The sequence below is a fragment of the Vicia villosa genome, linkage group LG1, assembly GCF_029867415.1.
Source record: "Vicia villosa cultivar HV-30 ecotype Madison, WI linkage group LG1, Vvil1.0, whole genome shotgun sequence".
Classification (NCBI taxonomy): domain Eukaryota; kingdom Viridiplantae; phylum Streptophyta; class Magnoliopsida; order Fabales; family Fabaceae; genus Vicia; species Vicia villosa.
In genome coordinates, this window is record NC_081180.1 from 246,284,577 (window position 1) to 246,356,665 (window position 72,089).

At 34.8% G+C, this 72,089-nt stretch overlaps 5 protein-coding genes across 5 annotated transcripts; all 5 read right to left on the bottom strand.

Annotated features, from left to right (window-relative positions):
- Positions 1–20,591: 20,591 nt before the first annotated feature.
- Positions 20,592–23,669, bottom strand: LOC131645078 (root phototropism protein 3-like). Its single transcript, XM_058915734.1, has 4 exons — positions 23,314–23,669; positions 23,117–23,186; positions 21,411–22,748; positions 20,592–21,324 (listed from the first exon to the last, which is right to left on the bottom strand). Exons 1-4 carry the CDS (start codon positions 23,424–23,426, stop codon positions 20,767–20,769), a joined length of 2,079 nt encoding a protein of 692 aa, XP_058771717.1. The 5' UTR covers positions 23,427–23,669; the 3' UTR covers positions 20,592–20,766.
- Positions 23,670–26,232: 2,563 nt separating this feature from the next.
- On the bottom strand, positions 26,233–30,576 carry LOC131645079 (uncharacterized). Its single transcript, XM_058915735.1, has 8 exons — positions 30,324–30,576; positions 30,079–30,202; positions 29,611–29,824; positions 28,083–28,249; positions 27,819–27,943; positions 27,097–27,157; positions 26,670–26,718; positions 26,233–26,495 (listed from the first exon to the last, which is right to left on the bottom strand). The coding sequence occupies exons 2-8, from the start codon at positions 30,193–30,195 to the stop codon at positions 26,416–26,418; spliced, it is 813 nt and encodes a 270-aa protein (XP_058771718.1). The 5' UTR covers positions 30,196–30,202; positions 30,324–30,576; the 3' UTR covers positions 26,233–26,415.
- A 2,083-nt stretch (positions 30,577–32,659) lies between these two features.
- LOC131625079 (RING-H2 finger protein ATL54-like) lies at positions 32,660–34,192 on the bottom strand. Its single transcript, XM_058895978.1, has one exon. It carries the CDS (start codon positions 34,076–34,078, stop codon positions 32,849–32,851), a length of 1,230 nt encoding a protein of 409 aa, XP_058751961.1. The 5' UTR covers positions 34,079–34,192; the 3' UTR covers positions 32,660–32,848.
- Positions 34,193–37,967: 3,775 nt separating this feature from the next.
- Positions 37,968–40,024, bottom strand: LOC131625085 (E3 ubiquitin-protein ligase RING1-like). The gene has a single exon (XM_058895987.1). It carries the CDS (start codon positions 39,899–39,901, stop codon positions 38,666–38,668), a length of 1,236 nt encoding a protein of 411 aa, XP_058751970.1. The 5' UTR covers positions 39,902–40,024; the 3' UTR covers positions 37,968–38,665.
- A 6,904-nt stretch (positions 40,025–46,928) lies between these two features.
- LOC131598473 (uncharacterized) lies at positions 46,929–47,719 on the bottom strand. Its single transcript, XM_058871071.1, has 2 exons — positions 47,425–47,719; positions 46,929–47,110 (listed from the first exon to the last, which is right to left on the bottom strand). The coding sequence occupies exons 1-2, from the start codon at positions 47,717–47,719 to the stop codon at positions 46,929–46,931; spliced, it is 477 nt and encodes a 158-aa protein (XP_058727054.1).
- Positions 47,720–72,089: the final 24,370 nt, after the last annotated feature.

Sequence of the window (72,089 nt, forward strand, 5' to 3'; positions counted from 1 at the left end):
GTTTTTGAAGGCATGGTGAGAACTCAAAATTTCACCTACACAACTCAAAAAACTTCCAACATGAAAGTTGTAGATCTTGCAAAATAAAACAACATCTTACAAAGGAACTTTTTTCAAAAGATCAATCATTTATGAAGTTTTGGAAATTTTGAAGTTTAGGTCATAAACACTTAGAAATTTTTCTAAGTGTTTTAACCTAGTTTTCATCCAACTTTGGGCTCATTTTTCACAAATTTCCCAAATGATTCTGAAGAAGACATAAACTAATGATTTAAAGTAGATGTTTAGGGCTTTCCAAATTGTGTTCAACCTTCTCCAAATTCAATTTGAGCTAAGAGTTATGCTTGTTCAAAGTTGGCCTCATGAAGTAAAATTATAGGTCATGGACACTTTTGGACTTTGCAAATTTTGTACAAATAACCTCTCTTATGGATTCTACACGACCCATAACACATCTGAAACCATGCCATGCATTCATTTTCACCATGCCATAAGAATTGAAGAAGATTCTAAAAACAAGAACATGTGATTATGTAATGATTACATTTGTGAATTTATGGCAAATTGATGAATCACCCAAGGAATCTTCTCATCAACCAATTAGAGCTCACTTTGCATCTGAAATGTCCCCTAAGATCAGATAGAATCAATGGATAGGGGAAGCTAGCCCGAAAATGCATCATTGCATTTTGGAGATTCTTTGAATTTCTTCATGGCTAAGAAACCAAACTCACTACACTAAGCAAGCTCACCACAGCCAATTGATCTGCATCCATTTGCCTATAAATACAGAGGCATTCCTCATTCAAAAACACACCAAAGCAACCATATTCCTTGCTTTCTCTTTCTCTTCTCATGTTCATTGTTTTTCAAAGTTCTTTGGCAAGAAGAATCGATTTCTTCAAACCAGAGCTCATCTTTGGGAAGTGAACATTCTAACATCTCAAGGGAGGTCATTTGAGGTGATCCAAGCACCTGGATCACTTCTGTAAGTGGAGGAACACCATTGTTGCTCTCACTTTGGAGCATTTGCAGTTGGAGGTCCATGGAGTAATTCAGGAGGTTCCGAGCCAAGCCAATCATCCAGGCACACTCCTCAGGTCATAGTGAAGCTAACCAGATGGCTGCAGCTCATCTGTAACTCAAGAATCAACACCCTCCATGTTCACTTGAAGCTGAAATCGAGGGAGGTCCATAGAACAATTCAGAAGGATTCAGGCTACAATAAGCATTCAGTTAGCATCATTGAGTCTCAGGGAAGCTATTGAGATCATTCATTCAAGCCCAGGTGCTCTCCATCATCCTCACGACCTCCATTTTCAGAGGTAAGTTTCTGAACCCCACCTCTCTAATTTAAGTACTCTTTGTGAAATAGCTCGATTCTATCTTGTTCAGCATCATCAGAGGAGTGAAAACCCTCTATCATCATTCATTTATCTTTCAGTATAGTCATTTAATTTGATTTTGAAATTTTAGGGTTCTTCACGATTTCTGGTAAATTAGTTAGATGTAGTTAATATCAATACATGTTAGTTACATATTTAGAATCGTGAGTGAATTTAGAGCAAGTGGTTGAGAATTGAGGGAGTTCAGAAATTCAAATCGTTGGAGCTTGAGGAAGAAGATGACAATGGTGGTGGCGCGCAAATTTCAAATCTCAGGGCAGAGTTTATTTTATTTTGAGTGATAGGCGTTTTATAAACGACTGAATAATTTGCCCCAGTGGCCACACATGCGCTCTTAGTCTCCTCATGCCCAAAGTCTGGGGTTCGAATCCCCCTCGCCCCAGACTTTTTGATTCTTTTATTTTTCAAAGATTTACTACTTGTTTTGAAACATAATCAAATGAGTGCAAGTTACTAACACCAAGCGCGCCTTGGCCCAGTGGTATTATTTTGAGTGAGTGACCTAGAGGGCGTGGGTTCAAACCTTCCAAGGGCCAAAACTATTTTTTTTAACACCAATTTCTTTCATTTTTCTCACAAACTTCACATAATTATTTAACCTATCAAATTAATTTATTTTCACTTCATTTTTTACACACTTGTCATTTAACATATCTATTTTATGAATAATCAAAAAAATCATAAAAATGTCATTTATTTCATATATTTTTATTAGGTTTAAAAATAGTATGTTTTAGGTGTTTTCTTAAATACTTTAAATACATATGTCACTTTGTTTTAACCTAATCATTTTGTAAATAAAGTCCATGATAAAACCCTATTTGCTTAGGTCTTAATTGAGTAAAAATCTTTATTTTTACTTTAATTAAGTTGACTTTTGTCAATTCTCAAAACTATTTTTCAATCTCTAATTAAAATCAAATGATTAGGGTTTTCAAACAACAAAACTTTGCATCATTCCAAATCATTTTTCAAATTGCTTTTACACCAGTACTGTAAAGTACTGGGCCTCTAATAGAGTGTAAGTCCCAAAAACCTTCTCTTCTTAGCTTGTTTTCAAAACCGTATTTTCAAAATCTTCTTTCTGTTTTCAAAACATTCTTCTGGTATTTGAAGGGCATTATTCCCGGTGAAACTCTTCAGATACCTATGTGACCTTTGTCCATCTTCACTTCTTCTGTTTTCAAAAACCATTAACTGTTTATCATATATATATTCAACTGTTATCAACAAAACAACAAAAATTACTGTTGAGGCTCTGTACATACTTCTTCAATGGCCTCCACTCCATCCAGGTTAGGCTTTACAAGCTTTCAATTTACAGTCTTTATTTAAATTACTGTCAAATATAAACTGTGCATATATTAGTTTAGAACTACGTTTGAGTATAAACCCTAGGACAGTTAAACCATATATATATATATTATAGGAATATGGCCTAGGATTGAGAATGTCTTCCCGGTGAAGGCTCTTTCCTAATTAGAGATCTGTAGTTCAAACCCCCAAGATGAATTATTCCCGGTGAAACATTTTGGCAAAAACCTTAGAATCCAAATATAGGACACATCCACCCAAAGAGGAATTATTCCCGGTGAAACCTCTTACCCATTTGCTTAGAGCCAAAATAAGTTCAAAACTACATAGCTTTCTCTTGTGCTATAACAAGGACCCTCGATTAGCCTCCTCTTGGGCTTTGTACAAGGACCCACAGGCTTCTTAAAAGCACTTCCAGCTTCCTCTTGAGCTTGTATACAAGGACCCATCAGATTTCTTATAAACATAGGAACAGGTCTTTAGTCACCTTTTAGCCTACCCTGGTGAGTTTCTTCCAATTTAAACCAGACTTTAAACAAGCTAAGTTTGTCTCAATTTTGCATTGAGTACACCTTTTGGAATGAGAGACATGGACAGTCTCTGTCACCCTTATCTTCATCAATCTTCCTTAGCAGAGTCTAGGATCTATGTTTATTTTCTCCTCAGCATGTGTCAGCCTTCATCTTGGGCTTTAAACAAGAAGTCTCCATTAGATAATCTTTCTGCCATCCATTTTTCATTCATAAAATCCCTGGAAAGGGTTAGCCTCCAAAGTCAATTAAAATCAACCTCCTTTTCAACAAAATCCCTGGAAAGGGTTAGCTTCCACACATTCCTTCATGTTAATAAAAAACCCCTGGAAAGGGTTAGCCTCCAAATCAATCCATCATTTCAATAAAATTCCCTGGAAAGGGTTAGCTTCCACACATTCTATCATTTCAACAAAATCCCTGGAAAGGGTTAGCCTCCAAAGTCAATTATTAAAAATGTCAATAAATAAAGATTCATTTCTCTTAGGAGATAATTTCCCCAAAAGAGTCAAAACCCCTGGAAAGGGTCAGCCTCCAAAAAACATGATAAAGTCAGTCTTTTACCAAATAATTTCTCCAGCTGAGTCAAAATCCCTGGAAAGGGTTAGCTTCCAAAGAAAAACAGTCTTTCAATAAATAAAATCTCCTCAGTAGAGTCAAAACCAACAAAAATAGTTAGCCTCAACCTTGGGCTTCATACAAGGCACCAAACAATAAAACTCCCCTGTCAAGAGTCAGCCTCAACCTTGGGCATTGTACAAGGCAGATAATAGAGTCTCCCCAGTGAGTTCTTCATCACTCAGTAGCCACAACCTTGGGCTTTGTACAAGGCAGATAAACCATATTTTCATGTGTCAAAGATTCCTAACACCTAGGATCTTTTCCCCATAGAGTCATCCATACTCAGTTTATTTAAGAGTCTGCCACAACCTTGGGCTTTGTACAAGGAAGAAAATAATGTTTTCCTTAGCTAGAGTCAGCCACAACCTTGGGCTTTGTACAAGGCACATAAAATAGAGTCATTCATTCAATTATCCTCAACAGTTAGCCACAATCTTGGGCTTTGTACAAGGCACACGAATAGAGTCTCCCCAAACAGAGTCAGCCTCAATTCTGGGCTTTGTACAGAACACAAAAATACCCTGTAATTAATCCCCAGTGGAGTCATCTCCCAGAGTCAATAATATTAATAAATCAATCAAAAAGCCTCAAGCTTGGGCCTCATACAAGCCAGCTAAAGTCAAATCTTTTATACAGTAGATAGACATAGCTTATCTCTATAGAGAGATATTTTTACTACTCTACCACATTCAAACAAACAAACATTTCAATTTCAATTTCATTCAAAGTCTCCCATTTAGGACTCTGAAAGACATGCTCTGGCACATCCCCAGACTTGTACACTTTCCCTAATTTGGATGAGCATCTTTCTTTCATTTTAGAGGCACGATGGCTGTCATACTTGATCAACCAAGTAGACTCCCCTCTTAATGAAACATCTTTTTTTTAGCTTTTCTGTCACTTTTAAATGTTTGTGGTAGAATAGTACAAATACCTCTCTGTAGAGATGATTTCATGTCTCTTTACTGTAAACAGAGATTTAATTCCAAGCTTCAACCTTGAGCTTCAAGCAAGGCACCAAAAACAAGTAATTTCCCTAGTTAGTTCCCCGAACTACATTAAGCTCTGACTTCCACTAGGGATATGTAGGCATGAGGTTCACAAGGAATCTCAGCGAGCTAATAAAATACCAAAAATAGTCAGTCTGTCTATCTGTCTGTCTTTCTTTTACATCAATTCAATTCTCTCTCCTAACACAAAGGAGAAACTTTCCCAATCATTAGCAGCAAACACAATCACAATGACACAGAGAAGGTTCCTGTAGAGTACTACAGATATGTAGGGTGTTTAAACACTTCCCTATGTATAACCGACCCCCCGGACTCCAGAATTTCTAGTCTAGGTGAAATCCCCACACTTAGCAAACTCCTAGGGTTTAGTTGAGATCTTTTTTCCCCTTTCCTACTCGTAGGACAAATAAGAAAGTTCGTGTGATATCGTAGGAAGAACTGAAATAAAATTCATCCCACCACGGGCGCATTCTCCTTCCAAATTTCGCGTGAAGGGTTTAGCGTGCCGTCCTCCCAAGTGAAACGGGGAGGTAAAAGAAAACGACACCACAAACACTCGCAAAATAACTTAATGAGCATAGCAATATTTTATTCTCAACAAAAATATTCAAACCAAAATACAAATTCGGTCTATTTCACAAAATACCTCAATTTACCGATAAACCAAATAATCGATCCAAGTCCGAACATAATCCAATTAAATCGGCTCAATGCAATTAATACAACTATTAATCATCAATTAATATCACTTACTGCCAATAAAACTATTTTTTATTGAAAAGAATATCACGCTATCTTTCTAACGTTTCAAACGGCTAACGAGAATGCAAACATCGACATCATAAATTGACAAATCTAAACATATAAGACTAACACTGATGAATTTAATCGGCTAACGGTCTGACTCAAGTAATAATAAAATAACTCTAAGGAGTCAAATACCTTTAATTTTATTTTTTCAGATCATCATATTTAACTCTAAACAACTCGAAAGAAACTCTGACAACTTTAAACATATCAGACTTACACAAAATAAATAAATAAAACTATGACTCTAAAATATTTTAAAGTATTTTAAATTACTCAATGGACAAATTTTGACATAATTAACAATAACTCAAATTAAATCTATACATATTTTTTAAAATGTTTAGTTTTATATCTAACTAATACCGTTGCATTGATTTTACTGTAAGTGCATTTCCTTCATCAATATATATCAGCATTAATATATAACAGCATTGAAATTAGTTCATTGTTGTAACTTTTGAAAAACTAAAAGTAACAGGTAAAATACTACTATTTTCAACAAATGAATTCCCAATAAAAAATGAAATAGGTGTCAATAGTTGACAGAGAAATTCTAATACTATTATTTTTAACTACAGGAACCCATGACAATTTAGATTCGATATGCACAGTAGATACCAATTGACATATCCAATATGTAAAATATCAAGATGAGTTCTCAATTTATTTCTCAATTTCTCAATTTGTTTCTAACACAAATTTTATGGATTTTTAACAAAATTTAACATGTCAAAACCTGAAAATTGAAGAACAAAATCCCTAAATCATGTTAATCTACCTATTGACTCAATCATACTAACCCATAATAATAAGGATTCCCCCATTACCTCTTTGATTTCTTGAAACTCTGGCTTATGTTCTTCTCCTCTCTTAATCTCCTTTCTCTCCTTTCTCTTCTCTTGCCAAAGAACAAATGAAAATGATTTTTCTCTTCTCCAACCCTTACTATCTTTATTCTTATGGGCTTAACCCACCTAATTCTACATTCTAACTAGTTAGGCCTAATTCGATAAAATAGAATAGTCCAATAAATAATATGCTCCAACAATAATATTATTATCCTTAATATTATTTTCCGATTAATACAATTAAGTCCGACTTTACCTCAAATAAATAAAATCCAATATTAATATTTTCTAATATTATTTCTCCAACATACTCCACTTTATTAATTCTTCGATTAACCGAATAAAACCTAACTTTACTTAATAATTCGAACACGTTTTCTCAATAATACCGACGATCCAATTAATTATTAAACTTCGTCCAAATTAAGTAAATAAATCCTTATTTAATTTAATTAGCCAATTAATAAAATTCGGGCTGTTACATTTCTGAATAGTGTAGTGTCTACTTGACCCCTTTTAAAACCATTTTCTAACAGAAAACTTCTCAATCTTTCATACCAAGCTCTAGGAGCTTGTTTGAGGCCATAGAGAGATTTCTTAAGTTTAAAAACATATTCTAGATGGATAGAATCCTTAAATCCAGAAGGTTGCTTGACATACTCTTCTTCAGAAATTACACCATTTAAAAATTTGATATTACCATCCATTTGATATAAGATAATATTACGATTAGTAGCATAAGAAAGGAGTAGTCTGATTTCCTCTAACCTTGCAACAGGTGTAAAGGTTTCAAAGAAATATATACCTTCTTGTCAGCTGTAGCCTTCAAATACCAATCTTGCTTTATTCCTCACCACTTCTCCTTGTTCATTTAGCTTGTTTATGAAGATCCATTTTCTTCCAATAATGTTCTTCTGATGAGGTTTGGGGTACTAGATCCTAAACATCATTCCATTGAAACTGGTTCAGCTCTTCTTGCATCACCATAATCTATCCATTATCTGATAGTGATTCATCAATAGAAGTGGGTTCAATCATGGAGATAAGTCCTAGCATAGAGTGTTATCCTCTGAATACATATCTTTTATTCCCAGTACTATCCTCATTTCCAATGATTAACTTTTATGGATATGAAAGCTTATACTCGAAGGAGGTCTTGGACTTTGTTATATCTTATGAACAATCATGAGCTTATTCAGTAGCTTTTTCATCTAGATGAGCTTCAGAAGTTAAATCATCTTCTGGACAACCATCTTTTGACAGTTGAACAACTTCTAAGCATAAAACTTCTCAGGGTTAAGTAGTTTCTAAATAGTTAACCACCATAGGTTGAAAAACTATGGAGCAACTAGTGTTAGGGGTGTCTCCAGATTCCTTCTATTCTGAAAAATTCTTAACAAGCTCTGACAGTTTCGTGTTAGACTCTTTGCCATCAAATTTGACATGTATTTTGAATCTTCAACCATTCTAGTATCACAATTATACACTCTATATGTCTTTGAGCGTTCAGAGTATCATAAGAAGATATCCTTCTGAGATTTCGCATCAAATTTCTTATGATAGACTTTGTTGTTCAGAATGTAACATGTACATCCAAACTAATGAATATAAGAAATGCTTGGCTTTCTTCCCTTGAAAAGGTCATATGATTTTTGTTCAGAATAGGTCTAATATAGATTGTGTTATGAACATAACATGTTGTGTGGCAGCTTCTTCCCACAAGTACTTTGGAAAATTATTTTCATGGATCATGGTTCTAGCCATTTCTTGTAAAGATATATTCTTTCTACAACTCCATTTTGTTGTGTAGTTTTAGGAGAAAAGAACTCATGGAGAATTCCAAGTTTTTCACAAAAAGTTTCAAATGGTTCATTTTCAAATTCTTTCTCATGATCACTTCAGATATTCAAGATTTTTTTTATTCTTTTCCATTTTGTACTTGTATGTAGAAGATGCTGAACACATCATATGATTCATCTTTGGATCTAAGGAATTTAACCCAAGTCCATCTACTGTAGTCATCAACTATGACTAGTTCATATTTCTTCCCATTGATTGTTGCAGTATTAACATGACCAAACAAATTAATGTGAAGCAGCTTTAAGGGTCTAGAGGTAGAGACAATGTTCTTTGGTTTAAAAGAGGTTTTAGAGATTTTTCCTACTTGACATGCACCAAAAAGAGCATCTGAATGATAATTAAGGTCCAAAAAACCATTAAAAAGTTTCAACTTGTAAAGATTAGAGATTAATCTCCAGTTAGCATGACCTGGCCTTCTGAGCCAGAGTCATTTTTCATCACTCATTGATATAAGGCAAATCACATTATGACCAGTGTTGAAGCAGGCATAGCGGCAAACAACAAAAGTTTTGAAAATATATATCTCGGGTTTATCGTGTCCACAGAGATGATGAGAATGCCATTCAACCGTTTCTACGGTTTCAAAATTGGGTTTGAATGACAAAAGTATAAGAACGGAAGAGTAAAATATATGAACAGAAAAGAATTCATTCTTCGGAAAAATAAGACTTATCAAGCTTTACATATGACCTACTTCTTACAAACTTAAACTTGTCGACCAATTATACTCAATCCACGATATTCGTCTATGTTATCACATATCTCTCACATAAATGTTCATCTCTGAAGCACCTACGAGACAATTCACAACTAAGGTTATCTCTAACGCAAAGTCACGAGAACATCCGTATTCTCGCGTCGACGATCTCTCGCGCGCCGCTCAAACACGAAAGCATTAAGTACAGATGTCCACAGTGATTGTTAGCTCTAAATATTTCTCTAGAGTTCAGAAACCAACAGATAATCATCCTAGATAAGGATTCAAGAAGTTTATCTCTAAAGCAACCCAAATCCCAAGCACAAAGCAAAAATCTAAGACAACAATCAACACAGATTTATAAAGCAAGTTTTATATAACGCCATGGACGACAAATATACATGAGTTTAAAGTAAATACATACACAAAACTCAACTATAAGAGAAAACACAAAGAGGAAGAGAAATGATCCGAAAATCTCTCGGTTAGTCAGCTCCGTTCGACGCTTAATCCACCTCCAATCATCCAAATGTAAGCTCCATCGTTGTTTTCTAACCTAATCTACCCTAAGAATGATGGTTTGATGAGTTGGGAAAAAATACCCCAAAACATAACCTAAAAAAATATGATTTCCCCCCTTTTAACGAGCTGCTATATCAGGAAATCTCGCTTAGCGAGCTTGATCTCGCTAAACGGGTAGCAGAAAAAACCAAATTTTGTTTTCTCCATAACTTGAGAACCGTAACTCCGAACTGCGTCTGGTTCGAAGTGTTGAAAAGCTTATTCAATGCTCTATCTAACAATGACTAAATGACAACCAAATTGATGATTTTTTTATCATCCTTATTTTGAGCCTTATTCTTTGATGAATTGATAAATTTTGCATTCTTGAAGCTTAACCTTTGGTCTTTATTTCTCAATGCTCCAAATATGCATGAATACCTATAAAATGAATGGAAAACTATTAATTGGTATAAAAATGAATAAAAAACACAAGTATGCACATATTTACATAAAAGTTAGGATTTTATTACAAAAACCATAAGAATAGAATCGATAAGTGCCACAAATATATACCCAAAATATCAATATTTTGGCACTTATCAAACTCTCATCAACTTGAAACTTTGTTTGTCCTCAAACAATGTCAAATAAATCAAAGAATCAAAAGTGATAAACCAAAGAATTGTGAATCAACAAGTTTTGAAAATAAAAAACAAATGTATGGCTCAATACAAAAACGTATAAAGAAAGTAAATACTTACCACTATCCTACAACGATAACATGTAAATGAAACGAATCCTAAGTACAAAAATCATGCAAAACATTCTAAAACAATGCATGCTCACGTCGTGAGTCACGCCTAGGAAAAGATGAAGAACACACAAAGGTGAAGGACTTTTAACACTCATCCAACAATCTTGCAAACAAAAGATTAAATTATGCATTCATCTAAATATCACATTGAAATTACAAAAGCAAGAATCACAAGGGATTTTCAAGGTTGTAATGTGACTTGGTTAACAAACAAAGGATAAGTCCTAAGGCTAATCGAAACAAAAACTTACCTAAACCTAAGGGAGTGATCAATCCACCAAAGATTCAAACAACAAAATTCCGATTAAACTTCTTCCTTAACCATAAGTTTCTCAAACCAATACATACAACTTATTAGCACAATTATTCGCTTCTCTTTTCTTTTTGTTTTTCAAAACTTTTTCATTTTTTTCTTTCTTTTTCTTTTCTTTTCACATTTTTTTCTTTTTCTTTTTTTTCAACCTCATAGCAACAACCACATAAATAGAAACCATTTTTCTCCCCAACTTGAATTCAACCACATCATCATGTGAATACTCCCTACTTTTTAAGGCAAGGTAAAAATTCATACAACAACACAAAGTTGAGGGTTCAAGAAAAAAGAATCAACATCCATGCAAAAAGGAAAACTAAATACTCAAAGATAAGCATTTAGAAAAAACAACATGGACATTGACAAAAAGGCTCAAAAGGGTTGACAAATGATCACACACTCACAAGGTGAATTGCATATTTGATTATGATGGTTGTGCTCAAAATGAAACAAAATGCCTTGATCCTTTTCATGCTTCTATAAAATCAACATAAACAAAAGATTAAGCATAATAAAATCCAGTTAAAACAAATATCGTGGCCTCCATCATATGTAAACAATGGAAAGCTTCTTCACATTTATGGTTTGGGAACTAAAGTCATTCAATCAACAAGCAAGTAATGCAAAATAATGAATGGTATGGTAATTGTACAAATGAAAAGTTTCCTAAACATGTTATGCTATAGAAAGCGATAAATGAGTACCTTGAATGATAAAATTTCAAAAACAATATCCTACCATACATCCGTAAGTTGAAACACTCAATCTTTGAAAAATCACCTAAAAAATCTTCGAATTAACGAATAAAATTTGAATCCAAACAACCAACAAAAGAATTAGAAAAACAAAACTATTATCTACTGCTAAATATCCTTGGTGAGAGTGGGAAACAGAATGGAACCAAGTAGAATTGGAACACTGCTGGTACAAAGCAAGAAAAGAAAATTTTGTTGTGCTCGCTAAGCAATGACAGTAAAATTCAGAAAAACCATAACAGAATTAGGTGTTCCAGCCCTCTCCACTTCACCTAAATACCCTTTAAACATAAAAATAAACAAAATTTTACAACCGTTGGGGTGCCTCCCAACAAGCGCTTGTTTTACGTTGTTAGCTCGACACCTTTATTGTTTCGGTGTTTGGAAAGTAGCTTCCTCCCGTCATGCCATGGCGACGTCTCACCGCACAAGCCAAAAGAAAGTGTCCTAACCAAACACTCAATAAACGTTACATGTACAAATATATACAACAATTATACAAACTTAAAAGAAAACACACAGATACAAATATGTACATGAACAAACACATATATACAAACATGGAACACATATAATACAAAAAGAGAAAAATTGGTGAATGTTGAATACGCAAGTTGAAAAGTGAAGACTTGTAATTAAAGAGTTAATCCTAGATCAACATGCTTCACCAACGTTCACCAAAAAAAGTATACTTATATGTAACATATACAAATAAATTTATATGGTGAATATAAACAAGTAAACATGTACAAGTAAATACATATATATATATATATATATATATAAGTGAAAATGTACAATATATACGTTATATACAAATCTCAAAACCACGGAAACTATTGCGATGCAATTCAAGCAACCATCCCCAGCAACGACGCCATTTTGTTGAAGCATGCATAGCGGCAAACAACAAATGTTTTGGAAATATTTATCCGGGATTTATCGAGTCCACAAAGATGGTGAGAATTCCATTCAATAGTTTCTACGGTTTCGAAATTGGGTTTGAATGACAAAAGTATAAGAATGGAAAAGTAAAATATATGAACAGAAAAGAATTCATTCTTCGAAAAAATAAGACTTATCAAGCTTTACATATGATCTACTTCTTACAAACTTAAACTTGTCGACTAATTATACTTAATCCACGATATTCGTCTATGTTATCACGTATCTCTCACATAAGTGTTCATCTCTGAAGCACCTACGAGACAATTCACAACTAAGGTTATCTCTAACGCAAAGTCGCGAGAACATCCGTATTCTCGCGTCGACGATCTCTCGCGCGCCGCTCAAACACAAAAGCATTAAGTACTGATACCCACAGTGATTGTTAGCTCTAAATATATCTATAGAGTTCAGAAACTAACAGATAATCATCCAAGATAAGGATTCAAGAATTTTATCTCTAAAGCAACCCAAATCCCAAGCACAAAACAAAAATCTAAGACAACAACCAACACAGATTTATAAAGCAAGTTTTATATAACGCCATGGACGACAAATATACATGAGTTCAAAGTAAATACATACACAAAACCCAACTATAAGAGAAAACACAAAGAGGAAGAGAAATGAATCGAAAATCTCCCGGTTTGTCAGATCCGTTCGACGCTCAATCCACCTCCAATCACCCAAATGCAAGCTCCATAGTTGTTTTCTAACCTAATCTACCCTAAGAATGAACGTTTGATGAGTTGGGAACAAATACCCCAAAACATAACCTAAAAAATGTGATTTCCCCCTTTTAACGAGCTTCTATATCAAGAAATCTCGCTTGGCGTGCTTGATCTCGCTAAGCGGGTAGCAGAAAAAACCAAATTTTGTTTTCGCCGTAACTTGAGAACCATAACTCCGAATTGCGCCCGGTTCAAAGTATTGAAAAGCTTATTCAATGCTCTATCTAACAATGACTAAATGACAACCTAATTGATAATTTTTATCATCCTTATTTTGAGCCTTATTCTTTGATGAATTGGTAAAATTTGCATTCTTGAAGCGTAACCTTTGGTCATTATTACTCAATGCTCCAAATATGGATGAATACCTATAAAATGAATGGAAAACTATTAATTGGTATAAAAATGAATCAAAAACACAATTATGCACATATTTACACAAAAGTTAGAATTTTATTACAAAAACCATAAGAATAGAATCGATAAGTGCCACAAATATATACTCAAAATATCGATATTTTGGCACCTATCAATCAGCCAATTCAAAAAAAATTATAGACATTATCTTTACTTTTACCTTTCAACAATATAAACTTGTCAGAAATATCTTACCTTTGAACACTATAGACTTGTTCGAAATATTAATGAATGTACATATGTTCTTATTAAACATCACTTCATAACTACTGTCACAAAATTGACTAATGCTAAGTAGGTGGTCATGTTTAAGTCCATCTTCAAGCCAAACATTATTGATAGAGATAGAGGGGTTACCAATAGAACCCATACCAATGATCTTGCCTTTATGGTTTCCTCCAAATTGAATATTTCTTCACTCTTTTAGAGTGGGGGTTTGGACCATATGCTTTTCTTGTGTCATATGTCGTGAGCAGCCACTGTCCAGGTACCACGACTGCTGTTTTGCTCCTCACTTTAAGCATATATGTAGAAAAAACAATTTCGGGCTATCCATAATCTGATGAATCATTTGGGGTTAGTTGTGAAAAATATCTTCTAACCTTGTACCTTAGCCTTTAGGTAGTGAGGATTGAGATTATTCAAGACTTTTGATTTAAAACTTTTAGGTCTTGAATAGTTCTTAGCCTTTGATTCTAAATCCTTCATAATCTTGGACTTTAGAATGATGAATTTTGGTTTCTCAAGAACCTTAAACTTTGAGGTATGTGGTTCAGATATCTCCAAAAATTTTGATTCTTAATATTTAAAAGTTTAAAATACAAGTTTGATCATATTTTAAGGATTGGATTCAAAAAAAAAAATCTATTAAGTGGTGGAAGAGATTTTTTACTATCTTATTTAAGTATTTTTTTAGATTTATTAAATCTTGTTTCAATTAATATAATTTATTGAATTAAAATAAAAGTATTTTTGCTATATTATCAATAAATATAGTATATAAAAAATCAACTTTTGATTATATTTTGTTAAACTATATATCAAAAAAATTATATTTTATTAGGAAGGGAGTAGGTGTTATGGTGAGCTATTGTTTTATGACATTTCATAGAAATTAGTAATATAATAAGAATTCAATTTGAAACTGACTTAGAAAATTTGTATTGTTTTATAAAATTGTGGCACTAAAACATATTTACTCACAAGTACACTAATAAATTATGGAAACAAAATGTCTATTTTCTTAAAAATTAAGTACCAAAAAAAAAAAAAAACTTTAGTCATAGAGAAAATAGAAGACAAAAATATAAGTAATTAAAATGAAAAAAAATTAACTTTTCTAAATAAGAAGACTCCAACTATACTTGAAACAAATTTTCCACATTTGATTTGGTTATTTCTAGATAAATACTGCTCCTAGAATTTAAGAATAAAACAATACCAAAATAAATAAATAAAAGAAAAAGTGTGTGTCGTGTCTTTAGCAAACATAAGTTGCAATTATGAAGCATTTGACATTGAGATGACCATATAGACTTTAGAGACATATCTTATCATTCATTTTCACTATCAATAAAACTAAACTAAAATTGATATGGATAATTGGCGATGTAGGTAACACTTATAAGGTTAATATATTGGTAGTCGTTTGATTAAGATTATGTGATTGAAATTTTAAAATTTAAAATTTAGATTTTAATCTATATAATGTGAAAATCTCTTGCCATGTCACATGACAATTGAATTTATAGGTAGATGAGAATAAGTAGTGTCTAATAACATGCTTATAGGTAGGTGAGAATAAACCGTGTCAATTAACATGTTTATTTAAATTATTATTATTATTATTATTATTATTATTATTATTATTATTATTATTATTATTATGATTTTTTATTTTATTCATTAGATATCTTCTAATGTGTGAAAGGATATATATATATATATATATATATATATATATATATATATATATATATATATATATATATATATATATATATATATATATGGTGGTGATCTCACTCGTCTTCTTCGTTCATAAGGTTGAAGTCTTGTGTGAGTGTCTTAGTGTTTCAGTTAGGTTGAAGCGAGGTTTGTTGCTAGTTATCTCGCTATGGTTTGATTTCGTCCCTAGTGCTTATAAGTTCATTTTCTTTTCCTTTTCTTTGTCTCGATCTTGCCCATTTCAAGCTTTTCTCCTTTCTGCGATCTTGTGTTAAGGCAGGCTGACATCAGAAGGATGAACTCTATAAACGAGTAACTCGAAGCCAACTGGAAAGGACTATACATGATCAAGACCAACACAGAAAGTGGAGCTTACACTCTAGAGTTGAGGAGTTCATCCCTAGGATGTGGAATACTACAAAACATAAATAGTTTTATAGCTAAGTATTCCAAAGTTCTAGAAAAGATTGTAATTATCCACACTCTTGGGTAATATTCCAATATGAAAGTACAATGTTCTTTAGTGGGAGTGTTTTAATATTTGTTAAAGAAAGCATAGTGCAAGGCAGTTATGGCACGCAAAATCATGTTGGCGCACCCCCTCTTGGTAGCTAGCCACTTCAAAGAATAGGTGGTGAAGCTCACAATATACAAAACTTGAATAAGGCTAAAACCTAGGGGCAAGGAAGAAGACACAATCGTATGTTGGAAACGGTCCTCGCCGATATTGAAGCTTACGAAAAATTCCAAGAAAAGGACAAGTAAAAATAAACGATGAAAAATCGTATGCGAATAAATAATGAAACAAAATCGTAGGCGAATAAACAATGAAACAAAATTATGGGCCAATAAGCGGTGAAACAGAGAAAGCGGGGAAACACACCAAACCAAAGAGAAAAAAAATAAATTATCGTGAAGTAAAATCTTGCTTGACGTAAATTACAAAAAGCCTCAAAGACATCAAAAGATTACAAAATCACTTATTTTCCTCCTCAGTCTCATCCTGGTCGCTGACAATCTCCACGTCAACAACCTTCTTATGGGGGTGCATCTACAGTCGAGAAACTGGATGAACAAGAACAACACCTACACTTGGTCACAAATGTTCTTGAAAGGATCAAAGACTTCTTTGATACTTTCACCAACGACCTCATCACATTCCTTCTTCAATGGAGCCATATGATCCTTATGGGCTTTACTCTCCTTCCCCCAAAGCTTCCTCGGCTACAGTAACCCAGGATGACAATGTCTCCTCAAAAGTCTTCTCTTTTCAAGGGCTTTCTCTTTATCATCCAGATACCCCTATAGACTGGAGACCTTGATAACCATGTCAGAAGGAGTACCGCAGGCATCCACTTCCTCTTGGGGACTAGACAACTTATCTACTTCTTTTTGTAGCCTCTCCACCTCTTTCTAGTGCTTGGATGCCTTCTCTTGAATCTAGATCTGCTCATTGTTAGCAGCCTCATAATTATTCCTCCATTGATCCTTAACTTTAGAGGGGTTGCTTGGAACAAGTATTTCCCCTCGACCAACAACTTCCAGAGTTATCAAGGAAGCACCATAAAACATGTGGAAGAAGATCTCTGTTATCTGCTTTAATTTACTAGTGTAGGAAAGTCCTTAATACAAAAGCACATACATCATGGGAAGACCGAGGAACCTAAGAAGGGGAGATGGTTGGAAGCTTGGGAGGAGGAATTTAGGACCGATAAGACTAATCCCTGCAGTGCCATAACCAAATGATTTGGACCTCTTGTTCGAACCTTCTTACTCTATTAATTTTTTATCCTGACTTCACTTATTATTTCCACCAACCGTTGCAAACAACTGGTCAATGGACATTTTGCTCCACCTTTCATCCTGTTATAGGAGGAACTGGATAATTATGAGCAATGGTAAATACATCGATGTTTTTAGAGCGTTGGTCAATCATCAGCTCTACTTGAGTAGAAATCAGAGTGGGAAGAGGAGTCTAGAGTGCAGTAGCCATCGACTTGGCCTTTTTCCTAGAAAAATATTTCTGACAAGTACCATGGTATCAACAAAATAAAGTAAGAATAATTAGCAAACATCAAAGGAATACTAAAAGCAAGTGTAGAAACAAATTGTCTCCTCTCTCCAAAGATTTCTTCCTTTCCTGGTTATCATTCGCGTCCACTACTGTCCAAGTGTTGATAACTCGTCTTTCCTTCATAGAAGGTTCCACATCTGAAGTACATATACCCTCTTTAAAACCCAAGTATTTCTTGAAGGCTATAAAGTCCTCCTTCATTCGCACCTCTCATGGGGCCAGCTTTTCATAAGTAGGGATGGGAATAGGACAGGCCAGTCTACAAGGGCATATGGCTTAGCCTACTTAAGGCTAGGTCAGACCAGACTTATTTAACAAAAAGGGCAGGCTTAGGCTTTTTCAAAAGCCTATTTAATTAAATAGGCCAGGTTCAGGCTATTAAAAAAGCCTATGAAGCCTTATAGGCCGACATATATTTTCATGTATATTAAAAATAAGCTAAATTGAGTAACCTATATATGCATATATATTAGCAAAAATGCTAAATAGGTTGACCTATATATGCATATATATTAGAACAAAGACTAAATATGTCGGCCTAAATATACATATATAGACCGACTTATAAAACATAAGTAATATGGATAATTGAAAATCTTAATGAGAAATAGGCTTTTAAATAGGATTTCAGGCCAGATCAAACTTTTAAAAAGGCCAGGTCAGGCCAAAAAAAGAGTCTATGATAGGCCAAAGGCCAGACTCAGGCCTTTTAAGTTTATCATAGGCTAGGCCCAGACCTTATAAAGCCTAGCCTAGCCTATTTCCACCCTTATTCATAAATGACTGAATGGTTGTGTGATTCCCATATAAAATGGCTCCAGACATGACATTTTCAAATTTTCCCTTTACATTTGACTAGAGCAAAGGAAGGAGGTCCGGTCACAGTAGATTCTCCCTTAGGGACCCTATACAATATTGAATGGGCTGCTAGAGTCCGAGGAGTTATAAGAAAGAAATGATCCTTAAAATTCTTCCAACCATCTATATAAACGTCCAACATCTTGGATGCAGAATAAAGAGGGAAAAACCCCTGTCCACATTGGGGATCCTTCAAGTTGCGTGGCACAAAAAATAAATTAAAAAAGAGATCCAGGGGTGGTTCTTTGTCCCGATACTCCCAAGTATTGATATACTTTAAAGAATTCCTAGGTTGTTGGATGTAGATGAGAAAATCTCCATGCACCTTAGTATCCCCTCCTCAAACCCGATGAAAGGTAACTGAGTTTCGACCGAGTAAAGAATCATTCATAAGAGGGGATGGAGCACCCATTAAAAGAGTTGCAAACCTCTTTCTAGTATCAGAGGAATATGCCACTCCTACATGAACTTCCTCCACTCTCAGCACTATTAAAATAAGAGACCCTCCCCTCCATTTCAATGTCCACCCAACAGTACAAGTGAGCATCTTCCGCCTCCGATGAACCTACACGTCTCTGTCAAGCCATGGCTTCCCATCTCTCTTAAAAAAAGTAATGTTGGTAAAAAACTGCATTATTGCTCCGAAAAAGTAAGATGATCTCTAATTTCTATATCACTAGGATTCTGACCATATGCAACTCTAAAGGTACTGGCAAAAAAAGAGCTCTTTGTTCATCTTAAGCTGCTATAGCAGCATCAAGATTCATGTGAGATTTGATAGAGGAAGAAAGACATATAATCACCTCCCTTAAATCATGGCTGCTTAAATTTCCCTCTACATCTTCTTTAAAAGATTTGTCAGTAATTCCCTTAGTAGAAACAGTGAGGGGTCCATCACCACTCTCTGTAGAACTGTCACCAGACTCAGAACTATCACTAAGTATAATAAAAATAGGGTTGACATATTTAACTTATACTGAATCAAAATTTGGGGAATTTGGATTTTCATATATTGCTGATAATGGAGAATCTCCATCACTAGGCTCATCAATTTGTTCTTAGGAATATTTTTTATATTTTCCATAGTAAAGACAAGAAAGCTAAGCAACAAAATTAAGGGAAAAAGGGGCTATAAATGGTACATGATTAAAGAAGCGGATAGATGAAACAACTAGAAGAAAGAGAAACTCGAAAATGAGGATGAATCAAGAACATTGGATCCAAATAGAAAGGACAGGTAGCAAAATCAGGTCATGGGAGCTTAGCAAAGAAGAAAGGATTTGAAAAGGAACAGTATGTATCAGTTGGAAGAAGGAATGAAAATTGTTTGAAAAGTCAAGTTAATCTTTATATAATGAAGCAAGATGGATTAATCAACGCTGGAAAATGAAAGAAAATAGAAAGATGAAAAATCAAGGGTCAAACCTCACCTCGAAAATATAACAGAACTCGAGTGCACTCGAGCACCCTAGGAGGAAGCATCACGCCCCGACCTACGAGTCTAGGGCCTTGTGTGAAGAAAAACATGTGAAACGTCTCAATGATGAAATTAGCATTTAATGTAAATGTCCCCTAATTTCTTTAACTTCTAAACATAAGATCCCGACTAAGGATACCCGTCCCGGTTTCTTGAAAGATTTCTCGTACATCACGCCACAGCAAGCCTTGGAGGCAATTGTGTTTGGTCGGCCACAAGTCCAATATTGCTTAGGTCCAATTGTTGCTCATTGTATATAAACCACCGCGTGAGCAGTAAAAGGGTATGATTCTATTTATAATTCACTCGCCCTTTTTCCATTCACTCAAATTTGGACATTGGAGTACTAACTTGCAGGTCCGCCCCGCACAATTGCATCGGAATAGCCTACACCACCACATGGAATACAACCACCAACATTCCTAGTTTTCGTTTTCGAACGGAAACAAATACATATTAAATAAAAAAAAATCAAAATTTCTATCATTCTAAAATATTCAAAATTTCTATCATTCTATTAAACGTATATTTATTTATGCATGATGACATGATTTTATCTTGGAGTACAGGCCTTGTCTCTTTCTTCTCTCTTCCCTACTTATGAACTTTGTTTTGCTACTTAATTTCATCCTCATAATATAACACTTTCATCTATAAACATTCTGATACATAATTCTCTCTTTTTTCTGATTGAATGTGTTCCTTGGAAATGAATACAAAGAGCATAGAATCAACAGATTTTTACATATAACTTAAACAAAATCATTTTTGTGATTGACTTGTCTTCAAATTACAATATCGCAAATCAACTGAAAATTTTCTCATCATACAGGAATCAAGATATTGAATTTCTCCATCTTCTAGTACTCTTTCTGTTCTGTTCTGCAGAAGCTAGATTATTACTCCGAGGCGAAATATCGTGATCATGGTTCTGCACACTTGTCATCTTTGTTAGTTTGCTCAATTTCTTCCAACCACTACTCCAAGCTGAACTTTGCTTCTGCTTTAACATCTTATCAAACTGTTTCTGCAAATTTTCCATATCGTTTTGAAGCTCCAAATACTTCGCTTTCACGCTCTCCAGCTCAAATTTTAGTGTGTTGACATCTTTTTTAGCAGCTGTCCATCCTTCTTGGAATGACTGCGGAGTCGCCTCGAGTAGCGTTTTTCGGTTCGTAACCATTGGTTGAGTAAAGGTTTCAACATCTTTCAAAGAAGGATTGGATAGTGCAGTGCTTATCTTTACCTGTTCCGCGAATAGGACTTGCACAACTACTCTTAACGGAAGCCTTTCGTTTTGTGCCGCGTGCATGCATGCGTCAATTGAGAGTTTCTGACAATCCATTACGCGACAGAGTCGCTTCCTTTCATGCTCAGATAGCGTCGGATGTGCCTGTTAGTTAACTTCACCGTTAAGAAATCCATCAACCATAGAAATCGAAATCAAAATCACATGTTCTAGAAACAGAAAATATTTACCTTAAGATAGGAATCAATAGCTCTATAAAGACCATCATCGCAGGTTCTAGCCGATTCAGGTAAAGCTTCAGCAAGTACTTGAAATTTCGTCAATGAAAGGTTTCGATCTCTTGAAACTTCTGTAAGATAGCTATCAACAAGTCTTGCTACTCTTGCTTTTGCATTAAGGTTACTTCCTAAATGTTTCTCGGAAATCGAGTGTCTTGTTGGACTAGAACTTTCGGTTTGTTCTTGCACAAGAAAATGCTCGAGTAGCCTCAAAACAAGATCGACATCATACATCATTGTTTCTCCTTTGTTATAACAAGGAATCAAGAGATCAGAAAGTGTCGCTTGCTCGAATTGCATTCCGACTCTTTTCTCTAATTCCGTAACCAACGCAGGTGCAACTTTTAACATGATTGCCATTCTCAGAAGCCTAAGAAGAAAAGTGCACGAAACCGTATCTTTCTGAGGAGGAATAATGCTTATGAGACTCTCAATGATCATTCTTTGCTCTTTAGCTTGAAGAGTTGAAGTTTCGTCTCTTGTTCCGCCCGATACAATCATATGAAGTCCACCACCGCCGCCTTTAATCCAGTTACTACCGCTACTGCTACCACTACTACTACTAAGACTATTACCAATACCGTAATTGCTTGTTTCGTCGAATGTGATTGTTGTTTCGCTAACCAACCCTTGTAGCCATTTAGTTGCATAATGCATTATCGCAGCTCCGATTAACTCAAATCGCATTCCCTTAACCTTAATAGCAGTAATGACTCTAACGAAATGATCAATCCTAAGAATCGAAACATCTTCGAACCACCAATCCGGAGGAACTAATTGATTCTTACTCGGACTCGTTGCATCTTTCATCATATCATTATTAATACTATTACTATTCCATCTCGGACTTGAAATTTTCGACGATGTTCTTCCAGTGTAAGACCACCTTATCCCTTTTGGATTAGCACAAGCTTTCCAAGCAATCGACTCGCTGCATCTTCGAACGATTTGAAGATTCTCCGACCACGGTGAAAGCTTTTCGCAGCTTTTCAAAACCACTATAGAATCTCTCCACGACGATAAAACAACATAGCTAAGAAACGCTTCAGTTTTGAATATAAGATTCCCTTCTTCTAAATCTTCTGTCATTTCTAAATACTCAGCCGAACATCTTAGTCCCGAGATATTTCCGGCCGTTAAATCAACAGCAATTCCATAACAAAACTTCGCCGCAAGTTCAAATGCCTCAAATCCACCCGGAATATCATTCATAACTACCTTATTCACATCCGATTCGCGCGATTCGTATATGATTCTACTCATCTTCCCACTTCGAGATATTAGAGGATACTTTCACAACAAAAACAACAAATCACACTCAACATATAGTAGCACAAAAAAATGGTTCGCAATCGCGAAAACGGCCGCGACAAAACAGTTTTGACAGATGCCGATACCGATAACGTTATCACCATTTTTTATATTAAAGAACAAATTGTAGATAATTTACACCATGACCACCGCAATCAGTATCACGACACCTGGATCGACCGAAATCGCGAAACCCTTTACGCGACGGCGACTGTTTTTTATAAAATTACGATTTTTTAACAAGGACTAAACTCGAAAGTTCACCGAATTTTGTATAGACTAAAAACATATTTAACCTTCAAAATCACGAAAAAAGAAAATCATAGATTGAATGAATTGAAAGATACCTTGTGTAAGTGGAAATTAGCTTCTCCAATTTGAACAAGAAAATCACTTGGAATATCAGTTGCAACATACCTGCATTAAAAAAACTTTAGATTTTTAGTAACTTTTTCAAAATGTAATAAACCATTACTAATCAAAATTATACAGAAATAGCAGACAAACAGACAACAAACTGCGCCGCTGTATATAATTAACATACCAAGAGTGACCTCTTTGAAGAAATCCTTGAGTCTTAACACTAAGTTTGTTTGAAGTGAGAATTCCATCTCCATATTTGTGTCTAGCAGCTGAATCACTCTCAGATTCCCACATGCTGAATGGAAAAAAAACCAGATTCACAGAATGTATGAACTGTTGTAAAAGGAAAGTAACTTTAACTTTGAATCAAAACCAAAAATATTTTAAGTTATCTTAAAAATTGTTGGTTTCTTTGAAGAACAAAAAATTGTTGGTGTTACAGGCTGTGATGAATGGGAATAATAGTGAATGGATTTTATGATATGGATTAGATGATGGAAATGTATGCATATAAGGACAGTGGCTGTTTCTTAGTGTCTTTATGTCACAATTTACATGTCTTTTCCTTTTCACCTTACTTTTTTATTCTTTTCATTTTTGTTATGTTAAAGACATTCCTTTTATGATTAATAAATTCATGTGAAGATTTAGTTGATGGATAATGTATAAAGTATCTTTGTTGGAAACTAATACTACCTCATTTTCTAATTATAAATTTTTTTTTAGTTTATTTTTTATTATAAAATTTCTTTTAATTAATTATTTATAGTAAACAGATTGGCGGTGGATGATGGGATGGGAGAGAAAAATGAATGTGACTTGTGTGGTTCTATGTTTTGTAGTGCTACTTGCACCAAAATTTGACACTTGGTGTTTTTACAACCGTTCAGATTATATGTTGTAATAAATAAAAACACTAGTTTATTTAAGAATTATATTATATAATAATTTACAAATGTTGTAATAAATAAATGAAATAATTTATTTGAGAATTATATTATACAAATTTTTACAAATATTATACAAGGGTGTGTTTGTTTCAAGGTTGTAAAAAAGATTCCCAGGAATATGGCCATGGGAATGCAACATTCCCATGTTTGTTTAAGTTTAAAAAAATTATTCCAAGGCATTTTTTATTCCCAGGATTCTTATTTACACATGACTTTTTTATTTTTATTCCAAGGTTTAAAGGGTGGGAATATAATATTCCTATGGGAATAAGTTCAACCAACTTTAACTTCCCACTATCACTCACACTTATTATTATTTTTTATTTTTTAATATTTTTAAATTAAACAAATTTTATCATTATTCCTAGGAAACAAAATTCTTACCAAACATATAAGTTGGAATAATATTCCAAAGAATACTAATACTGGGAATATCATTTCAAGGAATAATTTTTCTAACCTTGAAACAAACACACCCCAAGCAATTGTACTCCGGTGATAAAGAAGTTTTTACAAATTAACTACTACTCATTAACATAATTGATTTGTAATTGTAATGATAAGGAAGGATTAGTCTAGAACGTGATTTAGGCTATGTTTGGGAGTTTGGAGGGGAAGGGAGGGGAGGACTTTGAAAAATAAGAAGAATTGGGTGAAAAGGATAAAAAGATTTTGGGTAGGAGGGTTTTGGAGGGTTTGAGTTTATTCATAACACCAAAAACCCCATAAAATGGGGGAACTCAAAAATTGTATTGAATGAGGGTTTTGAAGGGCTTACATAAATTTTTGAAATATCTTTTAGGTTGTTATAGTATTTTGAAAATTAAAAATTTTGTAATGATAATGACTCTTTTATCATTCTAAACAAAATCATTTTTTCAAAAAATGTCAAATATTTTTCTATATTTTTTTAAAATTTTATTTTTGGAAGCCTTCTCCTCCCCTCCCCTCCAAACTCCCAAACATAGCGTTAAGGTTTTGGTAAAAAAGGAAGTGTATGTGTATGGAATGATTTGTGGGTTACTAGTTTATAAAGTGTGAATTCAACACATGCAAAGTCGTACCAATTTGTCTCTTATTACGGCCCCCCCTCAAACGGATTCATTTTTTGTTTTGCCATGCCCATGCACTAAATGAATTTGAACTACCACCAAAATATATACATGGAGCCAAAGGGGACCCCCGCCTTGTATTGCCTGCATTAGTTCAGAGTTTAGACCCACATTCTTTACTCTGCTCCCCTCCATGGCGGATGTACATTTTTAGACGTAGATATGCAGCTGAAGCTCGTGCTGAAGCTCGTGCGTCTGTTCCACCCTTGTTTTTTTGGAAATTTAGACCCACATCTTTAATAATGTCCATCCGCGCTTATAACATGCAGTTCAAGCTCATGCGCATGTCCTACCCTTGTTTTTCTGGAATTGACTACAATTTTATGCTCAGATCCTTAATAATGTCTATCCGCTTATAAGGTTAGGCTCACATCCTTAATAATGTCTATCCGCTTATAAGGTGCAGCTCAATCTCGTGCGCCTATTCCACCTTTGTATCCGCTTATAAGGTGCAGCTCAATCTCGTGCGCCTATTCCACCTTTGTTTTTCCGGAACAGACTATAATTTTAGGTCCTCATCCTTAATATTTGTCTGCTTATAAGATGCAGCTCAAGCTCGTGCGCCTGTCCCACCCTTATTTTTCTAAAATAGACTACAGTTTTAGGCTAACATCCTTAATAATGTTTGTCCGCTTATAAGGTGCAGCTCAAAGTCGTGTGTCTGTCCCACCCTTGTTTTTTTGAAACAGACTATAATTTTAGGCCCACATTCTTAATAATGTCCATATACTCCTTTTTTTTTTTTGGGAGACTTTAACCGGACAAACATGTCAATTTGCTCGTTCTAAATAAAATCATAACATGTATGCGTTTTAAATTGATTTCAATTATTATTAAAATTGTCATAATTTGTGTTTATTCTATATTAAGAAATTACATAAAAATCCTCCAAAGGTCTGTTTGGGAGGACAATTTTGAAAATAAGGAATGACTTATTTTTTAAATAAAACATTAAAATATTCCTAAGTATATATTATGGTTTTCATTAAAAAATAATAATTAAAATCTTAAGTATATTATAAGATATAGACATAATCCTTCAAAATATTTCTCAGCCATTTCGGCCCTTTTCTTTTCTCCTTTATGTGAGCAAGAACTAACTAAAGCTTTATGGAGAACAATACAGTCTTATATCGTGATTATTTAGAGAAAAAAATGTTTAAAAAAATAACAGCATGTATTTTACATTTACTTAATTGTAAATTAGAAACCAATACTTTATCATTGGTGCCCATTTTTGCTTTTGATCTCATGCTTCAAAGAGGTAAACATGAAATTTCCTGATAATAGTGCTTCTTTATCTGCACATTTCAAATTCCATGACTTAGTAAATGCAAAGTGGAAAGAGGGGAAAAGTATATATTCATAAGATCTGCAGAGTTGTTAATATTATGGATACTGAAGTGTGCGGGAAGTTGATTTTCGCCCACTTCAAGATACATAATATGTTATATGCAGAAACAGCTATTATTTACCTGTTAAAGTCATGCAACTTACTTCCCTTTGAGCATACCTGGCCAATGCCTATAATAAAAACTTGATTTTCAGTATCAATGTTGTTATACTCAATATAATTGAGGAAAAGAATAAGCATTGTGAAAGCCATTATATTATGTGAGTATATCAAAAGATATCAATTATAAAAGCGATAATACTTCAAGCGAAGCCAAAATGTTAAACCGAGAGTTTCAACTGTCAATTAAATGAAGTAACACGACTGATGAATGCTTAATGGCTAATAAATTGTATGACTTGAATTGGTCTCTCGGTTCAACATCTCGGTTTAGATAGATTTTTGAGGAAATGTCGCATTTCCAAAAGATTACATTAGAGACGTCGTACACAATATAATATCTGTTCCACAAAAATAATGAATTTTTTAACATCACTTAGAAAGCATACCTGCACTGATTGCAATGCAGCTTTGTCTGGTGTTGAAGAACCATCGTCTGAGAATATATTCCTGGAAAAAAAACACATAAGCATATATTTTTTCTTAGAATTTGAGTTGTGCTTAACTTAACCTCTACAAAACCAGTTTGTGAGGTGAGGGATGCCTCCAACTTATAAACATACTTGCAGGTTGCAAAATGCAAATCATATCTCATCTAATGCAGGACTCTCAACACTTTTTTTGGAATATAAGAAACTATCTTATACAGTTATACTAATAACCTTGCAAAGATATTGTATGAGTATACTAATTTATTTTTCAAGAGCAGTTTATAATCTTAAAGTATCTAAGACTATATCTTAGGAATTTAATTTTATATTACTAAAATATTACTATGATTTGTGTCCTGATTTTTCTATTTAATTATGACTAGGAGTCACGTATCACTATTTATAAGGGTTGGGGTTTAGTCTTATGTTTAAGCTACTATCAAGTTATTATCAATAATACTCAAGCTCTTAGTACTTCTCTCATCCTTTTTATCTAAAACCCATTACTTTAATAACTTCGAATAAAGTAGAAAGTTCATATGAAGTATGCAATGGGACTGCTTCTTCACTCTATCACTATTCAAAACGGTGGTATACAGACAAATAGTTGATCGGCAGTTTCCTACTTCCAACGGGTGCAAAAAGAGCAGTGAAGAGGATACCTTCATATCAAAACCTACCTCCATATAATACTGGCAAAATCACCCGGTTTAGCTTCTGGCAGTATAGCAGCATCATAAGCAACAATATTCCCATAAAAAATCTTCTCAAGCTCCTTCATCCACTTAATCAGTAGTAGGTTAACCTGCATTTCAAATTAAACTACCATAATTCAACAAGAGAGGCCACTAACTACATCTACTCCAACTATTTTGGAAAAAATTGTGAAAAAGAATTTATGGTAAAAATATTATATCTATATCTATTTGTAGAAGACAACTGACCCCTGCTTTGGACACTCTAACCTCCACATCGTGATTGTAGATTTCATAAAGGTACTGCCCAAATTCAACACCCTCACTTCCCTCTTGCTTAATACGGCGCAAGTAAAACCACATGTGAAGTACAAGCAAAGAGAATGTTGTTTTGAATGTTTTCTCCAAGTTAAACACTGCAAACAGACGAAAAATGTTTATAGAATGTTACAAACTATAACACTAGTATGACAAGTGCTAATCCGCTTCAGACTCCTTCTACACCGAAATTGATTGACTTTGATTGATTTGCAAACATATAACTTTAGAAAGTGGTATGTCTAGCCACCAGAGACATGATGAGATTGCCTATATGAAGCTTTTTCCAGTTGTCTTTACTTAAATGGTTAGAACTTTAAAAGTGAGAAAAAAAGTATCAAAAAGATGAAATATAGTTTTGTTTAATTAAGATTTCTTTGATCCTTAGGAATGAAATCATTAGAGAAAACGTCAAGTAAACTCCTATTGTAAAAACGAAATTGCGGTGTCAGCCTATGTGATTTGGTCAGTAGCTTTGTTAAGGAGGGTAGACCACATTAAAGAAAACCCAATAGGGCAATTGTTTAAGGGAGAGTCCGAGGAAAATTATTATCCAAACCATTAAGATAGATTTGGATTTAAACGGTCTACCTTTGAACATGATTAATGATAGGAAATTCATATCATCCATATAGTCGACCTCGACCCTACCTACTAGGAAAATATTTTAGTCGTTATTATTTAAAATTTCTTTAATCTGAAAATATTTTCTCTATAATATACGGCTACCAATATAAAACAGGGAAAGAAAAAAATAAATATGAGTTAAAGAATAGAGGAAACTGAAAGGAACATTTCTGTCCCACAGTACATGTGGAGAAGTTAATATTTAATGTTGTATGCACGTATTTACAAAATTTTATTTATCGTCTACCAAATCAAATTCTGTTACTGGGGAGGATGGTTACCTAAAACATCCCGTAAGGGTAAACAAAACAAGTAGTATATTAGAGAAAATAGCCGCAACTCTTAGACTAAAAGACTAAGATGCACAGACATACATATCTCTGATATCTGTACTGTAAGAGAAAGATGACTGCAACCTCTACAGTGTTTGCGTAGGTATGTTTCTGTTGTAAACATGTTTCATCGTCAATAACTAATTTCCATGTTTGATACAAAATTTTATTAACCGGTAGGGCACTCGATTTCTAGAATTGGTTCCCTACTGTCTTTTCCTTCCAATTCCCTACTCATTCAATAACCGTCTAGTAACATAACTATTGCCTTAATACATAACTACACCCTAATAATATAACAATACTAATAAGAGATCTAAGTAACAAATATTAGTAGCTTAAAAAAACAGTTTATATCTTGTACAAAAACATAGTTCCATTTTATTTTATCTTTTGTTATATAAACAACTTTTACATAATCACTTACATGATAAGTTGTCTATGCAAACAGAGCCAATGTACAAGTGTTTCTAAATTGTAATGGCAGGAAGAAAACAGACCTTCGTAAATAAGCGGTTTCTCAACTTGAGAAACAATTCTTTTGTAAACAACATTAGCCCCTCGAATCGATTTGCTCTGCTTACTATAAAATAGCATGAGTTTGAGCATGAAACGTTTAAACCCCTGGTAATCAGGTTCATCAACTCTTAGAGGCGAGTCACGGGGCAGCGCCAGAGAACATGGTTTAGACCAAAACATTTTGTCTAGATTAACCTGCAAAGTACCCAAAAAATTATTCAATTTTTTATTTTTGCTATGTAGCACCGACACCTCTGAAAAAAGTGCATCCGTGTCGGTGCTAGTTCGTGATGCGTTTAATTAATTAATTAATTAATTTTAAATTATTATCGGTGTCAACCTGTCAGTGTCCGCGTGTCAGTGTCGTGTTTTCAATGCTTCATAGGGTTTTTGTGTGTGATTAGTTAGATTCGAGTAATAAAAAGGAGATTAAAATTGAAATTTCATACAGCGGGTTCAACTTTGTCTTCTATGATTGGTGCAGCTGCAACCCTAGCGTAGGTTTGATGCATTGGGGCACGAAGTTTGGAGAGTGGAATAATTGCTTTGGTCCATGTTCGAAACATTCTGATTCTGATTCAATCACAATAACAATCGCAATGAAAGGTTTTTGATTAATTGAAAGTAAGAGAGAACGATGATTGAATGAATAATGAAAATGAAATTGAAAGCAAAGAAAAGGAATTGGAGTTACTTTGGGAGTGATCTGTGGAGTGTAGGTAAGAATCACTTGGGGAAGTAGAAAAACTGCACTGCGAAATTCGGTGGACGAGGTGAGGAGGAAGGCGGCGCGGCGGACGAGAGGAGAGGAGAGGAGACGTGATCTGCGACTGAGGGAGATGGCTGTGTTGTGTGGCTGCCTGCGGGACAACGTCGCTCGCGTTCTTACATAAACCCACCGTTAAGATGTACCAAATCAAAACTAAATCTTTTAACTGCAATAAAATTAAATTTTAGCATTTTGTTGAAGTAGTCTTGTATACTTTTATTTCTAATGCATTTTGGTTAGTACATTATTATAAGGTTTTTTTTTTTACAAAATTCATTACAATGATATTAAAATTATTTTTAAATTGAGTTAGATAAGCATTTTATTATTAATTTAGTTAAGATAATTCCGTTACCTTTTTCTCTCATTCCTTCTCTTTACTCTTTATTTATCTCTTAATATCATTTTCTCTCTTTATTAAAAAAATATAATCAAGAGAGTGCGATTAAGATAGAGACAAAGAGGAAATAATTTTTTTTAAAAGGCTCTTGTAAAGGTCTAACTATTGAGTGTTATTTGGAAGTGAGCGACACTAACAGTCACAAAAATCCTATATTCAAAATAGGTAAAAGGTATAAGTACTCTAAGGTCGTGGACAATTGAAAGGTGTGTAGATGAAGGCATGAGGCGAATCTTCTAAGGCAACCATGTTAGCTCGCTCCTCTTCAGAGCACGACGATCATGTTAGCTTGCTCCTCTTCAGAGCAAGGCTCTAAGATGACCTCCCCATCGTTGCCTGTTCCAAAGAGGTTTAGGTATTTCCAAAAGGAAACCACCCTCTCTTCTAAGGTATGGTAAGTCTTTGAAGTCTCCATTCCTCGATGCTTTAATGAGTTGGTCGCCACAAACAACTTCGAATTTTCTAAGAAAGAACGGGAAGAAAGAGAGTCAATATCACTACTAGAATCGGAGGTACTCTCGTAACACTCCCAAACATCCTTGCTAAGATTGAAGAAAGTTTTAACGCAACTTGTCCAAATAGAATAAAAACTCTAAAAAATGTTGGTTGAAAATGAGTTGAGATCGTCCCTTTATAAGACTGAGAACTTAAGTCACCTAGGTCATGATGGCCTCCCCTAGACACTCTAATGGTTCTAAAATAATCTCAACACATATTATTTTCTAGAAGATGCGACGGAACCAAGGGTCTTCAATGGACTTGGCTTCCTAAGACAGACTCATCATCAATGACATTAAATACAACGCACGTTCCCTAAGTGGCGCTTGAGGAACTCGCCTCAAGCTTCGCTTAGAAAACTTAATATATGACCCATGATCTCGTAAAGGGAAATGAGGTGGTCGCCCGAAATGTTTAGCGAGCCTCTCAATAAGACTTGGATCTGACATCCATGATCTACCTCACTTATCATAGATTGTATATGAGGTGTCTAAGGAATAACGAAAACCATTTTCTCCACCTCGAGAGGAAGAGTCAATCTTCCCCCACACCCTCATGTTTAGGATATTGATGAGGAAACTTGAGAAATTAAATGTCTAACCTCTAAGGTCAATAAATTGCAAGAAGATATTATAGAGTCTCTCACAATCTTTACATCTAAGGTCAACTGGCTAAGGTCAAAGGATAATAATGGGTAATGCATTGAAGCCTATAAAAGTTACCAGTATTTGTTTTCAATTGACTTGAGCCAGAATTTAACACCATGTCCAAAATACATTCATTTTCATCCTAGATTAAAGGAGGCACGTCTTTATGCAAGACCATGGCACAATCACCGACTTTAATCATGGTTTACAAAAAAAAAAATTATGAGTTTAAACACCCAAATCATAGCAAGATGTGGAGAATGAAGACTTGTCGATTTGAAAAAAACCATGATGGTAAGAAAAAAGACAAGTAAAAGCACTTGGAGCAAGTATAAATCAACTGAAATCCTCTAAATTGATTTTTTTTGCAATCTTTGAAGTGTTCTCATTTTCAGTTTTGATTTGGTCTAATGGTATAGAGCATGAGTTTCATGGGAGGAAATGTGGAATTATAGGATGCCGTATATATTTCAATGATATACATCCGTGTGTAAATCTAATTGGGTTAGATCCAAATGTTTGGCAAGGTTTTGTTTTACTGCATCAAAGTATGACAGTACTATCACCCCTTCTTCAATACAAAGAAAAAAATGAACTTAGATTGAGAAACTTGTTGAAAATAATTTGATCATTAGTTGATCACAGAAGCTAAATATAGACACTAGAACACCACAATTTCATGTCATAAATAAATCTACATCATATATGGAGCAATATGAACAAAAACTGAGCACAATTTATTTGTAAATTATCATATACACTTGATGCATCACATAGTTTTTTTAATGCATACAGAAAACTTTGAAAATCTCAGCCTCTCAGCTTGTTGAGAGTTACTGACTTACAAGTATAAACTTCATTTATGAAGTTATAACATAAAAGCTAATAATAGTAACACAATTTAATCAAAAGTTTCTCAGAATAGCATTTGGCTTTTTCTGATTCCGGCTATACCAAGACAGAAGAAACTTCCCATTATATGAACTTGATCTCTTCATTGGACTAGCAACACCCTGCAAATATCTTGCTGACCTAAAAGAAAAACTACTACTAGTACTACCTTTCGATGTAGTTGCCAAATTCTCACTTCCATTAAACTTCAAAACACTGTCTTCATTACCATTAGGTTCTTTTGATATAACAGTTGCAACATCATTATTGATACCTGCAACAAAAGAATCATCCATAGAAACCGATCTCCTAGGCCGAGTACTAATACTACCGCTAACCGCGTCAACAACCCGCCTTTCATTTTCACATACCTCCAATTGCCCTCCTTCATCTTCCTCTTCTACAGCCCCATTACTCAATTCAGAATCAAAAACCCTATTTTCAAACCCTAAATTGGATTCAGTTTCACCCCTATTTTCATCAGAAACCTCAATTTGTGCACCAGAATCAACAACAATAGATTCCAAAGACTCAACCCTCGCAATTGCAGGATTAGTACTAACAATTGGAGCTCTACACATAGGACAATTAGTATGAGAACTAAGCCAAGTATCAATACAAGGTAAATGAAAAGCATGATGACACTTAGGTAAAAGCCTAAGACTCTCATCTTCTTCAAACTCACTCAAACAAACAGAACAATCCGTTCCTTCAATCAAACCTTCGCCTTTCTTATACTTGCAAACACTAATTGCATTTATAACCGATTGTTGAAGACCTTGAGTTCGAATATACCAAATCGGATGATCCACAATAGAATCATCATCATGTTGTTCATCATCAAAATTCATATCGATTTCTCGAGTTGCTGATTGTGGTGGTGGAGTTCTTGTCCTTGCCACTGTCCTTAACCTTGTTCTTGTTCTTCTTGACCTACAATTGACATAAATTGCACGAATACAAACAAGGAAGAAAATAAGAGCAAGAAGAGAAAGAGTGATGATGAAGTAATTGATGATTTTGTGCTGGTTTTGATTTGAATTGTAGAAAGGAAATTCTTGTTGCGGTGGTGGCGGTGGTGGTGGTGGTGGTGAAGAATAGTAATTAGGGTTTTGGAGATTGGTTAAACAGATATTGAAGCAAACAGTGCAATCTTTGTTAGATGAACAATTAGGTAAAGCTTCGTTTATGTGACAAATCGAGTCGCATATTTCTGGGATCAATTTTCTGTGATGTAATCCCATATTATAATTCTTCTATTCAGAAGAAGATGATGATGATAAAGTGAGGCTTACAGCTTTTACTTCTAAGCTTCCATTGAAGTAGTATTAAATTGAATCTTATACGAATGTTATTTTGTCAAGTTATTTTGTCTTTGACTTTTAAGACATTTGATTTGATTGATTTTTCTGTGGATTGTTGGTTAGTTGGATTTTGCTTTCAAATTCAATTCAAATTGAGATTTTCTTTTCACTATTAAATTTTTTAAAAATGTGTAATTGACAACAAAAAGAATATTGAATTTACAACAAATATAATAAATGCTCACTTTTTTTCTTTTCATTTTTCTACAAATTTGATTGTTGTCCGATAACAAGTCACATAGAGAAAGATTTCAGAGTGACATTAAGCGAAAGAGCGCATTGATTAGGTAATTCTTCATTCTATCCGGGACAGATAATTCCTTTCTCCAGACACGTCGACAAATGTCTAATTAAAATCAACAACCATCTGCACAATCACCTTCTCACACGTGTAGGGATTAATATACTATATAAGAAAGAAAATGTGTCATTTCAGTTTTTTTTTTGATATATTCTCACTCTTACATTACTCTCTCAGTGAGTGGGGGAATTGAAGTGCTAATCTTGCAAGTCAATCTCTTTTCCGCCGTATCGAAAACTTACTCCACTGATCCAAGATCTCACATCATAGTTTGACTAAGCATTTATGGTTTTCAACCGAAATAGTGGCGGTGCCTGTGCGAATTGACTTTTGATTCCTACAAAATTCTCTAAGAACAATAATTTTGTATCTTATGAGTGCTAAATTGTTGTGAGTTTGAGTATGAATAATTAGCACTCATCGACTTAATTTGTTTGCTTTTTATCAATAAACTTCAACTTTAGTGTATATTTGGTATAGTTTATGTTATAGTGTATACATTGCATTATTATGCAAATATCATTGATTTTGATTGTTTTTATCTCATTTTTTAGGTATTCAAGCAATGATATTTAGTCATTGTAATATAGATAATTGAATAAGCTTTCCAACGCTTCTGATCGGGCGTAAATCGGAGTTACGGTTCTTTAGTTATGGTGAAAACAAGAACCATTTTATCTTTTTGTTGTCAATTTCGCCATGCGGGCTCAAGGCTGTTAGATGTGAATTCGAAGCTCATTGAAAAGAAGATTCTGAAGAAACAAATGATTGATCTCATGAAGGAATATTAACTTCGACATAGGTGGAAGACATATTCGACAAAAATGTTTGAAGCTAGTCATACTGATAGGCCGATTGTTCTATATGGGACTTAAAAATATTTTAAGTCAATCGGGCTTAGAGTTTGACGTGGAAGATTTCGAAATTGGCCAATGGCGGAATTTTTTTGGCCTTATCTGTTCCTTGAGAAAGACGTATGGAGGCTTGCAAGAGACGAAGCGCATGCAGACATAAACGTGTCATCTTCAGAATAGAAGACCGTTGTAGTCGAATCAGTAAATATAAGATTCTTAGTAGATAGATTTTCCTTGTGTTCAACATTGTACTATACTCAAAATACTCAAAGTATCTAGCGTATTGAGAAACGAGTCTCTAAGAGAAATGTACGTTTGAAACACCTTTCTCGTTTACGGTTTGAAAGCAGTTTATTTATATTTAAAGCCATTTAGATTTCCTTTAATTTTATGTGGAAAACCTTCACATTTCTGTTCGATTTATCTCCCTTCGCCATTTATCTTTAAAATCAAAATCTTTACAATTATGTTTCTTTATCTTTAAGAATTTCTTTACATTTAGCATCCAGAAAACTTAAATAAACACATTACCCCTATACACATATTTCCTAGGATCAATCTATTCGATCCTACAAGTAACCAGAGATATTTTCGAAGACTAGCACTTGTTTATCAAAATCAAGGGTAAACAAATTGGCACGCCCGGTGGAACCCTTGTGTATTGGGTAATATTTAAAAAAAAAAATCTAATTGTTTTGTTAGTTCTACAAATAACTTCCTCTCAAACTTTGTTGTATGAGATTAAGAAGTACAGTTAATATAGATTGAAAAATAAAAAACTCTGACTGATTCTCTAGTAAGTTATTCATTAACTTCTTGGCCAATTTATTTTCTTGCTAACTTTAGTGTGAGCTTTTAAGTGTTTGTGGATCAAAGTGGTGTCAGACACCTAGAGTCGAATACTAGTCTAAGGAGATTAAAAAGGGATTGTCCAAAACACTCTTAAGCGAAAATAATTATCTTTTGAGAAATCTAAGCAAGAAATAAGTAAACAATAGAATTCCCTCTCGGTTTAGAAAGCTTCAAAAACATTTGAGTTATGTTCGAGAAATAATCTAGGGGAAGAAATTCTCCAAGGCACAATGACTTCTTTGAAACCTAACATAATTAGTTTAGCTGATGGAGGTGACGAGCCAATCACCATGAGTTGCGTTTTTTTCTCCATATTCTTTTGCTACAGTTTTTTTGTTATCATCTCCCACGTCCTGATATAGTTATGTTAGTCTTTGTTCACGGACAACATCGTTTTCTGGCGGACCTATTGGTCGGGCCTCCGTAGGAACAGTCGATTGCGTCAAATTATCTGGTTTATTCTTGTAACCATGGGTGTGGTGTCCATAACAGCCACAACTAGAGCAAATATTTTGAAGAGGTTAATACTGCATGATGTACCACGGGCCATTAACATTAACCTTTCTGACAACCAGCAAGGTGAGATCAATCTCCACGTAAATTCTTGCAAACCTTTAACTCTCTACATTCAAGGTGTTAGTATCTACCTTAAGCCCTAGAAATCAAATCCAAATCAGAGTCTTCTCCACCTTGGCGAGAGGAGATTCAAAGTCCGGATAGGCCACTTCCAAATAATGGTCAAACAACATCCACGACCCTTCTGACACAATTTTCTTCCTATTTGCGAGCAGTTCACACTTCACCATAAAGAAATCATTGTCAACGTCCATGATCTCAAAATCTCTTGTAAGTTTCCACATCTTGTTCAAACTATCCTTCAACAAATGATAGCCCACATTCTTCCCAAGGATTTTTATGACTAGCGCCTCTTTTCAAGGATTGCACAGTTCTTGAAAAATCTTCTCATCCATCGTGACCTTTAACAACAATTGATTTTCTCCTTCAAGAGAGACTTTCATAAATTCCTTTTCAATCAGGTTCACTCTCTCCTTCACAGTAGTTGCTCCTTGGCTTTTGATGAGAATATCCTAGAACAACAGTCTCGGAGGCTTAAATGCAGCATTATCCGGTGGCCAGACCGACGTCGGTGTGAAAACGACAAAAAAGTTGTTGTTATTAACGTGACTATTGAAAAGCAACAATTATACAAATTCTTTGGATTTTCTTTTCAATATTTTACTATTATATTTTTATTTATTAATTTTTTTATTTAACTATTCTACTAATTACTATTAATAAATATATTTTTTCTTTAAAAAATTGCGCTTAATTTAAATATATTGCTTTTATGTGATGGAAGGAGTAATAAAATAAGAAAAAATTTATCATGTTTGTCACGTTATTTTGTCTTAGACTTTTAAGAGAAATGATTTAGTTAATTTTTCTGTTTATTGTTGATTAGTCGGATTTCACTTTTAAATTCATATCAACTTGAGATTTTCTTTTATACTAAATCTGTTTGAAATTGACAAAAAAATTTTTTTTTGAATTTTAAAACAAATATAATGTATATTATATTTTAAAATAATAATTTATGCTCACCACTTTTTTTCTCATTTTCTTCCATTCCTACTAAATTTTTTTCAATAATATAAATTTGTATTTTAAATGGCAATTAAATCATGAATGTAAAGGTAATGTAACTTTAGACCTTTTCATTGTATTTTATAACGTTTATGTTCCACTCACGTCACTCCATTTGTGCTGGTTTATTTCGTTTTGTATAATTCATACAGACATCTCATGAGTGTTCGGATTGAACATATGACAAACTCCATAATGCAGCTTCAGAATCTAGATTCTGAATTGTGTGTTTTCTGAAGCACTTCTGTATTTTATTCAATTTGGTATGCATAATTTTAGATATGGACACTCATCATGAACCAACCGTAGTTTGAATGCGATGTTTGTCCGTTGAAACACGGAGAAGCAGATGCAAACTGATTCTTCTGATTGACACACTTCTCAATCTCCTTAATTTCAAAGCCCCGGAGTGTTGCGAACTCTTTGCCAGAAGGGCAGCCGATGAAAGTTTTGACAGCTCGTAGTCGTCTTGACAGGTTAACATGTTGTGATCCAAGCACAGAAGATAAGCAAGATGACATTTGCACGAGTTACATACTATTCTTGTGAAAAAAACAACTTTACAACAAATACATTTGCACAAATACAATAAATCTTCATCATATATGGAACAATATCAGCAAAAAATTGAACAATATTTATTTGTAACTTAATTGTTTTGCTATTATACACTTGATGCAGCACATAGTATTTTTTAATGCATGCATAAAACTTTGAAAGTCTCAGGCTCTCAGCTTGTTGAGAGTTGCTGAGTTACATGTATATAGTACTTCAGTTGTGAAGTTAGCATAAAAGCTAATAACAATAACAATAAAATCAAAAGTTTCTCAAAATCGCATTCGGCTTTTTCTGATTGCGGCTATACCAAGACAGAAGAAACTTCCCATTGTATGAACTTGATCTCTTCATTGGACTAGCAACACCCTGCAAATATCTTGTTGACCTAAAAGAAAAACTACTACTAGTACTACCTTTCGATGTAGTTGCCAAATTCTCACTTCCATTAAACTTCGAAACACTATCTTCATTACCATTACATTCTTTTGATACAACAGTTACAACAACATTATTGATACCTGCAACAAATGAATCATCCATAGAAACCGATCTCCTAGGCTGAACAACACTAGCCACATCGACAACTGGTCTTCCATTTTCACATAACTCCAATTGCCCGGCTTCCCCTTCTACTCTATTCGTCAACTCAGAATCATGAGCCCTAATTTCAAGCCCTAAATTCGATTCAGTTTCACCACTATTTTCATCAGAAACCTCAATTTGTGTATGAGAATCAACAACAATAGACTCCAAAGACTCAACCCTTTCAATTGCAGGATTAGTACTAACAATTGGAGCTCTACACATAGGACAATTAGTATGAGAACTAAGCCAAGTATCAATACAAGGTAAATGAAAAGCATGATGACACTTAGGTAAAAGCCTAAGACTCTCATCTTCTTCAAACTCACTCAAACAAACAGAACAATCCGTTCCTTCAATCAAACCTTCGCCTTTCTTATACTTGCAAACACTAATTGCATTTATAACCGATTGTTGAAGACCTTGAGTTCGAATATACCAAATCGGATGATCCACAATAGAATCATCATGTTGTTCATCATCAAAATTCATCACCTGAGTTTGCTGAATCCTTGATGATAGTGATGATGATGCTGGTGCTGGTGTTCTTGTCCTTGCCACTGTCCTTAACCTTGTTCTCGTTCTTCTTGACCTACAATTGACACAACATGCACGAATACAAACAAGGAAGAAAGTAAAAGCAAGAAGAGAAAGAGTGATGATGAAGTAATTGATGATTTTGTGCTGGTTTTGATTTGATGAGGAATAGAAAGGAAATTCTTGTTGTTGATCTTGTGGTGGTGGTGGTGGTGGTGGAGGGTAATAGTAATTAGGGTATAGAGGCTTGGTTTTGAGACAGTTTTTGAAGCAATTAGCACAATCATTGTTCAATGAACATTTGGATACAGAGTTTACTCCATGGCATATCAATTCACATAACTCTGGGATCAGTTTTCTGTGATGATGTTCCATGTTATAGTTCAACTCAGATTTTCATGTAAGTTGAAATTGATGATGATGATGATGAAAAAGTGAGGTTTACAATTTTGACTTTTCAGCTTCCATTGTATGAGTACTATTATTGTAATGTTTGTATTAAATTAAATTTTATACAAATATGAATGGAGTGTAATAATCCTCTAAAGATAATTAAGGGGAATACTCTGTCTTTGACTTTTAAAGATATTTGATTTGATTGATTTTTATGTGGACAGTTGGCTAGTTGGACTTCACTTTCAAATTCAATTCATATTAGGAAAGGGAAATATTTAAGGCATCATATGAATTATTACTAGACAAAGTGAAATTCCAATATGTTATAAAATTCTATTTGAATCGGACTTTAAGACTATATAAAAAATAACGGAAAATATATTTTCGAATATATTTTGAAGATGCATTCTCAGATACTTTTATTTAAAAATGTGCCAGATTTTTTTCTCCTTTTTCACTTCTATAAAACACTCTTTAAATCTCAATTTTTTTCAAACTCTCTCAATTCACATTCTCACAAAATCATTCAACCAACTACAAAATTTCTTCCATCAACATCAAGTCGTTAAAAGAGTTCACTCAACACCAAACTCAACTCACAATTTGTAAATTTTTTATTTTTCTAATTTTAATTATTTTCTATATACATTTGTATAAATTGAGGATTAAGATATGTAATAGGTGTTTCTATTGAACAATGATTTATTTTGGATGTTTTGAGGGACTGCATGTCTGCCATTGGCACTATTATGGGTTGTAGAAAATTTTAGAGACACATCTATATAAATTTTCAATATTTTGATTCACAGAGACCGGAGACTCATCTCCGGAATTTATCAGTCTGCATTTTTTGACATTTTCTGCTTGAAATCATCGTGTTTTGTATGTATAACACTTGTGTGGTTTACTTATAAGCATTATGGCTAATAGGTAAGACAAACTAAGGCACGACAAGATTGCACAATATGCATCGGTTCGGAGTGAAAAGACTCGAACATAGCATGCACATGTTATTTCTAGCTCGGTTGACGTGGAGGTGTTAGATTTCGGGGCTCATGCATCTCCAAAATAGAGCATACATTGGTGAGGACGAGAAAATTGTGTAGCATAGAGCATATGCTATGAGAACATACATATTATATCTGGATGACACTTCCATTTTTGTGGACAAGAGTGCAGCTGGTGGACCGCTTGTTTGGTCTACATGTACTCCAAGTTATCCAAAGGTTGTATGTGGACCAAACAGGTGACAAACAACATCACACTATTTACGATAACATTTCAGCATCTTTTAGTGTTTGTGTGTCATTTTCATAACGCTTTTGCAACACCATTAATAATTATTCATTTGTCCTATTTGCGGGCTTGCATCTTTTAGTACTTACCACACATATTTGGGTGGTCATATATTCCAACATACACCGAGGAAATGCCACGTGATTCTACATTCACTTTGCTCAAAGGGAATTAGGCGACAGAGCCATACCGAGTGCATTTTGATCGCTTGGTAGCAGAGGATATACACTTCCATTATTACGTCACTCACTGTGAAACGCGTCCCTTGGAGGACATTTCCTTCTACTCTGTATGTTTAGCTTGTGGTTCATGTCTAACATATCCTTATCTTCTTGAGTGCATCATGCGGCACGTCAGGCATATGCAGATTATTCCTAGAGACCCTTATGTATCTGCTTCTTCTACTATGACACATAGAGATAAGGATACTATGTTTGATTATTATCTTAATCATCTGGTACCGAATGAGGCATGAAGTACCATAGCTCCTAGCGACTAGAGTTATGGAGACGGTTACATCCGATGATTATTCATGATTTCACATCCTTATATGATACATGATGCTCTAGTTTAGTTCATCAGAAGATACTAAAGGAAAAGCAGACTAAAGCAAATCATATTGTTGATGTGTTTTCTAGATTTCGTCATATCTTATAGATTAGGCAGATGGGTATTAATAAAGGACTTTCCAAATGGCTCTGAGGCCATGGATGTTGTAGATGTCATGATGGCGGAGGCACGGGAGGCATTACAATACATGAGGTATCGTAGGAATAGGGGGTCCCGAGTCTATCACACGCAATAGTTTATAGTATTTGTACTCTAGATTTATTATCAATTGTATTTTATTTTAACTTATTTTGACTTCATTTTGTACTATGGAACTATTACTTTATATATGTCATTTTCTTTATATTTGTTGTATGGTTTAATTTATACAACAAAAAAATAGAAAATGCTAGTATAGCTAAACATATCGTCTAATTAATCAGATCATCTCTAAATCAAAGGCAAAGACTACTGTCTGATGTGGTTCTAGAGCTACATCTCCGGATTATGTTTGATGTGAATACGGAGATGCATCTTCGAATCAATTTATTTTTAACAAAGAGAGTTTCAATGAGGAATGGATGTTATGTACATTGGGTTGTTCCGGAGATGCATATACTGAAAAAACTTTGGAATATATCTTGGGTGTTTCTCAAATTTTCCATTTTGACTGAAGTACATGATGCGTCCAGAGATGCATCTCCATAATCTAAAGGGCAAGTTTGCATTTTCATAGGGTGTTTTTCCATCACTTAGGATGGGATTACTAATTCCCTTAAGGAAATGTTTCTTCCATATATTGGTAGAAAATAACCCTAAAGAAACCCAAAAATGCTCTTTAGAATCTAGAAGGATAGGTTAGAACATATGATCACCCAGTAATGCGTAGAAGTGAGGACCCATCTCTGGAAATGGTATATATGAATTATTAGTAATGGCATCGCACAAGTGTTATGAAAATGATACACAAACAGTAAATGATGCAAATATGTTACTATCAATAGTGTGCAAATAACACCCATCTATTTGATCTTCCACATACAAACTTCAACTAACTTGGAGTACATGTAGACCAAACAAGTGGCCCCCGATTGTACTCATGAATATGCTCAAAGTCAGTGGAGTTTCTAAGGTAAACGACGTCCACATAAGTGGTACTCTTGTCCATGAAATTAGACGTGCCAACCAAGTACAACAGGTATGCTCTCAATATGTATGCTCTATGTTGTATAACTTGCTCATCATCGCTAGTGGTTTTCTCCACCGCTGTAATTTTTTATGCACTAGGAATCAAAACCTAGCGTGACACCCTTTAGTGTCTTCAATCTTCTTCAAGGAAAACCCTGGATCAACTCCCAGATATATCACCATTGTTGGGTGAGAATATGGATATCAATGATCTATAAAATAGGGTTGAATAGACCCTTTCCCAATTAGACATTTTCAGAAAAGAATTTTAGGTCCCATGTACAAAATCAAAGATTTTAGAAAGCGCGGTAGCAAAACACAAAATACAAGAGTTTGAAAGCATCTCAATGAAACAATTCATATGAAATGGTACACAAAGTTCTATTTGCATTTGATTACTTCGAATGCTAGTTAATCATAAGACTACACAAGTAGCATTTCGAAAAAGATTTTTCAAAACACATAGCTTATAGATTCTCTTAAAATGATGATTTAAGTCATGATACTTCAATAAGATTGATCCACCACATACCTAAGCTTATAAAAAATTCTAATTTACGTGGGATACAATCAATGTGAATATGCAATAGCATGGTAGTAAATGCTTGAAAAATAAAAGAGATAAGGGAAGCAGAAAAGATACACAACGATATATAGTGGGTCACCTGTCGTCCTCGCATTGCCTATTCTACTTTTTAATGGTGTTAAAACCATCGACAGATAATCACGATCTTTCACTATTTTGATAAGTTTGATTTAAGTGTTTTGGTAACAACAAAATATTAAGCAATAAACGACATTGTTGATGCAGACAATTTAAACTGATAACAAAACAAGATCTCAAAAGAACTTGATACAATTATTCTTCACATGCACAATAAATATGCTTAGAGTATTCGTGTGTAGCTATTAACCCTTTAATCCTATTGATTTCTTGTTCTGAGCAATTATCATGGCTAAGCATTCATTGGACAACTCCCAACTTTTTCTGCGAGCAATCTTTCTCCAACTCCACCAAGAATGGACAACTTCCAATCCCGCCTTACGGACACTTGATAATTGATCCCGCTAAAGTTTTCCTAGGAGTATATTGAAACACTCTTCTTGATGAATATCAAATATACCATTCTGGATTCAAGAAATAATACCTGCACCTGTTACAAAGAACAAAACTTCACACAAAAACTTTAGATATCCTAATGCACCATTAGTCTCTCTCAAGCACTAAATATTTAGAGGTTGAGGACCATAAAGATGGAATTATGACTAAGGATGAAGATGATGAGTAGTGCTCGGTAATATCACAAACCAAAATACAATACAATGTGTTAGTCAAGGTATAGATGAATGTGAAAGTAGAACACAACACAAGGTTCTAACAAGTTTCTAGTTGAATGAATCTTGGTAACGATGATATTCTTAAGATTTATTAATCATGAAAAACACAACAAGATTAATTAACTCACTCTCTAATTCACTCAACACAACAACACAATTTCACAAAACAAAGATGCAACAAAAAGGATAACGAATTTGACATCAAATCATAATTAAGAAGTTGTTTGTAGAAAAAAGAAGAGAAAAGATCATAGTGTAAAGAAAATGAACACACAAAGAAGAAAAGACAAAGAAATACACCATAGGTTTCACACACTTATTCCTTTCATCAAGGAAAATCTATTTAAATGAAATATGAAAAATGGGTCTTTGAAGCAATGATTCAAATCAAGTGAAAACCATGATTCAAATCAATTTTGGACTATTGAAATTGTTAATTCTAATCAAGTTAAAACTATGATTTAAATCAATTTAGATAGAGATAAAATGAGACTTCAAAAGCATGTTTGATTCAAATCAATATATGTACTTGATTCAGATCATATGAGGTTGTGATTCGAATCATATGTATTTTGTAATTCGAACAATTTGGCTAGAGAGTTTCCCATATTTCACAAAGCTCATAATTTGAATAATATATTATACTTAATTCAAATCAATCCACTAATATTTCAATTTTAGTAACTTTAACTTGTGATTCAAGCTACGCCTGTGGAAATGATAAGAGAGCCATATGCTCAAAAATAGAATACTAACAAGGATTAAAGAGGGTAATTACAAGAATAGAGAGAGTTCTTATTGGTAGAAGTTTCTAATAGACAAAGAAATTATAAAGAAATTGAAATAATAAAAAGTGTACAAGCACAACGAACAAATTAAATTCAAATTACAAATACGCAATCCAATATGATGAATAATAAGCAAATGAAAAAACATCAAAACAAAAACGACTCAAAATTCACAAGTGTTACCAACAATTCATAACAAACAAATCATCATCTCAACAACTCAAAATGCAACTCAAATGTGACTCAGACTTATGCAAATGCATGTGGTACCATTTGGAGTAAAACTCCCATCGTCTAAAAAATTGCCATTTGGGCCATCGTCACTTTTGCCATTTTCAGGCCATCATCGCTTTTGTCATTTTCAGGCCATCGTGTCTTTATACAATGGATGTGACTCAATGATGCAACATCCAAAATTACAACATTCATAACATGTCACAATATCGGCTAAACATCATCAACTTAATGCCAAGATTCTGGCAACGATAATATCATTACTGTTATAGTAAGTCATCACTTCTCAATCACGTCATTATGTCATCATAAGGAAAGTACATATCATCATCTCAATAGAACCGTATCTTCATAAGGAAATCATACATCAAGTTATACCACAACATGGTTACGTCAATTCATAACAAAGAGCATACTTCATATGTTAACACTACATAGTTCATCACTTAATCCTAATAGAAATAATAGGAGACTATATCCTATGAATCATTTTATTAAATCATGGTATAGTTCATTGTGTTATCTTTCCAACTCTTCGAACGGTGCATCAATCGGAGTCCGGAAACTCAAGTTATGGTCTTTATAAAAATTGTCAAAATTTGGATTCTATGAGCCCACGCAATCTTTTTTCAGGTTGATGCATAACTGAGTTTGTCCCCTTCGGGTTTGCTCAGGTCAACCATGAGTCGACTCATGCTGGTATTTTGAGATCCTATGAATCGACGCAAACTTTCCTTAGGTCGACGCATAGCTATTGAAAACTGAATTTTTGCCTTTGCGGGTTAGCTCAGGTCGACCCAGGCTTCTGTATAGGTCGACTCATGTTACAACTTTCCCCTACTTAGAATATTTTCTTCCTAGAAAATTTACCTCAATCAAACAACTCAAGATACGACTCTCGTATCTTGCTTTCCAACTCCCACGTCATACTCTCTCCGATAGTTTTCGACCAAACTACCTTTACCAAAGCAATCTCTTAGCCTCTAAGCGTCTTCGTTTCACGATCCTCAATTCGTACCTGCATAGTCTCCACCGTGAGGTTATCCCGTACTTGCTCATCATCCATATGAATCACATGAGAAGGATCAGAAATATACTTCCGGAGTTGTGACACATGAAACACGTCATGCAAATTTGAAAGATTCGGTGGTAACGCCACCCTATACGCCACATTTCCAACCTTATCTGAAATCTGATACGGACCAATAAAACAAGGAGTGAGCTTCTTAGAATTCAATGCTCGCCTCACACCGGTCACCGACGTGACTCTCAAAACACATGATCACCCGCCTGAAATTCCAAATCTTTCCTTCTATTATCATGGTAACTCTTCTGCCTACTCAGAGAAGTCTTCATCTTCTCACGAATCAACTTTACCTTCTCAGTAGTCTCTCGTACAATCTGCGGTCCAAGTACCATACTCTCACCGGATTCATGCCAACACAATGGAGTCCTACATCTCTGACCATACAATGCTTTGAAAGGTGCCATTTCAACACTAGAATGGTAACTATTATTATAAGTGAACTCGATCAATGGAAGATAAGTATCCCACGTACTCCCTACTCAAGAACACAAGCTCTTAGCAAATCCTCTATCGATTGAATCGTCCTCTACGTCTGACCGTCTGTTTGAGGATGATACGCCAAACTCAACCTCAACTTAGAACCCAGTGCTCCTTGTAAACTTTTCCTAAAATCTGAAGTGAACCTCTGATCTCGATCCGAAATAATACATAAAGGAACACCATGCAACTTAACAATCACATTGGTATAAATCTCTACCAACTTCGAAACTGGATAAGTGGTGTTAATAGGAATAAAATGAGTTGACTTCGTAAGCCTATCAACAATCACCCAGATCGAATCATGTCCTCTCACGGTATTCAGTAAACTCGTCACAAAATTCATTCAAATGCTATCCCATTTCCATTCTGGAACTTCTATCGGTTGCATTAATCCTGAGGCTTCTGGTGTTCAACTTTTGATTTCTGACAAGTCAAACATGCATACATAAACTGTGCTATATCCCGCTTCATTCCAGGTCACCAAATAAAATTCTTCAAATCTTGGTACATCTTAGTAGCTTTTGGATGAATACTCAAATTACTTCTGTGACCTTCTTCAAGAATCGCTCTCTTCAAATCCACGTCATCAGGAATACAAATCTGATTATGGAATCTCAACACACCTTGCGCATCCAACTTAAAATCTCTATCCTCATATTGATCGATTCCAACCATCAAATCCACCAATTTCACATCTAACTTCTGAGCTTCCTTGATACAATCCAGAAAATCATTATTAATCTTCAGCATACCCAACCTAACACTCTTAGGCGTTACTTCACAAACCAAACTCATATCTTTGAATTGCTCAGTCAATTCCAACTTCTTAACCATCATCGCTGACATATGCAAAGTCTTTCCGCTTAAAGCATTGTCAACAACATTAGCTTTTCCTGGATGATAATTCAAACCAAAATCATAATCTTTCAACAACTCTAACCACCTTCGTTGTTTCATATTCAACTTCTCCTGATCAAACAAATATCTCAAACTTTTATGGTCGCTAAACACTTCAAATCTAGAACCATAGAGATAATGTCTCCAAATCTTCAATACAAACACAACCGCAGCAAGCTCTAAATCATGCGTAGGATAATTCTTCTCATGAACTCTCAACTATCTCGATGCATAAGCAACAACTTTATAATTCTGCATGAGCACACCTCCTAAACCCATCTTAAAAGCATCATAATAAACACCAGATTCTTCTGGATTAGGTAATATCAAAATTGGTGCTGACGTCAATCTCTTCTTCAACTCGGTAAAACTTTCTTCACATTGAAGATCCCATACAAAAGTCTTACCCTTACAAGTCAACTTAGTTAACGGGAGTGCCAACTTAGAAAATCCTTCTATGAACCTTCTATAATAATTGGCTTAGCTTTCCAACGCTTCGAATGGTGCATCAATCGGAGTCCGGAAACTTAAGTTATGATCTTTACAAAAATTGTCAAAAATTAGATTCTATGAGCTGACGCAAGCTTTCTTCAGGTCGACGCATAACTGAGTTTGTCCTCATCGGGTTTGCTCAGGTCGACCATGAGTCGACTCATGCTGGTCTTTTGAGATTCTATGTATCGACGCATACTTTCCTTAGGTCGACGCATAGCTATTGAAAACTGAATTTTTGCCTTTGCGGGTTAGCTCAGGTTGACCTAGGCTTCTGTATAGGTCGACTCATGTTGCATAAAAACCCAAAAATCACCATTTTCCTTCCCCAATCACATCATACAACAACCACTAACCCTCATACAATTTATACATCAATTGACAGCAATTTAGCATACATATAAGGTTCCTAAACATGTTTCTAACCATGGGTTCACATACAAACATCATCAAACATGCTTAGAATCATAATTTCATATAAATATAGTATGAACCCTAACCAATTTCAATTTCAATCTTCACACAATCATGGATAATAAACATATAATCAAAACCCCATCATAAAATACCATCATACAATCCTTTATCATAAAAGAATCCCACCCTTATCTTAGGTTTTGGATTGAAGACAACTTTATCTTCAATATGGGACCTTGACCTAGCTTTCTCCTATTCTCTTATCTCTTTCTCTTATTTCATCAAATGAATTCTAATTCTATTTCTCTCAAATCCCTTTGTTTTGTTAAACCTTACTAACTTATTATTACTAATGGGCTCTAATTAGCACCTCTCACTTACTAACACTAACTTAGGCCCAATTGCTGATAGTCTCACTAACTCATGTTATTTACTACTAACTCTTAATAAAATAACATAAAATCAATTAAGCACATAATTAACACATAATTCACACAACACATAATAACATTAATAATTAAAATAAGAACGGGCGTTACAACATCACATCTTAAAAAACACTGCTCTTGTGACTGTGGCAGAGTTGTAATCTTCGAACCATAGTTGATGCATTTTAAAGCATCACGATCTTGCATAAAATAAATCATCGCCTTATACTTTTAATATTATAACAAATGTGTTTCAAAGAATGAATACAATTGAATTTTACCTCTCCGTCTCGCATATGTATGACAATTTGGCTTGGATATAGAGGTAGTAATGATAAGTCACACGAGCCTCCTCCCAACCCTTAGGGTTCCTAGGGTTCTTAAGATGCCTCAACATGTACTAGTGGGGCTTCCTAGGCATCAGGAGGTGACAACTTCCTTCTCTGAAAAGACGAAGGAAGATATGCATGAGACCTAGAAACTAGAACACACTAGTTCATGCGAGGGTCGGGATCTTTCCCCTTTGAACTGATTCATGTTGTGAAAATATATTGTGCCTCAATCTAGCTTAGATATCAGCCATAATTATTATATATATACCATACAAGCATTGTCCAGATGAAACGCAATGAAAATAAAGACAAACAATCCATACAGACTAAATGCAGAAATGCATTTTCGAATTCTAGAAATTAAAACATTGAACAAATCTGGAAGTGCATTTCTATAATGTTCTGCAACTCCGAGAAGTGAAAAAATGGCAAAAATGAATTTGAAGCCAACATCCTTAAAATGCATTGATCATTTTGTAGCAACCTGCCCTAAAAATTAAGCCTTTTAGAGTCGCCACCTATTCTGAAGGGTGAATAGGAAACCCTACGCAGTTAAGAGATTCGGGGTAAGTTATTATAATCAGGTCGAGGGAAGGTGTTAGGCACCCTCAACCCTTTCCTAAGGTTTTATCGAAGATAAGGTTTATGGCTAAGATATTTAGGATAATAGCTAAAGAAGTGAAAAGGGCGAAAATTGAGATTTGAACTGAATGGAGGTTTTAGGGAAGGGGACTCGCCTTGGTTATCCAAGTGCCTACGTATTTCCTTATGGAGAATCAGAGTCAACGTAGTTCGGGCACAGGGTTGTACGCCTTTGAATTGATATGAATGTGTTGACGGTATTTTGAATTACCATTTCGCAGTTTTGAAAAGGTATTTTGAATTACCTTCGTAGTTTCGCAGTATTGAAAAGATGAAAATCTGTGGTTTGTGGTTTGATGTGTTTTCAGTGTTTGGGCGTACAACCCTGATTTAATATGGCACTGTTAGATGCGGTGACCAATAGATTTGGTCAGTATAGCTAACGGATTATGGGGCATTGCTGGTTACTCATATCGATAGATTGATCGTCGCGGGCAGCAAATTAAATATATTTTAATTTTTATATATTTTTCATCTCTCGTCTAATGCGACTAATAGATTTAGTCGGGTCGAGGAGAGAATTAATCGAAGGTTAGTGTTTCGCCAAATGGGCAATGGGATCGGGCAAATCCTAATACTTAACCTTTAAGGGTTTGTGTGATTTAATAATTAAAATTAATTAAATCAATAAAGTGGAATAATCGAATAAATAATTCTAAACTCCTAATTATAACCCTAATCCTAATTTAAATATATTATTAATTTAATTTAATCAATTAAACCATATCCCATAAAAATATATTAGTTTAATTACATCATTAAACAAATAAATAAATAAATGAACAATTAAGAACCTGGGTGCTGATCCTGTAGGGTGGCTTTTTGAAGGAATATGGTGATCCTTCAATCTGATGCGTTAGATCTGGTCTTGACGTGATCTGCTGGTCTTGACGTGAAGGTGTATGGGGTGTTTGGTGAGGAGGTATGCACTGGATCTATAAGCAGAAAATAAGTGAAAATGTCTTGAAGGCGCTGGGGATCGAACCGGCAACTTCAAGGTTTCGCCTCTCACTTTCCAACCATTTGTACTACATGCTCTAGTTGTTAAATATATAGACAGAATAATAAAAAAACAATTATTAAATAATGTACAAAGAATCAACGTGCGGGCCCCATCCTGGTTGACTGCCCAGTCACGTTAAGAGAGAGAGCCTGGGAATTTTTGACTGGCGAATGGAAATCCTGGAACACGCCACGCACGCAGTCCACTGAAGACCCAAGATTCACCGCCGCCGGAACAGTGAAGGCGGTTATCTTCTCCGACGGCATCACCAATCCAACATGCAAAAAAAACTATTCGAAAGCAAAAGAAACCACCCAGTCCTACTAATTTGGGGGCTGCGAGTCCGATTATGGCATTATTATGGTCTGAAACGCCTTGCATATAGGGTTTCGAGGACTCACGACCTTAATGCCCTAACAACGGCACATAACCCTCCTTGCGTTAAATATCAAAAACAAAGCGTTTAACTGACCCTAAACAACATCATAAACATGAACGAATGAATTAGATCAGTTTATATCATGTGAATCATTGGTTTGGGATCTCTTACTTTACCAAAACGGTGTAACTTCGGTGGCGGGGTTCTGAGTTGTTTCGAGGTGTGCAAACTGTTTGGTTCCACTCCTTGATACCTCAGGAGGATGATGATACCCCTAGAATTCGTTAAGCAGGACTGTGCACGAAGAACTCTTGTGCCCTAGTTTCCTTGAAGTTTGGAGTTTTGGAAACCCTAATGACCTTGCTCCTCCCGTCCCCCCCTTGTGACTGAGTGTTTTTACCATATATGTGAATGGAATTAGGTTAAACATGGGCTTGGACCTTGAATCTTTGGAGAGTTGGAAATTTAAGTGAATATGTGTATAATATTTCTATTCTTGCGCCATATTTTTCCTAAACCTATTTCCACAAATTCTTCTTGATTTACATATTATTTTGTGACATAAATCTCATAACAAATTATGACCATGCATCTCCTAAATGAATTTCATGATTTAATTGTTTTTTTAATTGAATTAAAAGTATATAATTCAAAGTAAAAATGAGAAAAATCATGGAAAGTGGAGAAGTGGAAATATGGGCCCTAAATATCATCACAAGAACATTTAGAAGCAAATACTTAGGCCCATTTGGTTTAAAAGTTGAGAATTTGCCAATTAGTACTTTGCTCTTCCCTTGAAAATCGACCAACTTCCAAACCTTGTATCTCCTTCAATCTTTGCCATATGACCATGTTCTAATACTTTTTGGAAAGCTCAAAGAATCCTCTAAATGACCTTTTTGGTTTCATCTTTATTGAATTTTCTATGCTCAAGTTATGAGCTTTGACCCAAAAGGTGTTTTTGTTGACTTTTCTGGGGGACCTATAATCTCTTTGACCATATCTCCCAAATGGTGCATTTCTTGATCTTGGGACCAACATCAAAGTTGTAGAGGATGAAATTTCCTTGAGAATAGGCTTTGGTTGGAGAATTTCTGACAAACCATGCGAGAGTTATGACCGGTCAAAGTTGAGTTGACTTTCTCCTAAAAAACCCTACTTTGAACCTTTGCATTTGTTCATTTCTGATTTTTCATTGATGGATCATGATCAACCTTTGATCAAATGATGGATATCACTTAAAATACTTGATGTTGACCAAAAGTCAGGAGTTTTGACTGTACTTTTACCATAATTGACTTCTAGGTCAAACTAATCGATTGTGGATCGCCTGAGCATTTGAATGAGCAAACCTTGGAATAGAAGCTTGTCTTTTGGCATGGATATACCTTGAGACATATGTGACACCTTGAGATCCATTTGAGGCCTCAGAGATTCAAAATCCTTTGATAAACTGCAAACCCTAGTTTTGGAGACTTTGGATTATGAGGAGCTTTGTCATGAGTACTCTTGGGAAATTGAGGAACCTTTGATTGAATAGGAGGGCAAATTTTGGGTATGACAGCTGCCCCTATTCAATCTTCTTAAACCTGAAGAGGCAGATAGGCACGTCTGCCCATCATGATCTAAAGGTAGAAGAGGATTGAATATTGAGTGCCCCGAAATTTGCACTTGTTGGGAAGAAGTTCTGGAGGAGATGGGCTTACAGATGCCACCCGAGGTGAATATCATTTTTTTTTAGAATGATGAAGCAGATGCTTTCGAAAGGAACCATTTGCTTTGATCGTAGCACGGCCTAAAAAGGCAACCTGAAATTTATGCAATGTTATGATGCAATGAGCTTCTCAAAATAAATGAGAGCCATGTATGTATATGCATTATGTATGAATGAGGAATGTTAGTTGAATGATGCATGACTATTAGCTATGTTAGTTGAAGTATGTTAGTAATTCTGAAAAGAAAGATAAAACCTTTGTGTGTTGTTGATATCGTTTTGAAAGATATCACTGCCGAGGGACTAACGTGATAAGAAACCCAATTGAGAAACCCTTTGAAAACCTGGTTGTAAAACCCTTTGTATTTTCGAAGTAAATCACTGCCGAGGGACTAACGTGATGAACCCCATTGAAGAACCCTTTGTGAAACCCTGTTGTGAAACCCTTTGTAGTCTTGAAGAATATCACTGCCGAGGGACTAACGTGATAAACCCAATTGAAGAACCCTTTGAAAAACCCTTTGATCACTGCCGAGGGACTAACGTGATGGGTAAACGTAACTATCAATAGCGACGACTCGCAGTTTGTTGTAGAAGATTGTTAACTTGCTATAGCGCTAGCAAGCTTTCGTAGTTTGTGAACCCCACTTACTATAGTTCTAGTAAGTTTCCCAAAAGGATCACTTGCTATAGTTCTAGCAAGTTCACCTGCACCAATAGGATTACTTGTCATAGTTCTGACAAGCTCACCTGCACCATTTGGATCATCTGCCCTTGTTCGGACAAATTTCACCTGCACCATTTGGATCATTTGCCCTGGCTCGGACAAATTTCACCTACACCATTTGGATCATTTGCCCTGGTTCGGACAAATTTAACCTGCACCATTAGGATCATTTGCCCTGGTTCAGACAAATTTCACCTGCACCATTTGGATTACTTGTCCTGGTTCGGACGAGTTCACCTGCACCAAAGGAATTACCTGCCATGGTTCTGACAAGCGTTCTTGTATAATAAGAGATCATTTGCTATAGTTCTAGCAAACTTACCTGTATGAAAAAGATTCACCTGTTTGGAGACTCACGACTCGAGGGTCGGGGAAGATAGCATGTCCAATATTCACGACTCGAGGGTCGGAAAGGAAACGATATGTTTAGAAACTCACGACTCGAGGGTCGGACATTCACGACTCGAGGGTCGGAAAACACACCTATCGCAACACGAGGGTTGGAAACTCACGACACGTGGGTCAGAAAATACACCTATCACAACACGAGGGTTGGAAATTGGGCTTTTGTAGTAAGTGAATGCACTAGATGATATGCATATGCTAATGCGTATGTATGCTGATGCTGATGTTAATCCTAAGATTTTATCTCCTTATTGAACCTGTTTAGACCATATTTGCCCCTACACCACGGCTATGCTTATGCCGGCTTGGTAATGTGGATAATGCTTATGCACATGCGTATACATAGATTGAACAACAAGGTTGCTATCATTAGTAAGGTTACCGGGATACATCAATCAGGTGATCGGGTGAATATCTCTGTGAGGTTGCTATCATCAGTAAGGTTACTGGAATTGGTAAGGTTACCGGAAGGCATCAATCAGGTGATTGGAAATAAACCAACAGTAAGGTTACTGTCGTCGGAAAGGTTACCGGAAGCATCAATCAGGTGATTGGGAAAAATATCTCAGTAAGGTTACTGGCATCGGTAAGGTTACCAGAAGCATCAATCAGGTGATTGGAAATAATATCTCAGTAAGGTTACTGGCATCGGTAAGATCACCGGAAGCATCAATCAGGTGATTGGAAATAAACCATTAGTAAGGTTACTGTCATCGGTAAGGTTACCGGGAAGCAGGTGGATAGTATAGCTTAGCACCAGAGTTTTGAATTGGATGTCTTGATGTATGAGATAATGCTTATGCTCATGCATATGTTGATTAATGTAATGAGTGGAACGAAGCAATGTCTTTTATAAGACTACCTGAAAAGGTTTCTGGAGTGGATATGAAAATTTGTCTTAAAGAAGACTACCCGAAGAGGTTTCTGGAATAGATATGGAAATCTGTCTTAAAGGAGACTACCTGAAGAGGTTCTTAGAAAGGATAATGAATGTCTTAGAAAAGACCACCTAGAAAGGTTCGTAGAATGTCTTAAAGAAGACTGAAAAGGATGCCAAATTATTTTGAAAAAGACTACCTGAAAAGGAACTTAGAAAAAGGAATGTCTTGAAGAAGACTACCTAAACAGGCATGGTGTAATGTATCAACCAGTGTACGTAATGCATGGTTTATATGTAATTGCATGATGCTCCAATGATAGGTTGTTGATAACTGAAGCGTGTATAGCTTGCTAGTGTTGTAAGGTCGTTGGATGCTAGCGCGACTTCCTAATCCCCGTTTTTGAACTTTGAAGATCGTAGTCCGGAGAAAGATTTGTCGGATGTTGTAAATTGCAAGAACGCCTTTTCCCTTTGCTATGCACCTTGCCCCAGTTTGGTTCTTTGAAATACTCCACACCTTTGAATTTTCGAAGTTGCTCCATGTCTTTCACCTTTTGCAATTCACACCTTTAACCTTTTCGAGGTTAACTACACCTTTAACCTCTCGAGGTTTTCCACACCTTTAACCTTTGACTTATTCACCTTATGTAATTCTCCACACCTCACCTTTTTTGGAACTCTCCACCTCTTTCGAGATTCTCCATGCCTTTAACCTTTCGGGGCTCTCCACACCTTTAAACTTTGAGTTGTTCACCTTAGGATTTGATATCCGATGCCCCAGTGTTTAGTGGAAAAAGATGCCTATGATCCCCAAGCCATGAAGGAAGTGCCCCGAGCAATAACCTTGTCATATGCTTCGATGTTTAGATTGCAGGGTATGCTCTTGATCTCCAGGATATGGAGGGTTATCCATGGTGTTCTATCTTTTGAATTTGAATTCTTCCCATATTTGACATGCCCCTGATTGCTGTTGCTTCGAGATGTGCCCCAGGTCGATTGAACCTTAGGAAGAATGCCCCCAGTTAATAGGATTTTTTTTCGTATGCCCCTGCGATCCTTGAGTTTTTGCCCCTGTTAAGGGGAACCCCCTATATGTGATTCCCCCCATTCCAGAGTCTTCATTAGAAAGATCGCCTTTGATTAAACCAATTTCGAGGTCTCCTCGATGCTAAGTGTATACTTGTAGATGACGTTGTACCCTTTGAGAAGTAACTCCAATGCGATGCGTATGCATGTTTTGAAATCGAAGTCCGTTATGAATTAGGACTAGATGATTAGAAATGAATGCTTGAAGAAGCGTAGTGATTAGAAATAGTTTTAACAAACATAGGAGTCAGTATAACAGATCCTGCTTAATATGCTTTCGTAGTTAACCTTGCCTCAATTAGGACTTTTGAATGTTATAACTTGGCTTGGTTCATGTTTTAAGAAACAATGGATATAAGGCTCGAAATTTTATTTAACCCACCCCTTTCTCCTTGATGTTCTCCAGATCCTAAGAATTCGCCTAATCCAATGATTGTGCTTTGTTTGTAAGAGAATTAGTTTTGATGCTAAGCAGAAGCCTTTAGTAGAGATCCAAGCATTAATGAAAATGTTGTGAAGATCCAAGCATTGATGTGAAGCTTTGATGATTTAGCAGTCACAAGATTATCCTTTGTATTTCGCCTTTGTTTTTATCCCTTACTTTTGCATGAACCAATTCCTTTGAGTTTGATCCATTGGGATGCCCTAATTTTTGCCTAAGTCGTTTTTGTTTTTGTTTTTTTTCTATTGACTTAGCGGGCGCTTTTTTCTCCTTTTTGTGAATACTCCTTTGAGATTTGATCCTTGGATATGAAATTTGTGACTGCCATGTCGACTTTGATTTGTAAGCTTCGCCTTTGATACTTCCTCGATCTTGAATGATGTAATGAGGAAGAAGATTGTCGTGAATGTTATCTCCATTACTTCCTTATTCTTGGATGAATACGAGGAAGAAGATGTGCTTGAACCTTTGCTTTGCTTGGTCCTTATGCTTGAACCTTTTCTTTATCCTTGCTTGGATTGACTGATTCTCTTGACAACCAAAATACACCATTGAATTAACCGAAATCTACCCTGCCCCTGGTTGAAATCAAGGTTTATATGAAAAAGTAGAAACAAACTCCAACTCCTGGCTCGAGGGGGTGACGAGGGATTAACATCCTTATATCTCCACTGTTTGAGAATTGAAACAATGCCTGTACATCCTCGGCTCGGTCTTACCTTGAAAGCATATATTTAGCTGGACTTAGTTATTTGTATTCGTCATTCTCCCTTAAGTTTGTTAATAACCCTAAAAATAGAAGTGTGCGACTGGAAATTCGTAGTAGTGAGCGAATGAATTGACTCCAAAACCTGCATGGTCATCCCATTAGAATTGCTAATCCGAAGGTACAACTTTTATCCTGAGTAACACTTAACGATCGTAGGGATTAAAATTCTGACACGATAGACACCTATTGATCCTAGGGATAATCTCCTTTGTAGATCCGCTGACCTTGTTTTACTCCTTAGTTCATGGGCTTGTAGGGGTAAAGGGTAATCTCGAACTTTCCTTGAGCACGTCAAACTTGTCGGGAATACATTGTTAGCGGTGGGTTTTCGTCGTATCGGAACTTCATGAGTTTCCTTTGACTGAACCTCTTTTGCGTTTCCTTAGGATAGTATCACACCGTTCGTAACCTCCAGAGCTTGTAGATTGATAGAGAGAACCTATGACCCTTTTGCCCCTTGGCGTGGAGTTAACACACGTCGCCTTCTCTCCATCGTAGTTATGCCTCTTTGTTCAGAATATTGCCCCAGTTGGACAAACCCTTGTCCCCAGGTCATCGTAGAGCGTCATTGTAAGTTTGATATGTTCTAAGATGAACCCCTTTATGACTAGATACATCTTGAGTGTATCTATGAGGGAACTTCTTTGTTGAACTAATCCTTGCTCGATGACAACCTTTACGGTATTTATGATCCTGTTACGATAGGGCATGGACATGCGGCTGGCATAGTGAAAGGCATCCTTATTCCCTTAGTAAGACTAAGATCATTCTCGATATTTTATCCTCCTTTCTCCATAATTTATGATCCTTTGATTGTCTTCTTTACGGGTCTGGGGAAATCGGCTAGCATGGTAAGTATGGGTGCGGGCGAAGATGTAAATGTAAATGCAAATGTATGACAATGCAAATGCATGGATATGCGAGACTCCTTGTATTATAACTCCGTGTATGCAATGCAGACGTGTGACGTATACTCCGAGGGATAGCCTTAGAGGCGACATTAGACCCTAGCAAAATCCTGGCAAGATAGATGTTACGACACGCCAGTGGAAATCCCTTAGATTAGGGAGTATGCAGAAGGTAGCGGTTGGTGACCGTTCAAGACAATCACCAAGTCTCATGGCTATCGAGAGGCCAATCAACGTGTACCAGTGAAGTTGTCCTTAGTGGGGAGGTTCTCTATGCGGAACACAACCTATATAAGGACGATATTGGATGAAGTGAAATCCCTACAGGCTAGGGATGAAAGATGTATAGATGGAAATCCAAACCCTACAAGTTAGAGGGTGCGTGGAAACAAGCATGGAGTGACTGTTCAGGACAGTCACTAGATCTCATAGCCATCGAGAGGCCAATCAAACGCATGCTAATGAAGTTGTCCTTCGGGGAAGGACGCGTCGTTGTGAAAACACATGGATGTAAAAGAAAATCCCTATAGGCTAGGGAATACGTAGGAGTAAGCACTGGGTGACCGTTTAAGATGGTCACCGAATCGCATGGCCATCGAGAGGCCAATTGACGTATGCTAACAAAGATGTCCTTCGTATGAAGGATGCGTTTTTAGAAATATAATCCCTACAGGCTAGGGAACGCGTATATGTAAGCACATGGTGACTGTTCAAAGTAGTCACTGGTTCGCATGGCCATCGAGAGGCCAATCGACCTGCGTGAGCGAAGATGTCCTTCGTGGGAAGGACACGTAGTTGTAAGAATACAAAGATATAAGAAGAAACCTACCTACAGGTTAGGGAGTGCATAGATGGAGGTGTCCTTCGTGGGAAGGACATGGACTTGGAAATAGAGTCCCTGCAGGCCAGGGAACACGTAGGAGTACCTGCAAAAATTAAAATGCAAGGCATTCGCAGTATATAAATTGCACATATACAATAAGCACGTAAGCACATAGGCCCTAGGTTTATAGGTTCGACGTAACGGCTTAGGGTGCCTACCCTTCCCATTGGTATGTTCTAGAAGGTCTCATGGGATCGTTCGTAGCCGCCGAGACTTTTTGTCTCTTTGGATTTTAGAACAACTCATTTGTCCATGAGGTTCGAGTTTTAGGGGTAGGTTCCCAGAGAGATCAGCGAAATACCAAGTCTAGCCCTCAACAAGGTCAAGCCTCGTATCAGACCTTTCCGGATATTCAACCCACTATGAGTGGAATTATAATAAGACTCGTAGGCGATGTATTTCCCCTCTGGTCTTAAATATAATTCCCACGCTTAGGTTTAACTACAATTTATATATCCCCAAAATTCACAGTAAAACAAGTAAACATTTTAAAAAAACATTTATTTAAATTACTATGAAAATTTACTAAAAATAAAAACCGTAAATAAATAAATAAATTAAATTAAATTTAAATATTTATAAGAACCTGGTCCCCAAATCCTGCCATTTGTAACTCCAAAAATGTGGTACAACAATAAATATTAACATGAACAAACATTTATTTAAATTGTCGTAAATAATGAATGTAAATTGTAAGTAGATAAATAAATAATAATGAAAAAAATTTAAATAAAAAAGAAAAGAAAAAAAACCCTAAATCCTAATCCAAAACCCTAGAAGTGGCAAGTTAGCCAAACCCTAAAAATTTTGCCAAAACCTAATTGTTTTTCCAAAAACCCTAAACCTTGCCTACACCTATAGGAGCATAATAATTCACCATCAAGTATCCCCAGCAGAGTCGCCAGCTGTAGCAACCTGCCCTAAAAATTAAGCCTTTTAGAGTCGCCACCTATTCTGAAGGGCGAATAGGAAACCCTACGCAGTTAAGAGATTCGGGGTAAGTTATTATAATCAGGTCGAGGGAAGGTGTTAGGCACCCTCAACCCTTTCCTAAGGTTTTATCGAAGATAAGGTTTATGGCTAAGATATTTAGGATAATAGCTAAAGAAGTGAAAAGGGCGAAAATTGAGATTTGAACTGAATGGAGGTTTTAGGGAAAGGGACTCGCCTTGGTTCTCCAAGTGCCTACGTATCTCCTTATGGAGAATCAGAGTCAACGTAGTTCAGGCACAGGGTTGTACACCTTTGAATTGATATGAATGTGTTGACGGTATTTTGAATTACCGTTTCGCAGTTTTGAAAAGGTATTTTGAATTACCTTCGTAGTTTCGCAGTATTGAAAAGATGAAAATCTGTGGTTTGTGGTTTGATGTGTTTTCAGTGTTTGGGCGTACAACCCTGATTTAATATGGCACCGTTAGATGCGGTGACTAATAGATTTGGTCAGTATAGCTAACGGATTATGGGGCATTGCTGGTTACTCAGATTGATAGATTGATCGTCGCGGGCAGCAAATTAAATATATTTTAATTTTTATATATTTTTCATCTCTCGTCTAATGCGACTAATAGATTTAGTCGGGTCGAGGAGAGAATTAATCGAAGGTTAGTGTTTCGCCAAATGGGCAATGGGATCGGGCAAATCCTAATACTTAACCTTTAAGGGTTTGTGTGATTTAATAATTAAAATTAATTAAATCAATAAATTTGAATAATCGAATAAATAATTCTAAACTCCTAATTATAACCCTAATCCTAATTTAAATATATTATTAATTTAATTTAATCAAGTAAACCATATACCATAAAAATATATTAGTTTAATTACATCATTAAACAAATAAATAAATAAATGAACAATTAAGAACCTGGGTGCTGATCCTGTAGGGTGGCATTTTGAAGGAATATGGTGATCCTTCAATCTGATGTGTTAGATCTGGTCTTGACGTGATCTGCTGGTCTTGACGTGAAGGTGTATGGGGTGTTTGGTGAGGAGGTATGCATTGGATCTATAAGCGGTGGCTTTTTGAAGGAATATGGTGATCCTTCAATCTGATGCGTTAGATCTGGTCTTGACGTGATCTGCTGGTCTTGACGTGAAGGTGTATGGGGTGTTTGGTGAGGAGGTATGCATTGGATCTATAAGCAGAAAATAAGTGAAAATGTCTTGAAGGCGCTGGGGATCGAACCGGCAACTTCAAGGTTCCGCCTCTCACTTTCCAACCATTTGTACTACATGCTCTAGTTGTTAAATAAATAGACAGAATAATAAAAAAACAATTATTAAATAATGTACAAAGAATCAACGCACGGGCCCCATCCTGGTTGACTGCCCAGTCACGTTAAGAGAGAGAGCTTGGGAATATTTGACTGGCGAATGGAAATCCTGGAACACGCCACGCACGCAGTCCACTGAAGACCCAAGATTCACCGCCGCCGGAACAATGAAGGCGGTTATCTTCTCCGACGGCATCACCAATCCAACCTGCAAAAAAAACTATTCGAAAGCAAAAGAAACCACCCAGTCCTACTAATTTGGGGGCTGCGAGTCCGATTATGGCATTATTATGGTCTGAAACGCCTTGCATATAGGGTTTCGAGGACTCACGACCTTAATGCTCTAACAATGGCACATAACCCTCTTTGCGTTAAATATCAAAAACAAAGCGTTGAACTGACCCTAAACAACATCATAAACATGAACGAATGAATTAGATCAGTTTATATCATGTGAATCATTGGTTAGGGATCTCTTACTTTACCAAAATGGTGTAACTTCGGTGGCGGGGTTCTGGGTTGTTTCGAGGTGTGCAAACTGTTTGGTTCCACTCCTTGATACCTCAGGAGGATGATGATACCCCTAGAATTCGTTAAGCAGGACTGTGCACGAAGAACTCTTGTGCCCTAGTTTCCTTGAAGTTTGGAGTTTTGGAAACCCTAATGACCTTGCTCCTCCCGTCCCCCCCTTGTGACTGAGTGTTTTTACCATATATGTGAATGGTATTAGGTTAAACATGGGCTTGGACCATGAATCTTTGGAGAGTTGGAAATTTAAGTGAATATGTGTATAATATTTCTATTCTTGCGCCATATTTTTCCTAAACCTATTTCCACAAATTCTTTCTTGATTTACATATTATTTTGTGACATAAATCTCATAACAAATTATGACCATGCATCTGCTAAATGAATTTCATGATTTAATTGTTTTTTAATTGAATTAAAAGTATATAATTCAAAGTAAAAATGAGAAAAATCATGGAAAGTGGAGAAGTGGAAATATGGGCCCTAAATATCATCACAAGAACATTTAGAAGCAAATACTTAGGCCCATTTGCTCTAAAAGTTGAGAATTTGCCAATTAGTACTTTGCTCTTCCCTTGGAAATCGACCAACTTCCAAACCTTGTATCTCCTTCAATCTTTGCCATATGTCCATGTTCTAATACTTTTTGGAAAGCTCAAAGAATCCTCTAAATGACCTTTTTGGTTTCATCTCTATTGAATTTTCTATGCTCAAGTTATGAGCTTTGACCCAAAAGGTGTTTTTGTTGACTTTTCTAGGGGACCTATAATCTCTTTGACCATATCTCCCAAATGGTGCATTTCTTGATCTTGGGACCAACATCAAAGTTGTAGAGGATGAAATTTCCTTGAGAATAGGCTTTTGTTGGAGAATTTCTGACAAACCATGCGAGAGTTATGACCGGTCAAAGTTGAGTTGACTTTCTCCTAAAAAACCCTACTTTGAACCTTTGCATTTGTTCATTTCTGATTTTTCATTGATGGATCATGATCAACCTTTGATCAAATGATGGATATCACTTAAAATACTTGATGTTGACCAAAAGTCAGGAGTTTTGACTGTACTTTTACCATAATTGACTTCTAGGTCAAACTAATCGATTGTGGATCGCCTGAGCATTTGAATGAGCAAACCTTGGAATAGAAGCTTGTCTTTTGGCATGGATATACCTTGAGACATATGTGACACCTTGAGATCCATTTGAGGCCTCAGAGATTCAAAATCCTTTGATAAACTGCAAACCCTAGTTTTGGAGACTTTGGATTATGAGGAGCTTTGTCATGAGTACTCTTGGGAAATTGAGGAACCTTTGATTGAATAGGAGGACAAATTTTGGGGTATGACACATTTAAACTACCTATCAAACACATTGCTCAGTTAAATAACATATCTAAACTATCTATTACACAACCTAATGCTCGATTTCTACAAATGTATAGAGAAATAAAAAACTTACCAAATTTGAGTTTGACGTTGAGATTTTTAATTGATTGGATATTGAGAGTAGTCACTTGGAAGTGGGTTGAAAGAGTTTAAGAGTGTTTGAGAGAGTTTGAGAGGGTTTGAGAGTTTGAGTGAGAAAAAGAGAAATAAGGAAGGAGAATAAAGTCTAGCGTGTTTCTTTATTAAAATACGTACGAAAGTGCATCTATGTAAGTTATTCAGAGATGCATTTGTGTATTAATTTTTGACATGAAATTAGGGTCTGACTCAAAAAAGAATGAATTGTGTGTGAATAACGTGCATCTTAAAATGCATTTCCAGATTCTATGAGTAGTTTTGTTTTTTTAATAAGGTGTAGAAGAAATCCTTAGGATGAGAAAATAAATCCCCCTCATATTATGGCAGTTATATTGGGCATACTTTGTTCCATCTCAACCTAATTTAATTTGTTTGAACCACCAAAAATTTGTAACTAGAGCTACTTTTAAATTGTGTCTTTTCTCATTCTTAAAATCTTTTAAAATTTTGTTTGTTTTGATAAAAATATATTTTGGGCTTTAGAATTCGAAGTAAGTTATTGAAGCTCTTAGATTTTAGAATTCAAACATTTCTTTAAACTATGAAATATTTCTTCTTTTCCTCACTTCAGCATTTCTAAATTTTTTATCTCTTAATTTACAAATTTGAAATTCTTGCATTGCCTCTCATTTTTCTACCAAATCCTATTCAAATCATCATGTACCCTACTATTTTTAAGACATGTTAGAACTCATTTGGCTGATTATTTGTTTAATTACATACATTTTTCGGATTATAGGTATTACTCAAATTATACATTTTGAGAACACATTATGACATGCACTCAAATTCTATAACCTGAAATGTGATAAAAAAAATTGTCGTCAAATTTGCTTATTATTTAATGTTTTTATAATTTTTATAATGTACCAAAATAGTGTGTTGAGAACTAAGTCACAACCTTAGCCTCAAGATCCCAAGGTGTATGAGGCTGAGGTATATCTTGTGGCTTTATGTGCTTAACATGTATAATATATTTTGATGATGAAAAATGGAATAGAGAAAAATTATCATAAACATCATCAAGTGAAGAACTTTTTTTAATACATAAAAAATCGATAAGGTTTCTGTTTTTGGCGCAAGATAACTAATGCTAAGAATAACATCAAAGAAACTGAAGTTTATGCAAGCAGGTCTTTGGTCATGTGCTTAGTGACTTTTATTAGTTTTATAGGATCTTATTTAATATTAAGTGAGTAGCTCTCCAAGTACTAAGTTAATGCACACACATTAAAACCTTCTTTTAAATTTCATCTATTTTCAAAATCTTGTAAAAAATGTTTATGGCTAACGTGTAATAGATTAAGGATTTTAGTCAATCACTTAGGAAGCAAAAATTTGCTCTCTAATTGATTAAGACACTTGTTTAATCGATCATGAAACGAACTTACCCAATAATCGATTAAGAAGGTTTCAAATCAATTAGGCTATGGATTTAGAAAATGCTTTCCTAATTTTCTAACTAAAAAATGTTTCGTCTTTTGGATAACTTTTTTTACTATATAAGGAGATTTTGTGTTTAGTTCAAAAATACAAGAAATCTGAAATATTACTATATGTCTTACTCTTAATCTCTTCTTATAAACTTCTTATACACTTAGAATTATTTTAGTTTCGAAAGAGTCAAACACATAGTTATTGGAGTAAATGTTATATCCAATTAGTATCGATCTCCTATCTTATGGGTCAGTCAAGAAATTTACAAGCGTCTTTTTCATCATAGATGCTTTGACTCACTGAAATATATTAAATAGACTTTCCTAACAAAGTCATGTCGTTATTTGAATCCTAGAATCTCCCTACAGTAAATCGTGTTTCCCCCAAATGTATTCAAGAACTCTTTGCAAACAACAGGGAAAACCCCATCAATAGGAAATAAAGAAATCATAATGCGATATCTAAAGATAGTACAATACTTTACTGATGACATATATTGGCCTAGCACGTCAACAGGAATAGCAAGGAGAAAATTTTGAGCATATGTTACTTGCAAACAACCAAAAACTTCTTTTTGTCTTATGGTCATGTCAAACTTTACGTCCATGTCTTGATCACTTTTGCTAAAAAGGGCACTCGCAAAACACATATTGCGCTTTAGGATGAATGGTGTACTGATAGTAAAATTGATAAGGCCAAAATCCAAAATGGTAATATTAAGACCATTCAAACTAGGGGTGGCAAAACGGGCCGCCTGCCCCGCTCGCCGCCCGTCCCGCCTTAAGCCCGCCAAAAAACGAGCGGGGCGGGCATGCCCGCCAAGTGAAATGGGCACAAAAATCATGCCCGCCCCGCCCGCCTATTTTTATTTATTTATTTTTCATTTTTTTAATAGATTAATATATTTTTTTTTACCTTTTAATTAAATTTTTCACTTATTTTTTATAAAAGCAACTTTTTAACAAATTTTACTTAAAAAATATTACATATACTTACAAATAAATATATAAAATAAATCATCAAAAATTGAAATTACTAGAATTACTAAAAAAGAGAGAATTTTGGAGGAGGATCGGGCTTTGGCGGGCGGCGGGCATTTGCGGGGCGGGCTATGGCGGGCGGCGAGTTTTGGCGGGGCGGGCTTTGGCGAGCGACGTGTCTAAAATCCCAACCCAGTCCGCCATTTTATGGCGGGTGCGCGGGCCGGCCCGGCGGGCCACGACCCGTTTTGCCACCCCTAATTCAAACCTCTTTCGAAATAAGAGGTCATACATATATCCCACTATATCTTAATAAGTGATCTTGTAACACCCAATATTGGGCCCTAGAAGGCACAAAAGTGTATGAGGATGCCTCTATTGTCGAGTACAAACTTAGTCCCCCACTCTAATATGTAAAGAAGATATCCTCCATTAAAGTTCCTCGAAGATAGAATATCCACCAGCCATGATGTCTTCAACTGCCCCAACTCTTTGTAAAACCAAATAGGAGCAACACTTAATCAAGATACCAAGCATGAAGAAGAACTATCTCCATGTTTCTATTTTAACATCCAATTGACATTATGCAAACTAGCCTCACAGCACCTGATATCATGTCACATCTTTATCGACACTTTTCATAGAAACATTGGATATCACCTTCCTCAAAATATAACCCACAACAATTGGTCTTATCCTACCATCAAGATTTAATAACGGCGTCAAGGGTGTAGAGACAACAACAACAAAAAGCTTTATCACACTAGGGGGTCAGATACGTGGAGTGTGGAGGCAACTAACTCTATTAAATTCATTGGGCATCTTTCTCCCAACCATAAGTTTACAACTATAATGATTGTACTTAAAAGATATCTTGCCACAACAGAACCTTATCCACATAATGCGTCTAATACATGTTGTGCTCGCAAACCATCTCTACCACATGATGTCTCATTGAGATATGCTTTAATGCACCTGAAAATTAGGTAGACTACTTGCACAATTTCCTATCCATGAATATGCTATTTACTCCAATTAGTTTCCTATAATATAGGAACAATACAAGTAGAATGGAAAAGAATAAGTTAATTTTTAATGTTTAACTTTTATATAATTTTTTAAAAAACTGGATCAATTTTTCAAGGGTTAAATAATTTAACCCTTGCCATTTTAGTGAGTTTTAATTTACCCCCTTTAAGAAAAAAATTTGTGATCCCCCTAGACAAATGAAGATTCCCTCGCTATAGACCCTAGGTGACTATTCCACCTAGAATCTTTCTACGTGGTGTCCAGTTGAATTTTTATTTTATTTTTTATTTTATTTTTAAATTCCACGTGACATTGTTTAAATTTTTTTTATATATTATATTTTTTTTACTTTTTCATTATTTATTTTACATTTTTTTATATTTTTTATTTTTTATGAAATTATATTTACAAAATATTAGTTTTAGACTTAAAGCACAATATCTTCTCATGACCCATATACTTAAGCCTATTTTCAATTCAAATGTCCATGTGTGTGTTTGTCTTATAAACATTGTTACAAAAATCGATGAGGATTCCTATCATAACAAAACAAAACACAACATTTTGAGAATTTCCTATCCCATCCTTTGGAATTTTTAGGCACCATGTGCGCTTCAAAAAATACTCCACTTCCGAAGATACACATTAAGAACTAGGAAACACTTTTTTTTAGCCAAAATTTGATTTTTTGTTTCTTCTGGAAGTGTATCTTTTGAATGTTGAATTATTTTAAAGTTTTCTTAATTTAAAATACTTTATAGGTGCAACTCCAGAAAAAAAAATTTAATAAATAAAAAACTTCATAATATGTATCTTCAAAAATAAAAACCATAAATAAAATTACGCTAAATACCTAAAATATAAGGAAAGTGATGGATTAAAATATTACCAACATTTCTATTCTATAGCGGTTTCCTTCACTGCAGCCAAGATTCAACTAATAAGATGACTGCAAATGTTACATGTGAGATCACCTGTGAGAACCTTCTGGCCCACATCTAACTCACTTAAATCCACTTCAGTTTATGGGGGAATAATGTCTGCAGGGCATAGGTACTTAACCATGTGACATTCGTAGAATGATAAATCACTACAAACAATCGAAATACACGATTTAAATAACAAAAAATCAAGTATTTTAAAATATTATTTAAAATGGATGGAAAAGTCGAAACAAGACCTGCAAATGCGTGTAAAAATATGTCTTTTGATTGTTAATTTATGAGCAAAGATTAACCAAGAAAATACATTTTAACATTAATTAAAATAATTAATAAAATATTTATTCAAAGGCATAAATCACTCACTAAAAAATAGTTGTGGAAGTTCTTACAATTTCTAATCATTCATGAATTATAATAAAGTTTTCCACACATTCACAGAACAAAATGGTTGTTTGATTAAAAAAAGGAGTGGGATATTTAAAAAAAAAAAAAACTACGAGCATCTTTCCTAGAGGTGTAATCGAATCGGTTTGGACTGATTTTTGATCAAAAAATGTCCGAACCAATGATATTTTCATCGATTTGATTTGGTTCGATTTTCAACATTTTTAAAAAATGAAACCAAACCAAACTAATCGGTTTGGTTTGATTTGGATGATCGGTTTACAACTTTTATTTTTTAAAATATTATATTCATTAGTATATTCTCCACTATCGTGTTTTTTGGTGTATTTTATGCTATTATTTTATTAAAATAATATATTTCATGTCATTTATTTCATGTTCTATATTTTCAAAAAATTAGAAGTTGCTCTTAATCCATACAAAAGAGTGACATGATTTCCATTGTATCATGAAATAAGTTGACTATCAAATATAAAAGTTAACACTTGACATCAGAATGTTGGAATGGGATTTCAAAGCTTAAAAAATAGAACACAATAAAACACACATTAATTAACATGTTTCACACCTCAAACACGCATAAAAACTATTTTATAACAAGATTATAAGGAATTTTGTTGAAGAAGAAGAAACAAAAAAGGTAAAAAAAAAATGAAAATTAACGAAGAGAAACAATGATATGGTAGTGAGAGGAACAATGATTGCGGGCAGCCAGATCAGCAGTTCAGTGAAAACATTTTTTTTGTGACTTATGATTTCTATTTACTATGTTTTGGAGTTTGGTTCTAGCTAAGTGTTTTGCTGAAAGGAAGTGTAAACAAAGATGAATAATGGTTGGACCGATAAAAAATTTGAGCTTAATTATGGGTGGAATAAAATATTTAGAGCGTTATTATTTCCATTGGTTCGGTTCATCGGTTTGGCGATTCCTAAAAACTAAAACCGAGAACCGAACCAAACCATATCAGTTTTTATTGGTTTGATTCGGTTTTGAAACTAAACCAATAACAATCGATTATATTTCGGTTTGGTTTAATTTGGATTATCGATTTAATTGAATTTTTCTAATTCACTTACACCCCTAATCTTTCCCAATACAAAATAAGAGTTGTGTTATTTAGATATAAAATATTCTACATAAATTTAATAGATAACTCCTAAGACAAGACAATTCATTAACAATAATACAATTATTATTATATTTTTCCTTAGATATAAAGTTTAAATATTAGGATGTGCTTCTTTTAAGATCTCATATTCGAATCATATTAAATACGAATTGCTTATATAAAAAAAATTATAAAACACTATTTTATTTGTAAAATTATATAAATAATCAATCGGTTTAATATTTCAACCAAATTTCTTAATTTTCTTAGAGAGGTAAAGATTTTTCTTTTTACGTAGATAAAGTGAAAATAAACACTTAATATTAGTTAGTTGAGGATTTATGTCATATTTATTATAATTTTATATATATATATATATATATATATATATATATATATATATATTAAATTTTAAAGTGATTAAATATAAGTTAATTATTTTGTTAAACATAATTAAACACATATAAATATGTATTAGTTATATAATTATTGTCGAATTCGATAACAATTGTGTCTCAAAATATAATTGTGCAAAAGTATATATGAATATATGAATATGTACCAAAAAATATAGAAACATGAATATATTTATAAAATATAGTAATTTAGTTTACAATCATATATTAATGATTTAAAAATGTAAGGAGATAGCAAATTAAATACGCTTTTCACATATTATAGCAATATTATATTATATGCCAATGAAAATAGAGAGAAAATTCTACAATTCATATATTAACTATAAAGGATTATAATTGCCTCCATAATGATGACGACAAATGTTCCGAAGACAAATCTATTAGAAGCAGCAACACCACTTTCGGAAAGTTCGAGAAGGTTTGGGATTGTCAATAGGAGGGGAAGGCATGGATGAAGGAGGAAGTGAAGGAGACACGGATGATGTAGTAGGTGATGGTGGAAAGCTGACAATAGATGGACTCATGGGCGGGGATGAAGCATTGGGAGATGCCTCCGGTGAGAAGAAAATGCGCATTGCTATCAAGAGAATAAAAATTGAAATGCAAGTGCGACCTATTTTTAAAAGTAGAGAGAAATACACGGAGAATAAATTGTGAAGAAGATGAATGTAGAGTGTGAAAATAATGGTTAGGGTGTGGGTTAAATATATAGAACGAGGAAGCGAGTACGCGCTTGTATTAAAGCAACACTACGTAAAATTTGAGTTTGAACAAAGAAGGACCATCAATCGTTCATAAATTTTCTTTTTTATGAATAATATTGTTTCCATATAAAAGATTATTTTAAACAAATATTTGTTTAATTTATGCATCCCGCACCAATAAAATCACATTTAGGAGAAGTTAAAATTTCTAACTTTTTAAATAAACGACAAAATATAATATTGGAACACAGTTTTACGATTGTCGTGGTTTTTACATGTTGACCTAAAGACACGTGGAGTATCATATCATGAGTTATTTTTCATGTCGATGGTGTCATACTTATAATGTCATTGAAGAAATATAATTTTGACCAACGAAATATTAAAATATTACTATTTTGAATACGTTCCACAATTTCATTTTTTAAAATTATTTTATTTAGAAATTTTAATAATTTAAAATATTATATTTAATTTTTTCTTACAATATTATATTTAATTATATTATATTTACTTTCACAATATTTTATTTTTTAAACAATTTTACTCATATCTTTAACCTCACAATTTCGTGTCTTTCATTAAGGGGTATGAATATATTTTAATATATAAATTAAATTATTAATTTGTAAAAGAAAATAAATTAAATATTAATATTGCGCAAAAAATATAAATAAAATTTTAATAAAACATGAAACTAAATGTAAATTCTCGAGAATTGTAGAGAAAAATTAAAAAGTTATTTAATATTATGATGACATTATGGAAGAAATAGAAATGAGGGATGTTATGGGAAAAAAAAGGAAAATAGTGAACTTTATGGAAATAAATTTAAAGTTTAAAGTGGGGTCGTTATTTTTGTTTTGCAATTTTCATTTTGAGTTGGTAGAAGATAATTTCTCATTAACGTGCTAATTACTCTTTACAAAAAATATAAGTTGTTAATGCGAAATTTCTATTTAATTTTTTTCCAATTATTAATTTTTCTTAAATTTTTATACTCAATCTTTGATTTTAATTATATAAAAAAATATGTACTGAAGTCCACCACAAGTTTCTCTATTATGCCTTTTGTTACTTTTTGCTTGGGAACATTTGCTTAAAGAACAAGAAAGGAAAAACAACCATTGCACTATTAATATCTCTAGTAGTTATAACACCTTTTTGGTTGGGTGATTTTGTTTAGGGGTGACAAACTGACATTCCGCCCCGTTTAGATCCGTTCTGCAAAAGCCCGCGAAAAAATAAAACGGGGTAGGAGGGACATATTTAAGAGTGCAGATCTAAAATTTTACTCCGTCCTACAAAAAAGTGAGGGCGGAGCGGGGAAAGCCCGTAGACATTCATGCCTAAAAATAGTAAAAATGTATGAAAAACGCATGCCTGCAAAATCCTGCAAAAAAATAGAGAGCGGACCTAAAATCTTATCCCGCCTTGCGAAAAAATACGGA

Bases quoted from the DNA above. Each gene is read 5' to 3' on its own strand.
- LOC131645078 (XM_058915734.1), bottom strand. From the start codon at position 23,426: ATGTGGGAATCTGAGAGTGATTCAGCTGCTAGACACAAATATGGAGAT. The intron at 23,187-23,313 runs GTATGTTAATTA...TTTTTAATGCAG, and splicing joins CTTCAAAGAGGTCACTCTTG to GTATGTTGCAACTGATATTC. The intron at 21,325-21,410 runs GTAAATATTTTC...GTTAACTAACAG, and splicing joins CTATTGATTCCTATCTTAAG to GCACATCCGACGCTATCTGA.
- LOC131645079 (XM_058915735.1), bottom strand. From the start codon at position 30,195: ATGTTTCGAACATGGACCAAAGCAATTATTCCACTCTCCAAACTTCGT. The intron at 28,250-29,610 runs GTCTGTTTTCTT...GTCTGTTTGCAG, and splicing joins GAAACCGCTTATTTACGAAG to TGTTTAACTTGGAGAAAACA. The intron at 27,158-27,818 runs GTAGGTTTTGAT...TTTTTTTTCCAG, and splicing joins TTTGCCAGTATTATATGGAG to GAATATATTCTCAGACGATG.
- LOC131625079 (XM_058895978.1), bottom strand. From the start codon at position 34,078: ATGGGATTACATCACAGAAAATTGATCCCAGAAATATGCGACTCGATT.
- LOC131625085 (XM_058895987.1), bottom strand. From the start codon at position 39,901: ATGGAACATCATCACAGAAAACTGATCCCAGAGTTATGTGAATTGATA.
- LOC131598473 (XM_058871071.1), bottom strand. From the start codon at position 47,719: ATGATGGTTAAGAAGTTGGAATTGACTGAGCAATTCAAAGATATGAGT. The intron at 47,111-47,424 runs GTAATTTGAGTA...CCACTTATCCAG, and splicing joins TCTTGAAGAAGGTCACAGAA to TTTCGAAGTTGGTAGAGATT.